Raw genomic sequence first — 72,089 nt, forward strand, 5'->3', positions numbered from 1 at the left:
AACCATTCAAACAACAATCGATTTTCACCGAATTTAGACTTAATTTCGAAACTAACTTCTTTGCCTCATAATGGCTCTGGAGGATGCCAATAATCCTGGTTGGTACTAATTCATTGCAAATAGTGGCCTACTTATCAAAAAACTCTTGGGTATGATTTGACTCTGACTTAATACTCATCATTCTAACACAGGCAAAGAATTTTGAGTGAATGCATCCCTCGAACAAAAGTTTCACGGCAGATTCTAACAGATGATAAAATCTCTTTGTCTTCTGGTTAGTTTCTTGTTCAGTATCTTCCATATTAGTAACACCAATTGCATCGAAGACCATCTTTTTGTATCTCTCTTGGTTATCTTCCTAATTCATTTCTTCCATGTTTAGTTCTCTAACCACTCGAAACCTCGTTGATCGACTTTTGAACCTATTAGAATTCGATGCAGACTGGTTGATGGTGCGGAATTTTGGAACTGAACCGACAAGTGCACTGGGTTGTCCAAGTAATACCTCAGGTGAGTGAGGGTCGATCCCACGAGGACTGATGGAATGAGCAACAACGGTCAACTGATTGGTTTAGTTAGGCTGACAGAAAAGTTGGTTTGGTGCTTTGAAATAGCATTAAACGGTAATTCAAGAGTAAAGAAACAAATAAGAGAATTGGTGAGAAATCAATAAGAGAAAACAGTTAAGGTATTGGAGATGTTTGCTTTTTCGGATTAAGTTTTTTTACCAACTATTTTAATCATGCAAGATTCATTTCATGGCAAACTGTAATTGACTAAACTCTAATGTCTTAGTGATTTAGTCTCCTCTAACCTTCATCAACCGCCAATGTCTTGGTACTTGATTCGGATTAGAGGGTTAAGTTCAAATCTAGTTTATGGCCACAAAAAACCTAATTACCCAAAGCTAAACGGATTATATATCATGTATCTAGATTAGTTCAAGTAATTAGCAATTTAGGAGGAATTTACTTTCAAGCTGTATTCAAGTGAGGGACCTCTTCCAAGAGTCACAAGAATGCATCTAGAATAAGGGTCATACTCTCGTTCTACAGATTCATAAAATGAAGAACAAAAGTAATTCTTGAAACTGAATCAATACATTAATTAAAATAGAAAAACAATACTTTTAATCCATAGAAATAAACAGAGCTCCTAACCTTAACCAAGGAGGTTTAGTGGCTCATGACTTACAGAGAAAACAAGGGTTCTAAAAAATGTAACGTGCGGAGGTCAGAAGATCCCTCTGGGAGAAGTCAGTCCCAAGGGGTAAATCTTTTCCCTTTTATATCTAACCTAATTTTGATTTGAAACTAAAATAAAATATTAAATTCTAAATCTAAAAAATTTTGTTTGTAAATAAAAATAACTAAAATAAGATAAAATATAATAATTAAAAGCTAAATCCCACTAAAGATTCTTCCTTGGGTGAAGTTGACCCGCACTTCTGGCGTTCAGTGCCAGAATTGGCAATGGCTTGGGCGCTAAACCCCAGGCTCGGCGTTTAGCGCCCTTCATGGCAATGATTCCAGAAGAAAAGTATAAACTATTATATATCGTTGGAAAACTCTAGAAATTGGCTTTCCAACGCCATTAGAACCGTATCAATTGGACCCTTGTAGCTCAAGTTATGCTCGTTGGAGTGTAAGGAGGTCAGGGTTGACAACATGCACTTTCTTCCTCTTTTTCTGCACAAAACTCTGCCCAATTCACCCAAATTTCACCTGAAATAATAAAAACACCAGAAAAATTCAAAGTAGCGTCCAAAGAGGATTTTAACACTAAAATATAGCTAAACTTACTAAATTCCAACTAAATTTAACTAGAAAATAAGCAAAAAATGGGTATAAGATATTCACGTATCAGTTGATTCCCTTCTCATCCACTTTTCAATGTTCCGTTCATATCCAATACCCATCCTTGAACCCATTACAGTAGAGGTGAAGTTTTATATCCAAAGTTCTTAACCACTTACAGTCGACGCTTATAGCATGGATACTTAGATACTCCTTAAGATATAAACGATTCCATATTGAAGACATGCAACAAACCCGTCAACCCCCTCAAAGAACTTAGGTTTTAATCCCCCCAATCCACTGTTATCTCTATCATACATTTACAAACGATGACTTTGAATTATTTTGCAACAAACAACCAAGAATTCAATCAACAATACAACTTATTAAAATTTTTAGAAAATTTGACAGTTTTTTTTATATAGAATCTACCACCAAATTCAATTATATTTTCTCACATATTAAACATATTTTAAATAATTTTAATAAAATTTTAGTAAATTTTTTTTTTTAATTTTGAGACATCCACCAAATAAATTTATCATTTTTCACAAAGAAAACAACTGCAAACATGAATTAGATTTTAATTTAGTTAATTATTTTATATTATATGGCTTATATATAGGGCGTCATATTTATTGTTTTAAATATTAAATAAAATACATTATTAATACTTTTGATTTAGGTCTAAGAACATAAAATCAAACATTCTATTTTGTTAGGTTTTAATATTTTACGAGGATCATCCAAATATAAATAGTAACTTAAGAGTTTTGGTTCTTAATGTTTCATTTGTTACAAGTATAAGATATTGAAATAAATATAAATATAAAGACAAAAAATTATGTTCGGTAGATTAAGAATTTTCAAAAATATTGTGTTTCTAAGATATTAAATTAGTATATTTTATGTCTTTTAATTTCTGTTAAAAAAGACACAAAGATACTAGATGAAAATACTATTTATTTTTATTTTTTCTTCTATTATTATTATTATAAATTTTTTATAATTATATTTTTTATTATTATATTTTTTTTCTAAATTTTATATTAAAAAAATAAAAATAAATTGAGTGTTTTATTATTTATTTTATTTTATATTTAATTTATCACCAAATAAAATACAAAAATACTCATTTTTATGTCATGTTCTTTATGTTTCTGTTTTTAGTATCTAATCTTATTTTATTTTTAAAATCAAATGCAATCTAATATACGTATCAAAGTGATGAGTTGTTATTCCATCCTATGAAAAATATAAAAAATTTTGATAGAGGAAGATTATTAATCAATATCCAATAATCAGAAGTCAATTTCAAGGTCACCAACTTTTTAACTCTTTTTATAAATTCAGATTGCTTTCATATTAATATATATTTTTTAATAATTTAACATGTATCATCTGAATTCAAATTAAAAAATAAATTTATTCTAATATTTTTTTTTATAAATTTACTTTTTTAACTTCAATCATATTAAGTATATATAAAAAATTATTCACCAAATCAACTATTTATATAACATATACATTAAATATTTGTTAAACTATATATATTTATCTTCAAATATATATTAATTAATTTGATAACTGTTTTTTTTCCGTACAAACAATTTAACTTGTATTGAATTCCTTGTATTATGCTTGAAACGGTTTTGGTGAAAATTTATATATTATATTTTAAAAAAAATTTTACTGTTCTCTCCTGATGAGAGATACTAAAATAACATTCTCCTTTCTTCTATTTATAAAATATATATTTTTCTTTTTTATAATTTTTAAAAAATTTTCTCTTTAATCCATTTAAATTTTTTATGTTAACTAATATTAATTTTATTTATTTTTCAAAAAAAATAAATTATTTTTTACAAAAATATTCTTTAACAAAATTTTTTTTGTCATTAAATTTTAGTTACCAAAATACTCTTTAATAAATTATTATTTATTGGTTAAATTATATTTTTACTAAAATATTTTTTTTTAAATTTAATAATTAAATTATTTTTTTAAGATACTGTTGAATAATTTTTTAATTATTAAATTGTGGTTTACCAAAATTTTTGTTAATAATTATTTTTATATTTTATTATTAAGTTTTTAATATCAATATATATTATTTTAACATTAAATAAAAAATTTTTATCACTATTAATATGTATAACAATTAATATATATTAATATCGAAAAGTAATCTTACCAATATTTTTTTATTTAATATTAAAATAATATATATTGATATCAAAAAATTAATAGTAAATATAACTATAATTGTTAACGAAAATTTTGGTAAAATTACAATTTAATAATTAAAAAAATTATTGAATGGTATCTTAGAAAAAGATAATTTAATTATTAAATTTTTTTAAAAATATTTTGGTAAAAATATAATTTAATCAATAAAAAATTAATTTATTAAAAAATATTTTGGTAAGTAAAAATTTAATGACAAAAAAATAAAATTTTTGTTAAATAGTATTTTTATAAAAAACAATTTATTTTTTTTTTAAATAGATAAAATTAATATTAGTTAACAAAAAAATTTTAAAATAGATTAAAGAGGAATTTTTTAAAAATTATAAAAAAAAGAGAATATATATTTTATAAATAGAAAAAAAAAAGAGTATTATTTTAACAGCTCTCAAAAAAAAGAAGTAGAATTTTTTCCATATTTTATAAACTGATGACTGTAATTAACGAACCACTCTCCAGTTCTCTTTTCTCATCAAATAAAATTTTGTGTTAGAAAATATACAATATAAAAAAAGCTTATCTTGATATATGAGACGTTATAGTAGTAACATTATTTTCTAAAGTCGCTATGGTGGAATTAATAAATAGCATGCATGCGCGTGGGGAATGAAAGGGAAACGATATTGGATTTCATAGACCATATCGTCATGCAGACGAAAACCTTACAAAATTGCTGCTATTGATAAAATTAAAAGATTAGGTCAATGCATTATTGTGGAACCCCCTTCTCATAAAATATTGTAATCATCATTTGTCGTAGCATGTAAAAGCCAATAATTATATTTTGACAGAATTATTAATTTATTCAACAAAAATTATATCAAATTATATATAAATAAATTTAATATTTTCAATTATTTCCTATAATAACATAATATAAATTAATTTTAAATACTAAATTATTAAATATACCATATATTTTAAAAAAATAAGTATTGTAAACACTGCAAATTTCTATTTAAAACACATTTCAAATATTTATTATTAATATTTTTATGATAAAAATTATAGCTCCATTTAAAATATTTAATAATTCAGCAAAAATAAAAAGAGTTATTAAATTAATTAATATACATATAAAATTATTTTTGAAACATTAATTCTCATGCATCATGGGATGAGGAATATATTATATATTCTGACTTTTTTTTATCAATGTGTCACTTTTTTTAAATTTATTATTAAAATGTAATATTTTTCAATCTAATTATTTAAATGTAACTAATTTGTTAAAGTGACGTTGATTTGTTATTTTATTTTTAATTATAATTAATTATAGTAATATAAAAAATATTTAAATAAATAATTTCAACAGAGTAACATTTTGTTATTAAGTTTCGAAAAAAAAAATTACATTGGTAAAAAAAATAAATCATATCCACCTCTAAAATTTCTTGCAAGAAATTTTTATTTTTATCTTTTTATTTCTATTCTTATAGAGACAAATCTGTCCATTCTCTGTTCTCGTTTTGGGATATTGCCAAACTGATTTCCTAATTGGAAGTCGGTGGATTGAAGATAATAATATCATTCATGTCAATTCATAGTACATACATTAATTAATTAATTAATTAATTAATTAACGAATTGATGAAGTCTTAATGAACATAGTAATTAATTAATAATTAATTAACGACACGAAAATTTAGACGTGTTGCTATGCTTACCCCACACATGTACGACACACACTCATGATTTCTCAATTTCCGTTAAGAAAAGTCAGATTAAGTAATTAATAAACCTTTTCAGTGGTAGTATGTTTTTTTATGAGATATGAATGATTAGTCAAAATTTTGGAATGCCTAGACAGAAAGGGACTACCTAGCTAGTACCCTGTGTTCTGTTGTTTAATTTAGGCCAATTTTCTGATATTTTTTTAAATTATGAAAAATTATCAAATTTAGACTTGATATATAATTTTAGAAAATATTATCAATCTATTAGTATATATGTATATTAGGCAATTAATTTCGATAATGTAAACAACATTATTTGGTTTTCGGTTTTTTTACTGTATTTTTGTTATAGATTAAAGATTAATTTATTATAAATTTGAGTTTTATTTAAAAATTTATTATTAATTAATAAATTGTTATATAGATTATACAAGATAAGATAAAATATTAATAATAAGATATAAATGACAAAAATAAAAAAATTAGTATTTTTATGTTTTATTTAATAATAAATTAAAATAAATTATAAAATTTAATTTATTTTGATTTTTTTATTTAAAAAATTTAAAAAATATATAATAATAATAAATATAATTATAAAAAATTAACAAAAATAATAAAAAAATTAAAAAAATAAATTATATTTTTATTAGTATCTTTACATTTTTTTAGTGAACATAAAATATATTAATTTAATATTATTAAACATAATATCTCAATATACATATCTCATCTGTCAAATATAATTTTATATTATTATATTTTTATTTTAATATCTTATACCTATAAATAAACGTAATCTATATATAAAATTTAAATTCTCAATAATTATTTAAATAAATTAATAAATTAACTACTAAACTAACCTAACTCCATTAGTTACTTTACATAAAGTACACGCTGCATTATTTTTGGTTATCATGGACTCATCGTCATCATATAAGAATAAGAAATTCTCGATAAGAATTATTGTTCAATCTTAAAACCATTCAAATACATTGAATCCTCTGTACATATCTTTAGTACTGCAAAATACTGCTACTACTTGTAGGGTTGCACACGGATCAGATCGGATATAATCTAAAATTCTATTCAATTCGCACTGCACTCATCAAATCGAATCGGATACGATATTTATATTTTTTTAGACCAAATTCGATCTGCATACTTACGAATCGGATCGGATCCAATATCAAGTATATCAGCATAATTTAAAAAAGAACTATTTTAATATTCTATTTGGCTATTTTTATGAAAAAATATCCATAAAATTCATTTTTTTGTCTGTTTAAGCCTATTTACTCCTAAAATATTATCAATAAAAGTTTTCTTGAATAACAAAAAAAATAATAACACAAGATTTAAGTTTAATTATTCTAAATTGAAGTATAACATAAAAAATAAAAAATAAGATATCATAAAATTCATAAAACAACACACTAAAATTCGTATCACATTAGGATTTACTTTTTTAAACTATGCTATTTATATGAGACGTGCGAATATGCGGATTTGCAAATTGAATCTGCGGATATCACTACTAAATCCGTAATCCGATTCTACTATAATGCGGATCGGATAATATTCACAAAATTTGGATCGCTCGGATGCGGATAATTATCGCGGATATGCGAATATTATTCGATCCATGTGCAGTCCTAACTAGTAGGATTATAATAAATAAATCACCAATATATTTATTTAAACTTCATTTTTGTTGTACTGACACCGATTATTAATGCTAATAATAATTATTCCAGTTTTAAAAACATTCGTTGACGTTAAATTTTTTCGTGTTATTATTATTATTTTTGGCGGCTATAGCGTTTTCTCCATTTCTTGTAATTTTTTATTCAGACTGGCTTGTCCAAAAGATATATTATTTTAAGAATAAGTCAGCAATAATTTTTTTTCACTAGAAGTGTTAGGTTCCTACCATTCTTCTTAAATTGTTATATCTTATATATTATACAAGATTAATGACTAAAATGATAGTATCGATATATGATTTTAATTTTTTTAAATTTAAATTAATAAGACAAAATATATAAATAATTATATTTTAATAAATCTTTCCTACAAAAAATTATTAAATTTGTGTATTTTTTACTTTTTTTAATTATGTTACACTAATATTTTTTTTGGAGGAGGTCGATTATATAAGATCTAACATTCTATTATAAAATTATTTTTTTAAAATTTAAGTTGATATCTAAAATAAAACATATAAATAATTATATTTCTAATAATCTTAAAATCATAACATTGCTTTCAAATTATAATTCAGTTTCTTGAAGTTAAATCAAGGTTATTTAAATTAAGACTAGTTTTATTGGGGTTGAATTCAATTTGTTATTATGTATTTATTTATATTTTTTAAAATAATATTCTATTATCTCAAATAACAAATTGAACTTAAACCTAAAACTAAAATTAGATCTTATTTTAAATAAAATAAATTTAACCTTAACAAATTAAATCATACTTTTTTTTAAATAAATTAAATTATAATTTGACGTTATCCATAATACAAAGATCATTATTTTATTTACTAATGTGAAACTCTCGCATGCTGGATTGCAATGCCAAAAGGTAGCCAGCCATGGCAACTTGCAAAGAAAGATGAACAAGCAATGGCAAAACCGGTAGTTATTATAATTTATAAGTAATAAAATTAAATATTGTTATATAGTCGCCATTGTAATAGAGAACATCATCATATGATAACAACATTTCGGATATAATTATTGTTTCGTTTAGTAATTTTGGTAGACATTGTTATCGCAAAAAAATTATGTGCCCATAAAAATCAGCTATCATATAATTTTATAAATATATATTTATTTAATTATTTAATTTATTTTTAATTATAATTTATATTTTAATATATATTTTATATTGATAATTAATTTAATAATTATTATGATTGTTATTATTAGAATTTGATTTTTTTTTGGTTAAAAATGCATTATTATGTCTACTAAACAACCCGAATAATTGGATAAGTCAAACAATATTAGTTAATATGTTTGTTAGGGCATCGATTAGGAAAATTATTTTAAAATAACAAATTGTTTTCTTGATAGGGAATATCTTCTAAAGTCTTCTCTGAGGCTGTGATCTATCTTTTAGTTTTTATAGAATTTTTTTTTTCACATAAAGACTTATATAAGGATAATTACGCAGCTTAGATCTAAACTCTTTTTTATTTTTTAAATTTTTCTTTGTGATAATTAGAGACTTATGTAAGGATAATTACAGCTTAGATCCTTAATTTTTAACTACTAATTAAATGTGCTAGTTAGAAAATTTCTATCATAAGATAAAATTAAGGTGGAAAAATAAAAGAAATCTGGAATATATATCCATTATGAACTTTTTTAAGAAAAATTCAGGTATGTTGAGAAAAATAATATACTGACATAGATATTGTTCAGAATAATTTTTAAATACATATAGAAAAATAACATTTATTTTGAAAACAAAATTACATCATAATTTTAACGAAATATTATAGATCTAATGCTTGTTTTCTAGCATTTTCTCTTAAAACATATAGTTTTTCAATTCAAAAAGGCAAATACAAGAGCAACTTCTAGCTAGCAGGGTTCTTTGATTTAATTTTGAGGATAATTACTTTTGAAATAATTTTTGTTAGTGAATTTTTAAGAAAAATTAATGTATTTAAATTTGTGTATAAAATATTAATGCTGACTAATTGATAGTCCAAAATAATAAAATTTGTTTGCCTTGTAGTGCTATTTTTTTTTTTTTTTTGTAGTGATGGTTTTTCCTAGATTTTGTAGTTTATTACTTTGGTGTAAAAATGTTCACGAATTGGATCGGATATAATCAAAGTTTTGATTCACTATGCAGTAAACTCATTGAATTAGATTTAATTATTAATAATATTCACATTTTTTATGCTCAGATCAAATTGGGTATCAGATATATCCGCTAAATAAAAAATATATTCAATAAACTTATTTCTATTAAAAAAGTTAATAAAATCCTTTTTTCACTCTAATAAAAAAATTTTTATTTTTTTAGACATATTTACTCTTAAAATATTATTAAACTAACTTTTTAAATAATAAAAATAAAATAATATAACATATATGCATAATAATTATTAATTAGAATAAAAAATATATAAATACAACATATACATTATTTATTTATTATTTTATGCAGACTCACATATATACGAATCGAATTCACAAGTATAGATGTCAAGATGTGATATCTGTAATCCAATCCGATTAGAGAACGAATTGGATTGAATTATATCTATAAATTAAGAAACAGATACAGATAAAATACTATAAGTTTGTAGAAATAATCTGATTTGTGAACTCTCCTAATTGGTGTCCTTGTTGAGAGTCGACCAACGGAAAAAGTTTACTTGCGCTGAGGGTTTTGACCAGCAAATTACGTTGAAATTGTAATTTTTGAAAGTGATATTAATATACTGTTAGTATTATAAATAAATTCTGACAGAAAAAAATAATGGCCACTAAAAAAACATTATTATATCATCAAATATTTAAATTCAAACATATTACATCATTTTATTTGAAAAAGTTCAAACACATGCACATTTAAAAAAATGATGATTCATGGTGGTGAAAAATAAAGTGGAGTTTTTTATGGTAGATAATAGTGACAAAGGTACATACAAAGACATACTATATTTTAACCAAAGTCTTGATTTTAAAAATATTTCATCTAAGCAATGATTTAAAATTTCATAAATAAATATATAAAAAATGTTATATACGTATAAAAAATTAATTACCAAATCAATCATTATAAATTTATGTATAAATATAAATAATAAAAAAATTAGTGTCAAAGACCATTAAAAAATTTTAATTAACAAAAAAATCTATCGTATCAAAATTCTTAAGAAGGACCAAATAAATATTATACTAAAAAAAGACTAATAAATAAGATTTAAAATGATAAAATTATTCTATTATTCTCTTTTCTTCTCTCTGTTACTTGCTCCGTCATTTTTATTGCCACTTGCTTCTTCTTCTTTATTTTGTTATTATAAATTAGTAATTATCAGTTTTTTAGATAAAAAATAAAAATAATTTTAGACATGAGAAATTCATTATGCTGCTGAAGCAAGATTCATCGAGCACCTTGCGTGCATAACAAACTTCTCCAATATTTAAACTCCCATTAATAATTTTGGTCATAAGAAATCTCGTTATGCTGCTGAAATGAGGATCAATGTTAACACAAGGTTCTTCATAGAAAAGTGCTAGTGAAGAAAAAAAATGTTTGAGAAAATTGAGGAAAAACAAGCATTTGGACAATAACATACTATAATTGCTGAAATTGAGACTCTATAGCCAACATGTTCTTTGTTATTGGTTACCAGCATGGCGACGATGGAGATGACAGAGGAGAAAAAAATATGGAGCAAAAAATACAGAGAGAATAAGAGAATAATAAGATAATTTTGTATTTTTAAGTTTTATTTGTTAGTCATTTTTGAGTATAATATCTATTTGGTTCTTTTTAATAATTTTGATATGATTGATTTTTTTTATTGATTAAAGTCTCTTAATGATACTTGACACTAATTTTTTCATATAAATATACATTGTTTAATTTATTTTCAATGTATATTTTATACAAATAATTAATTTTAATATATACATAGCACGCAATTATAAAAATATATACCTATCGTAGAGTTTTTTCTTTTCTTTTTTGGTGTTCACCTATCAATCTATCATAGAGATAGAGTTATATGCGTGAGTGCTTTAATTCTTTGAAGTGAAATGGACTGAAAATCCGAAAGAGTGCGTAGTGAACCTTCAAACGGAAATACCGTAAGTAAACAAACATATAGGTATGTAGCATATATAATTCATGAAGCCATCAACCCTAAGATTCACCATTTTAGTTATAGAATTCTTACTAAATTAACGAATAAAAGAATATTTAAGTCTTCATTGTTCACGGGAATGGTTGCTTAAAAAAACTATAGCTATATATAATAGTTATATATTTTATGATGAATTATGATCACATATAAATCAATGAAAAAGGTGATATTGGTCAAATATTTTAAAAAGCGGCCAACAGTTGGGACGATATATAGTATTCATAAGATTTATTTCCTTCATTAACAAATCTTTTAAAAGATCAATTTTGATACAATATTAGTATTTTATATTGGCATTCAACTATACATAAGACTTTTTTTTTTTAATAGATACATAAGACTTTGAGATAGTAGAATATTAAAATGAAAAATTTTTGTTAATTAGTGTGAGAAGATGTATTAGATATGAGTAATGCTAGGGAGCCAATGGCCTAATTGTACAATGTGTACAATGGGCTAAATCTTTGGTCTATGAATAAAATGAACATCACCTATACTATACAGAATAACCATCCGGATACCAGGATAATAAACATCTCATGATTTTTCGGATCTAGAACTCTAATACAATGTCATGAAACCACTCATCTCAAAAGCGTAACCTGACAGGATAATGTAACACTAATAATCATATCTCTAATATTTCCTAAACCTCCATTGTACATATTGTACATTTAGGCCTTTGGCTCCCTGTACTTTCTCATTAGATATATGTCTAGTGTCATTTGGGAATAATTTCTCAGTTTACTCTGTTTTTTTTTTTAAAAAAAAAACATTACAAGCCGGGTTATGTTAAACATAAAATTTTGAGATAATCCCAAGTGCAAATACATTATTTTTAAACCACGCCCACATTTCAGTTTTTTTTTTTTTTTCTAAATAATACACTTAAGACTCCCAGCATTTCTAAAGATTTTTTATTTTATCCCTCCATAAAAGTTTTTGACAATTAATTGTTCGTCAAAATTTATTTTTTTAATTTTATCCTTTTGTTTCTCATATTACAAACCCCTCTCTCTTCCTCCAACCCGCTATTGCCGCCTCCACAAATATTTTTGGACTGCAAACACTTGTTTTAAAAAAGAAATATTAAGTTCTCCTAAGTGAGTAGTTGGATAAGGTGAAAAAATAATTATCTAATTAAGTTTGAATCAAGGTGTTGAAACTTATTGCATTTAAAGTTATAAATTAATTAACTCTTCACTTTTTCTTTTCAAGGTATCTCCTATTCTAGTAAAGTAAAAACTAATTCATTATGGATCTGAATTTTATTTAAAGATCTGTTATTGGCCAATAAATTATTGCATATATACAATGCATGATTTGAAAATTTCTAACACTTTTTTAAATAAACGAGTGAACTGACCAAGTTAGTTAACTTCTCACTTTGTTTTTTTAGGTAATTTCTTGTTTTTTTAAGTAATAAATCCTAAACCCTAAACTTCTCTCTTTGTTATTTTACCAAATATGATTTTTGGACACAGCTTTAACAAGGCCGAAGCCCAGCCCAAGCCAGTTTCTAACTTTTATTTTGGTTTTTGGTCAGGACTTTTACTATGATTTCCAAATAGCAAATAATGACACTTCTTGGCCCAATAGAGGTCCAATAAACATTACCTATTTTATTTTTTTTGTCATGACCATTACCTCTTTCAATTGGTAAATTTATCCTATTTAAGCTCAAAAAATTCAGACTACGCTTTGTAATTGTCCAAAAATTTCATCCGGAATAAAAAGAAGAAAACAACCAAAAAAAAAAAAAAAAAAGAAGAAAAAAGAAGCATCTGTTGTCTACCCGCCACGTAAACAGAGAACAACCGCCTTAAAGGGAACCTATTTATTCCCTTCACCTCTCTTTCTGTCTTTTTGAATTTCTATTTCCAAACTGATTAACTGACGACAAACACAAAAAAGTCAAAAAAAAGATGCTGAGGCTCGCAGCAAAGAGACTTACCGGTGGAACGGCGTCGTTAGAGGCGGCGTCTCCGGCTGCTGCTACTTCAGTGGCACGGCGGTTTTACCACGAGAGGGTGGTGGACCATTATAACAACCCACGCAACGTCGGTTCCTTCGACAAGGACGACACCGGCATCGGCACCGGCCTTGTAGGTGCACCAGCTTGTGGTGATGTCATGAAGCTTCAGATCAAGGTTGATGAGGAAACCGGCAAGATCGTTGATGCTCGCTTCAAAACCTTCGGTTGTGGATCCGCCATCGCTTCTTCCTCTCTAGGTTAGTTTTCTTTTTCGTTCATATTCATGATCGATTGAACTTTTGTTGAACTAGTTTGTTGCGAATATGCGAGCTTAGATATAATTATTTTGGTTTTAAAATTTAAACTTGTGATTATTTTTGTTATTTAGAAGAGTACGAAAGGAATATTGGAGTTACAAAGGCAAAAAAGAGAGAGGAAGGGAAACCCTAGGGTTCGTGAATTTTGATATGTGGAGTGATGGTTGTGATCTTTTATGATGTAGATGAATATTACGTAGCTTCTGGAGTGAAAAATAATTGAATAAATAATAATAAAAAAGGGAAAAGATTGGGAGATTACTGGCGATGGTTCTGTTCTGCTCTGTTCTTAGTTTCTGTTTCTCTCTCTCTTTTTTTTGCAGCTACTGAATGGGTTAAGGGAAAGCAAATGGAAGAAGTCTTATCCATTAAAAACAGGTAAATATCTTATCTTAATTGCACTTGCCTTGGCTTGTGTATTTGGTGAAGTTTGTGCCAGTTAATTTAATCCTAATACGAGAAATGAATACCTACGTAATTGTGGCATGTTTATGAAATTATCATTCACAAATAGTAGTAGTAGTATTATATATATATATATATATATATATATATATATATATATATATATGAGAGTAAAATGAAGTATTATGTTCATCATCGAGACTTTTTTTAGTCTCTTCATTTTTGTTGAAGGGGTATGTTATTCCAAAGTATGAAGAAAGTTATTGGTCATGGCAAATTTATGTGGTTTTGGTCCCGTATGATAAACATTTTTTTCTGAAAATTGGTATAATAGCAAGATAAATTCCATAGAAAATGAGTTTTTGCTTGTTTAATGCTGAAGACAACATTGGTCAAATGCATCATAATATTTTTTGGTGGTTTGATGGTTGAATTGCTAGCTTCAGAAGAGGATCCTTGGTGAGTCTAATGGCTGCGTAAGAATATGTGCATCTTTTGCTGATTAGTGTTTTGAACCTTTTGGTCTGATGGATAATTTACCATCTTCAGGAGATTAGTTCTGATTTTTAACATGGTCATGCTTTCATGATTGTTAGTTTGGGATTGTGGTTTGGAGTCTTTTGACCCGACTTATGGTTATTGTCTACAGTGAAATTGCAAAGCATCTTTCACTTCCACCAGTCAAGCTTCACTGCAGCATGCTTGCGGAGGATGCCATAAAAGCAGCTGTTAAAGATTATGAATCAAGGCGTGCTTCCGCAAATGGTAGCGGAAAGGCCTCAACTTGAGATAAATCTGCTAGTTTCTCTGTTTCTTCATTGTCTAGACTCTAGAATTATGAATGATGATGGAATCCATCATTAGTGTGATTTCTTGATGGTATCAAATCAATGAGTTACTTGTACAAGAAGATAGGAGATAATCTTGGTTAGAGCTAGCCACAGCTAGATTGTATTATATTTATAAGAAATAACGCCAAGGTAAATACCTCTGTTGATGGGTATGTATGTTATCTGCATGGTTTGTACGCAATAGAATAAAGTGGATACTCTAATAAAGACTATAATTATCTTAATGTGAATATTTTTTTGACCTTCAGATGATGGATTGTAGGATTAAATTTTAATGTTATAAAAGTGTTATGTTTATTTAAAGTGTTGTTAAATAAATAAGTAATATTTTTAAACAAAATTGTTTTATGAAAATTGTTTTTGGCATCTTCGTTTAAGTAGGTATTATAAAATAAAGTAGAGCTACACAGTAATTACAGCATAGCACCACATTTTGACACTTTCCGGTTATACTGTTTTCCTCTCTTAAAGAAAAAAAGAAGGGAAAAAAAAATGCTGAGCGGTGTGTGTATGAAAAATGCAGTATGCTTACAAGAAAATAGAGCAAGATTACTATCAAATGAGACTGAACAAGACAACTAGTTTTGGTTAAAATAATTTCTAATATCTTATTAAATGGGATTATAATTCAACCAAAAAAAAATGTCGCGTTGGCAATTGCCCTGTTCAATCATCTCTTTAGTTCAATAACTTATTCGTTATATACAAATATAACTAGACAAGAAAGGCATGTGATGCTAATGAGTTATAATTCAAATGGTTTAGGTCTAGTTTGAAAAAATAATTAAATTACTTTTAAAAAATAACTTAAACAATAAATGATTATATTAAAAGTAACTTATAAATAAGTTATTTTGTATTTGAGTTTTTAATTTTAAAAGTACATATTTTATAGAAATGTGATAAAAAGTAGTGGCATTATGAGAGAAGTCATTTTTTTTAACTTCTCTATAAGCTTCTAAATAGTTTTTTAGAAAGCTGCAATTTGGTTTTAAAAATTGTACTAGACATTAATACTACTACTTTTCATAAGTCAAAAGCTCAAAAAAATTACTTTAGAAACTTCCCAAACGGTCCTTAATCTCCCTATACTCACTTAAGAGATTGCGAGTTCGAATCTTTCTTACTAAAAAAATAATTATATGCTTCCGGAAAAAGGTGCATCCCAAAGTGGGGAATTCATTTCAACGGTTGCTATTTTGCGAGCATAAATCTCTGCACTTACGATGATGTTTTTGTCTCTCATATGTCTAGAACATAGTCACCTAAACAAGGGTCAATTAACAATTATTCTTGAAAAAGACATCAATTATGACAAAGACAAACCAAAAAAATCTGAAACGCCAAAAGAAAGTTCCAAAACTAAGCAACGCTAGAAACACAAGACAACACAAAAGAAGCTACAGCGTTTAACCATCAAGGTATGGTCCACACGGTCTGTAAAAGCAAAAGTAGAAGACCACAACAACATTCATTCCTTCATTCACTTCCTAATTCTTCTCACACACACACAACCGCAGCCTTATTACGCACACAATCCAACAAGAAATCAGTGATAAAGGACTCATAACATGGCAGCTTTGCATAACCAGGAAAATAGTTGATATCAATTACAAGGTACCTCGTGCAATCCTTGGCATCTCTAATCACATCAATATTGAACAGGTTAAGCCCTGTTCTTTCCCTCAAAGCTCTTGCCAACTCCTTTATCAAACTCTCTTCTGGCATTTCAGCTCTCTCAATATTGCTCAAATGATTAGCACCATCCCCTACTTTAATACAAAAGAATACACATATCAGCATTGTATTGTTAGAAATATAATCATTCTTATCTTTTTATCTAATCGTTCGATTTCTTCGGATAAGTCGTTTTATAACCAAAAATCTTGTCAAATCTATAGTTGTGTTTATGAAAAATAAAAAATTGATATTTGTTAAATAACGTAACATATTTGATTAAATTATTATTTAACGATTTTCAACCGTAAACTTTAAGTCACTGCAAGAAACAAATACGTCAATTATTACCATTGTTATCTTGAATGGTGAAGTTTGATATCTGAGAGAATTTGAGGGTACCCGCCTTGGCCTTATCTTCTGGTATGTTAGGCAAGGACGTTCTCTTAACGCACCTTACATGTTCCCCAGCAACATAAACCTTGAACACAACGCCGCCATGGTTCACGAACTCTTGAAGCACCACCGGGGTGGCGGCGCCGCCGGCGGCGTTCTTGTTCAACGTTTCTCGGAGCCCTTGGGCGTCGAAAACCAAGCAAAGCTCGTGAGATTTCATGGTTCCATCAGCATACAATGGCTTTGCAATAACTGGGAACCTCAAATTCGAACCCATTACCATTTCCTCCACTGAGTTCTTAGTTTTCTTCTCATCATCAACGACCACTTGGTACGGAACACCAACGGTGGCGTTTTGGAGCGAAAGTGGCAACTGGGACGCGGAATCAAGCATTGAAACGCGGTTTTGGAGTTTTTGAACGAGGTGTGGGGGATCAATGATGATGGTGGTGGTGGTGGTGTTGGCGCCATGTTTAGACAGGTATTCGTGAAAGTTAAGGTTGTTCCAATGTTTGGGTTGGAGCTTTTGAATGATGCAATGGAAACGAAGATGAGGGTGTTGTTGGATCAAGGGCTTGTTGATGTCGATTGGAATGAGATGGATGCCTTGTTTTTTTGCGTGGTCAATTAGAGAGGGTCGTATCAAGTTCTGGATTTTCTTTGGTTCCAAAGCATAGCCTATGACATAGCTCTCATCATGAGTTTGAGTTTCATTTTGGGGTGCTTGTTCTTGTGGCATGTTTGGAAAAATGAAGATTGGAAATTTGGAATGAATGGAGAGTTAAAAGTGGAGGAAGAAATTAAGATTGGAATGTGGGATATAACAAGTGTTAAATAGCGGCACACACTTGTATATGAAGCTCATAGATGGCTTGAGTTGGATGCAGAAAAAATATTCTATTTATTTTTTAAATTTAATTTTGATGTAATGTCTATTAAATTTTATTTTATTTTTATTTATTATTTTATTTTTTTTAGAAACAAAATTTATTATTATTATTATTTTCTTAAATTAATTATGCTTATCTAGAATTCTGTTGTTTTAGCTTATTTTAAAATTTAAAATTAATTTAGTGATTAGTATAAATAAACAGTATTATTCTTTCAAATAATAACAATATAAATAAAAAATTCATCTTATTTTTTTATTCTTTTATAATTTTATTAATGTCAATATAAAATAATTTTATACATACATTTAATTACATAATATTATATCAATAAAAATAATTATTTTTTATATTAAACGTATAAATGATTATTAATAGATCAGTGTATCAAAATTAAACTTTTATTTTTTTTGTTACTAGATATTATTAATCAATTTTTGAAAAAAAATAAGCTAAATTCATTTAAAGTTATTTTATTATATATAATAAATATATCATTATAAATAATATATACAAAAAATTATATATTATTTTAAATAAAATTATTTTAATTATTATCTCCTTAATATTATTTTGAGTTCTTGAAATTTATGAGATCACATTACGATATCTTAATTAATGTGTAGTGATAAGTGAATAAAGTTGTGTGATTCAGTGAGGTGGTTTTGTTGAACACACTATGAGATTCGAAAGTGAAGGGTCGGCGGTGCTAGATCCAAGGAACTTAACCTTGGAATAAAAGTGTAATAAATTTTTAGTGGAGAGTCAACGATGGCGGTGATAATGTCTACGTTGTTCTTTCAATCCGGTAACGTATATAATTTTTTTATAACCGGTTATTTTAATATCAATATTTTTTATTTTATTAATTAAAAAATTAAATGTATAATTAGTTGATAATAATGTTTTTATATAAATATAAAAAAAATTAATATATAAATAATATTATTGTTGTTTTTTATTATTTTCTTTTTCCAATATTCATTCTTATTTGCGTTTAGAAATTAATATAAACGATGTTATTATAGCTAGATGTTTTGAACGCGTAGTTGTTAAGGATATAAAGGGAAAAAATTAGTAGTGATGTATTTATTATTATTATTATTATTATTGGATAACAGATATTAATAAAAATTTCTATCTTTTGGTGACTTAAAAAAGATAAAGCAAAGGAAAAACGAGATTGCTACACATACAAGCAATAAGGCTTTACAAGTCTTACAAGCCCCAAGCCCACAAACATTCCAGACGCGCACTAATTAGATTGAATAGAGCGTAACATTCACGTGCTCCCACTCAAACGGTTACGCTTCGCTTTGAGTAAACCACCCCTTAATGGCAGACTCTTCCACTTCTCAAAGCAATTCAAAGAAAATGCAACCCTTCCATTTTCGAGCAAAATTCGAAAATCAAGATATACAACTCGTCGCTAACCTTTGAAACCTCCATCAACACACCATCAAACTCTCGATCAAGAATCTCCAGAGAAAACAAAGCTATAATACTCAAGGTACGTTACATTACGATTCCTGTATATTTTCCAGATTACGAACTAGGTTTTACTGTTCTTCTACGTTGTTGTACGTTTCACTGTTCTTCTTGCTCTACATCTCATTTTACAGTTTATAATGTTCTAGGTTTTACTGTTATTCTTGCTTCTATGTTACACTGTTCTTCTTCGTTCTTGTAGGTGTTACTGTTCTTGTTGTTCTAGATCTTCTGGTAACTGATTTTTGGGGGTATATTCCGTAGATTGGTGGGTGTATATGGAGTAATTTCTTGGGTGTATATGGCATAAAATGTAGGGTGTATATTTCTGAACTGATATACTGTAATAGTCAGCACTTGCTTATATTTGCTTGTCCATGGGTGTATATTGCTTGACCTTGTAATGTTGCTTGATATTGATGCATGTTTGAGTGATACCTGACTGATATATATGGATGTATCTGAATCATATCTATGGGTGTATCTTACTGTTATCAATGGGTGTATCTGACTCATATATATGGGTGTATCTTACTGATATCTTTGCGTGTATCTAACTCATATATATGGGTGTATCTTACTGATATCTTTGGGTGTATCTGACTCATATATATGCGTGTATCTTACTGTTATCAATGGGTGTATCTGACTCATATATATGGGTGTATCTTACTGATATCTTTGGGTGTATTTTTCATTTCAGAGAAAATGGCAGCAAGAAACCAACCTGAAAAAAATGTAAGAACAAATATATGTCTTACATGAAATCAGTTTTATATAATAGATATATATCTGACTATAATTTTATTTTTGTCTTACAGCAAACAAAAGACCTTAAGTGTGCCACACATCTCCTAAGTGATAAATTCAGAAACATGAGTGAGGAGAAGAAGGCGATTGTGAGGGATCTGGGATTCGGTGGCTTGATGCACATCCCACCACTAAGGGTGCATCACCAACTGTTAAGGGAGCTGGCTAGCAACTTCAAATTGGGGGAGAACAGACTGGAAACCGGATACGGTTCTTTTAAAATTACCCAAGAAAAATAGGTCATGCGCTTGGCATCAACGCAACAGGTAACTCGATAAAAATTATAGGTGTATATTAACTGATGGTTGGGGTGTCTTTAAATTGATGCTTGGGTGTATTTGAACCGATTTTGATACTTTGTTGTTTTCCTTTTTGTAGGAGATCTGTTTCCTCAGAAAGTGGATTATAAGAAACTTTCTGAGGATGACAAAGTAATTTTTAGAAGATTCCAAGGTAAGACCCTCAAAAGTCTTACAGATGAGATGATGGATATTGGCATTGGTAACGAAGAGGATCGCCTAATGTTCAAGAGGATTTTCATCCTCTATATACAGATGGCGTTCCTTTTGCCAACGACAATAAACAAAATCTCGCCTGTACACCTGGCCCCAATTTTTGAGATGGACAGCATAACGGAGCGAAACTGGGGAGGGCATGTTTTGACCTTTATCGTCAAGGGCATAACCGACTACAAGGAGAAAAAGAAGAAGGCAATTGATGGCTGCCTCTTTGCCCTGATGATAATATTCTTTCATCTTTTTAAAAATAAAGGCAAGAAGAGGGCTGAAAGACCGCCAAAACCCTGGATTGCCAACTGGAGTAAGGAGCAGTTGGTCGAAAGAATGAATGCAGAAACAGAGGAAATTTTGGTAAGTTGAACATAATATGTTGGGTGTATATTTATTTATCTGAATGCTGCTAAATAAATTATCTGATGTTTCAGGGGATTGTAAAGATGGTGCAAACAAAAGAGAAAATGAAAAAATAGAGAAAACAGAAAAAAAACAACAAATCAAAAAAACAAAAAAAAGGAAGGCATGTTCAACATCGTCTTCGGAGGAAGAAACAACTGATAGTGACAGTTCTACCTCTGAGTCTGAGACTCAAGAAGACTCGGAGGATTCAGCAAGAAAACAACCCAGCAAAAAGGAAAAAAAGTAAGTACCATACTTGGGTGTATTTTCTTTCTCTGGTTGGGTGTATTTTGTGGAACCATTTGGGTGTATTTTGTTTATCAAGTTGGTTGTATGTTGTTTACTAACTTGGGTGTATTTCGTTTGTTGTGTTGGGTGTATATTGTCCATTCAGTTGGTTGTATCTTGTGCATTCATCTGGGTGTATTTTATATCTTTAGTATGTTCTAAATAGTAATTGTTTGCCTTTCAAAATGGACTCCAACAAAAGGAAGAAGAGTCAAGAGGATTCAGATTCTTATTCAGAATCCGAATCAACTGATGAGTAATGTTCTGAAATTATTACTCCTTTCTTTTGGCTTCATTATCAAGATTTCGTGTATTAACTGAAGTGTCTCTTATTAACTTATAGAAGCGAAGAATCATCACCAGTGGAGAAGAAAAGAAAAAAGAAAAAGACATAAAGAACACCAAAAAAGTAAGCACTTCTTTGGACAATATTCTGTGATAAAATTAATTTTTTATTTCTGATTCATACTTGTTTTTTCCACCCAGAACACAATCCAAAAAGAAAAAGGTTGTTGCTGAGCATTCATCTCCTGAAGAAGATCAATCCTATGATGGGTATAGTAATACGTAAGCTATATTACCGTCATCATCATAATTATTTTAGTTAACATCTTCTTTTATGAATGTAGGGAGAGATATGAAATATCAAGTGAAGATCTAGATGAATTCTTAAGGGAAAACGTTGAAAATTCTGATGGACAGAGGTATGTCTTGATGGGGTGTATATTTCAGATTTTAGTGTGTTTTCTTTGCTAATAATTGTTTCTTGTTTCGCAGAGAGAAGGAACCTGACATGCGATCGACAGAAGGTCGCTATGTCTCTTCTGAAACGTAAGATGCTTTATTTAATAAAATCTTTTTATCATGATTTACGTGTATCATATTTTGTCTGAAATAACATGAAATCTGTTTAGAATACCGGACGTGAACTTGGGAAGTGATGATCCTTCCTCTCAAAGACACACAGAACAAAGTAGTGTAAACAAGCCTGCAGAGAGCACATAATTTCTCTTTCAAAGAACCGTTAATTTTCTTCTTTTATTACCTTCTGCTTCTAATTTTGTATATATTTTTTTAGAAAAAAAAAAGCCCTTTATTATTTTATTTAAGAAAAAAAAGGCAGAAAAAAAAAGCAAAAACTGCAAGTATGTAAGTTCTCAAAAAACAAAGCCTGTCTTCCTTTTGAATTGTTCGGGTGTATTTTTTGACTTTCTTTGGGTGTATTTTAGGTTGAGTCTGGTTCAAGAGTCAGCGAGTGAGCCGGCTGATTCGAATATAATGGTTGTGAGGGAAGAAACACCGTCGGACGTGCTTGCAATGTGAGTTTTTCAAGAATATCTTGCACCTTATAACCTTATTATTTTGAAAGACATTGTTAACTTTTCATTTTTCTACTTGTTTAGAGTTCCGATTCAAGTTTTCGTGCCAGTGTCCCAAACAACCACTGTGCCGAAATTTGAAGAAACACCTGAGACAGATTTTGAACCAACCCCTGTGCTACAAATTGAAGGAACTACAAAAATGTAAGAAATAGTATTGGGTGTATATTTGTTTTGAGTGTGGGTGTATATTGGGTTACAGTTCGTGTGTATATTGGGTTACAGTTTGGGTGTATATTATTCCTGAATAGTTTTTTTTCGTCATGATTAATTTGATGTGCCGTGCAGCACTCTTGAACCCCCCACAACAACTTGAAGAAAGCACAGCCACACTTCCTCCAGCTCCATCCAAAAGGTAAGTTCATTAGAATAAAATCAATGTATGGGTGTATATTGGGTTACAGTTTGGGTGTATATTGTTCCTGTATAGTTTTTTTTATGTCATGATTAATTTTCTGTGCCGTGCAGCACTCCTGAACCCTCCCCCCCCCCCCCCCCCAAAACTTGAAGAAAGCACACCCACGCTTCCCCCAGCTCCATCTAAAAGGTAAGTTCATCAGACTAAAATCAATCTTTACTTATAATCCGTATATTCTTACTCTTATAATACGTTATACATGATCACGCAGTTATCCAGCTCCAGAAGACGCTGCTGCGCTGTTGATGATGGCACGGACAACATCGTACATTCCTAAAACAGATCCGATGCCATCATTCAGCCTTGGCTTCACTGATTCCAGCCAAGAAGAAACAACAACGCAGGAGGGAGCGTCAACGCAGGAGGCAGACAGGGGAAAAACTCCAGAAACTACAATTTTGCTAGAACAATTAGAGGATTTGGTACAAAAAATAGCAAGCAGTGCGGCGAAAGAAGAAAGTAAAAGTCCACAAATTCAAAAGGAGACTGGCGGAGAAAGTTCTGGGAAGTTTGAAACTCCTGCGGGAATATATCAGATTACGGATGATATGAAAGAAAAGTGCTACATCTGGGCGACGCGAGTGAAAACATACGTAGATGACAGTACTAACGAGTTTGACAACCTGTGCACTCTGATTGCCCAAGACAATTACATTTTGAATAGAATGCACCTTGCATCGCTCCAGGAAGAAAGTTATATAGAATCTGAGGTAATATTAGAATAACATTAATGTTTAACAACAAAGTTAACTGCAATGTTTATTAATGTAAATTGATTTCGACATATATTTCTAGATTGTATCTGCCATGTGCCTCATCCTCAACCAGAAAGATGATAAAAGGTTTCAAGAACAAATATACTGTCTCCCCCCTGATATTGTGGTAAGTGTTATTTCTACAAATTTTGGCTGTATTTTCTGTATTCCTTAGGGTGTATATTCTCTGATCAACGGGTCTGTTTTTGTATTCATTTGGGTGTATTTTTTACGTTCAATTGGGTGTGTTTAAGGTATTCACTTGGGTGTATTTTCAGTATTTCATTTGTTGTTTCACAATTGTTGCAGAGCATGGCCGTTTCGAAGCACCCAAACGGGAAATTCATATCACCTAAAACTAATAAAGAATTCAGCGTGAAAGACTACCCAAGTTTTATTCCCTTCATAGATGCAAAAAAATTAACTTCGCATCGATATGTAAGTTTTCATTTGCTAAATTTGTTAGTATCGTTCTTTACTTATATGCCAAATAAAATAACACACTGTTGAAATGTGGCAATCCTTCAGATTTTTGCACCTGTTTACTACTCGGGCCATTGGTGGTTATGGGTGATTGATACAACAAAGCGGATATATTATATACTTGACCCGCTACACAAGAAAGCTCCAACCGAGGAGAGAAAGCAGCTTAATAAATTCACTGTAAGTTAGCTCTGTGTTCTTTACTTTAATAGATAGGTGTATTTCAATTCAATATAAGGTGTATGTATGTTTTGCTTTGGGTGTAAGTATGTTCTCCTTTGGATGTATTTCATTCGGGTGTATTACTGATTTGTTTTGTTGTTTAAGGGATATGTAATTTCAAGAATGAGAGCATATGCCGGCGGGGAACCTCTGAAAAAAAGGAGAAGGAGTTGGAAATTAATCCAACATACGTTAAAATCTCAGGCCAAAAATCAACGTATAAATTTCTGACTCTGAACATTAAACTTTCCTAAATGAGATTTGTAATTTATTTTCTTCGTTTTCAGCTATGACTGCGCTATCTACGTTATGAAGTGGCTTGAGTTAATTGAGCCGGAAAATATTAAAAGGGGGAAGTATGAATGGGATAATTGACCACAGGTAACTGTCTTTAAAACTATATAACTCTGCATTACCTTACTGAATTAATATTGTTGTTTAAACAGAATATACTTTTTAATTGTAGGAGGAGGTGGACCACTACAGAGTAGAATATGCCTCGCGGATACTATTCAGTGAATTGAATAAAGAGAGAGATCAAGCAATTAGAGCGAGTAATGCAATAAGACTGTCGAAGCCATCGTCAGTATTATTGAGTCCATTTTGTCAGATTAAGTCTACTGATGTAGAAACTGAGTAATCTAACTACTAGCTAGGTTGTAAATTGAACAAATGCTGTAAAAATTTGCCATTTATAAACAACTTCTATTCAATGAAAATTTTTTCCATAGTTAAACTGTCTGTACTGTATTCAAAAGCTCTGTATTACAGGTGATAAACTATGAAGGAAAACATCAAGGCGGATCTAAAACACAAATTATAAACTTTTACACCCAACCGAAGTTTAATATACATCCAAGATTGCTTAATATAAACTGTCTGTGCTGTTAAACTGTCTGTGCTGTATTCAAAATGTATGAATTACAGGTACTATAATATGAAGAAAAACATCAAATCAAATATACACCCATACCCTGGGATTTTTTACACCCAAAAGAACAGTGCTTTTACACCCATATTCTGTAACTATACAGCAAAAGAGTTATCCCCTTCTGCTGGTACCCTGAACTGATAATTCATAACATGTCCTTGATATTGGCTGGAATTTGAATGCACCACTGATGCGGCATCAAACAAGTGTATCTGAATATAAGAAACTCACATATTAGCTAAACTATTAACGAGAAAAATAAACTCAATCACCATAAATTTAAAGAACATTACTTTTACCTCGCTTAAAACTTTCGTTTTCTTCTTCTTTGTGGTATTTGCGATCTGTTTGTCCAACTTTGAACCTAGCCTATTTTTTGGACGTCCTCTTGTTCGAATCCTTGGCGGGCTTTGAAGCTCGTTAATGGATTCCAAGTTGGCGTCTTCGTGGGATAAAGAAGATCCCCTTCCTTTTGGCTTTTAATGATTCCATCTCAGCCATGACGTTATCATACGCACGGTGCAGAATTGCAGTCAGCTCCTCCGATTTGGATGCAAATTCGCAAATATTTTGCGAACGAAAAACTAATTGGTCAAACCTCTTGCTTCTTGGCTCCAAAAGTGGCTCGTCGTGGCTGCTCTTGATGTGTGTGTGTCGCCTCTTTACCTTCTTGCTCCATCGTTCCAGTATATATCTCGGTGACACTTGGCTTACTCGTTCAAAGCTTAACACGCTTAGTGCGTGACGGCACAGTATCCCTCTCGACTCGAATAATAAGCATTGGCATTTTACCTCGGCTGCGACTGAGTCGTAAGTAACCACAAACTTGTTGAATATTGAGCTGGAAACTTGTTCTCCGACTTCGTATACTGAATAGCCTAGAGCGGAATTCGTTAATCTGGTGATGCAATTCGCCTTTCCTCTGAATTGCGCTTGGACTTCCCTAAACTTTTGATGAGTGTACACATCTTGAAACTGAGCTTCAATGGAGGATTTGGTTGCACACGGTATGACCGTGTGAAAATCTGCAGCATCTGATTCTCTCTCTGCTTGCTCTCGGCTTCCGAGGCAATTATCGTATTGTTTGACGAACTGAATAAGCGAGCTGTTCCGGGTGATAAACTTGTTAAAAAATAAATGCATGCTCTCACTCCTTTGTGTGCTTCTCATCCCTGCCCAGAAGTGGTGATCCAGATAGATAGGAACCCATATATGACGGTCTTCATACAGATCTGCAGAATACACCCAAACACAGACTATAAATACACCCGAAAAAACATGCAATTTACACCTCTGCTGCAGATTTTAAACAAACATTACCTGAAAGTCACTTGTTGTCCGCAAGACCAAAATTCAGCAGAAAATCATTCCAATTCCTATCGAATGAGTCTTTGTTATGAGAGTTCCAAACAACTTGGCTCATTTCTTGTTCAATATCTGCATGTCCCTTGTACCCGTTTAATTTGCTTGGAATCTTCTTCATGATGTGCCAAATACACCAACGGTAAATTGTTGTTGGCATACAGGCCTCTAAAGCCCTTTTCATTGATGCGCATTGATCGGTGAGAAACCCTTTCGGAGCGTTTCCTCCCATGCAACGAAGCCAACATTGAAATAACCATTTGAATGATTCAATTTCTTCGTTTTTCATCAAAGAGCATCCGAGAAGTGTTGACTGACCGTGGTGATTCACCCCGACAAAAGAACCACAGACCAAATTATACCTGAAACAAATTACCATAGTACAGAATGCAAAATCATTAGGTACACCCCAACAAATGCTTCGTATACACCCAAAAAAACAGCCAATATACACCTCTGCTGCGGATTCATAAAAATACATTAATTTAGCATCATAAACAAGGGCAGTTTGTTACCTGTTTGTATTATAGGTGGTGTCGAATGAAATGACGTCTCCGAAATACTCAAAGGCAGCTCTGCTTCTTGCATCGGCCCAAAAAGCCAGCTTAATTGATTGATCCTCCTCGAGTTCGAGCTCAAAAAAGAAATTCTGATTCTTCTCTTTCATTCTTAACAAATATTTCCCGAATTCCTTTGCATCTTCTTGTTCGGAAACATTCCGCACTTCCCTAGTAATGTAATTCCTCACGTCCTTTTCGATAAAATTTAACTCGCGGTGACCCTGGCAGGCGCAACAAATGATTGGTAGGTTTTGCTTGGTCTGATACCGGCCTCCTCGTTATTCTCTATTGTACGACGAATGGACATGCTTAGTTCCCTGTGCTGTTTGAGCATCTCTGCTTTACTTGGACAGCAGGGGTGTGAATGATCCAGCACAACCTTTGAAATGATCCAAGCACCGACATCCTTCAATGTGTGTATATAAATTCTTGCAAGACAGTTTAAACCGGCTGTCGGATTGGTCTTCTCGGTCGGAGATATTTTAGATTTTCATTTTCCCTCTCTGCTACATGTAATCAATTGATTCTTAATCTCGTTTCCCTTCCTATTTGTGCTCCGAACTCTTGTAGAGAAACCTGCAGCCTTGGCGTAGTTCCTGTAAAATTTTCCAGCATCTTCAAGGGTGGTAAAGGTCATTCCAACCTTCGGAACAAGCTGGTCATCAACAACCGAGAGAGGCTGCAGAATACACCATGTCAAAAACTGTAAATACACCCATAGATATGATTCAAATACACCCAATCATGTGATACACCCGAACTGCAACAACTCAACTAAAATGACAATAAAAGCCATAAACTGTAAATACACAGGCTGCAGAATACACCATGTCAAAAACTAAAAACACACCCAATCATGTCTGATATAATACACCTGAACAACAACAACTCAATTAAAATAACAGAAAAAGCAGTAAAGTGTAAATACACCCACACTTCTAGCAAAAATACACCCAAAAAAGATCTGATCTACACCCGGGCGTCTGCTATAAATTCCAGATAATTAATCTAAAGTAATAGATTACATTCAATCCACAGATTTATCTTCATGCATTATTTTGATAGTCAATGTTCACCCACACATTGCTATACAAATTACTGCAACAAAATTCATAGTAATCCTATGTAAATCAAACCTCAGGAATTTCGTTAGATTCAAATTCATAGTCCACTTCGCCTGGATTCAGCTGACAATCTGAGGTTGAATCATCCATTATCTTCAAAACGAGTTCAAAATTTGATTTCAGAAAACGAAAAATCAAATAGAAAACGAAGCTAGAGTTGCACAGAGAGAGGAAGTAACGTAAATGACGAAGAACATACCAGTGAGAAAGGAGAGGAAAAGAACGATCGAGAAGAAGGAGGGAAGACGCGCGAGAAGAAGAACGAGCAAATCTGAAAATAAGGAGAACGAAGAAGGAAACAAATCTTTTAAATTTGGTAGTTATATATACGCGGGATCTTATATAGCGCGTGTATTAGACGTATGTGTAGCAGCACGTTTTTGGGTTTATTCCTTAATGAACTTGTAAAGCATACAAGCCCTAATGGCTTGTATGCGGAGCTTTTCTGTTATCTTCCCTTCCATCTTTTTTATTATTTGAAACGTTCCATTTTTAAGAGTTTGGTCCAATTTAAATTATTAATATTTTTTATTATTTTTAAAAAATATATTTAATTATATATGAATACATATATCTCGTTTACACGTAAATGAGATATATAAAAATTAAAAAACTACACATATTTAAATTACACTGTAAACGAGATACGTCCAAAATTATCTCATTTATAGTCTAAACTTCATAAAAGAGGAATATTTATTTGGGTAAATATTTTTAAATTATTTATTTTCGTAATTATTATAATTAATTTATTTATTAAAATAAAAAATCCTTTGCAAGTCCCATGAAAGCTTTCACTAGCAGCAACAAAGAAAATCGTTTTTGGTTCAAAATTTTGTTTCTTGTTGATTTATTATAACTCGTACATGATAGTTCATCAAGGGCTCTTTTTTTATTATTATTATTAAAGGAGTCTACTTTGTATTAAGATTTTTGTTCATTGTTTATATTTAATTTTTGTTTTGGTATTTGGTTATAATTTTTGTATTTTTTTCATAGAATTCGGTTTTTTTTAAAGGTGAGATTTTTTTCATGTTATTAAAATTCTTGTTAGGATTGTGCTATTATTGATAAAATCGGTTTTTTCTTGATGATTTTTGCTGAAACTGAAAATTATTTTCGGGACTATACATTTTAATTTTCGGGATTAGAGTTTCGTTTTCGTCAACTATACATTTTTGGTACTTCAAGAGTTGATCATTGGTTTTGCGACAATGATAAAGGTTTCTTTTTCTTCCCCTCTACAATGTCAAAGCGGAAGTGAGGAGGAGGGTGTTATGAGAGCAGCAGAGACTACAACGGTGTCGTTTTATTCAATGCCACTCATAATCATACCCTAAAAAAACAACGTTGTTTTAATGCTGACTTGGAACTTAACGTGACAGGTCAGCTTTTGTTAACGTCATCCGTAATAAAATTAATAGAAGAACTAACGTGACTAAACTAGAATTTTTGAAGGACAAATTTAATTAAAAAAATTTTTAAAAATTAAATTAGAGATCACGTTATCTTTCAAAAATTAATTTAACTATTCTACATTACTATTTAAAAGTGTAGAATCTCTTGATGCTAGAAAAGCATCCAAATTATTTGTTATGCATATAACCTCACAAAAACCACAATTTAAATTAGAACAAGAACGCACCAAATAGCAAAAAATTCACAACGAAACATAGAAGTATAAATTTTTTATTTAGAAAATGTATATTTTTTCAAAGTTTAATAGTAAAAACATTTGTATGTGTGTGGTGAAAAATATCATAAATTATTCTGAATCAGTAGGTCGAATTGTTATAAGTGAAATTTATTTGAGATATACTCTCTTTTGTATTTTTAAATTTTTTTTATCGAAAATAAGAAAATTCGAATTCGTAATCTTTTAGGTGAGTACGGAAAGATTATACTATTTGAGTTATAATTCATTGGCCTTTTGTATTTTTAGTTGATGCATTGTTATTTAAGAAACAAATCGTATATTTAATTTTATAATCAAACTTTTTAAGTAATTAATTAAATTTTATAAAACTATAATAAACTTACATTTACAACTAAAAACAAAATGCATATAAAAATATAAAAAGTAAAGTATCGTTTTTATCCCAACGTTTGGGGTAAGTCCTATTTGTGTCCTTAACGTTTAAATCGTCCTATTTATATCTTTAACGTTTATAAAAGTGATTCAATGTTATCCTACTATCAATTATACTAACAAATCAGATTATATTTTTCAATTATTCTCACTTGGATGTATTCATTCTCAATTAGGTTTCACTTGGATGTGTTCGATTTTAATATTATACCCACTATTTGTATTTAGATTCAATTATGTTCCTAGAAAAATGAATTATGTAAATGTTGTAGGAATTAGTTTCAACATTTGATGAGTTATTTTTCGGAGTAGATCATCGATTCTATCATAGACATTTGTATTCTAACTTCAAGAAGAGATTTTTAAAACTCAAACTAAAGCGCTCATGATGTGTAATTGACGGCAGGATAACATTGAATCACTTTTACAAACGTTAGGGATACAAATAGGACGATTTAAACGTTAGGGACACAAATAAGATTTACCCCAAACGTTGGGGACAAAAACGATACTTTACTCAAATATAAAAATAAAGTGATTACACATTTAATGAATTTTTTATTTTGATTATTATGTTTAAAATTTGTAATTATTTTAGTAGTTGATTAATTTGTTAAAAAAAATCTGTAAAACACGTTTCTCACACACAAATAATAATAATAATAATAATAATAATAATTTTTTAAAGGTTAAGTATTTTTTTTTCTTAAGTTCTAAGGTGAAAATCAAATTCGTCCTGACTTTTTTTGTTATTAAAATTATCCTCAACATTACTAAACGTTTTAAAATCATCATTCTCATAAAAAATAATAATGCTTTGATGATTTTGCCCTTAAAACAAAAACAAAAACCCCTTTCTCTCACCCTCACCACTAACCCCCTGTTCCCGTGCATCAACGCACATCTCTTTCTTTCTCTCTTTCTCATCTCTAACACCACCACTACCATACCACTCGTTACCCTTAACTCTAACACCAATCATAACTCTTCATCTATCACAATGTTAGCTACCCTCTCATCTAAACAACAACAACAAATGACAACAGTAATTCAATTTTGAAGTGAGAATCACAAACGGTTAAGCAGCGGTGGAATTAGTTCGATGGAGTGTGGAAGAGCTTGATGGCTTTGAATACCGGCGTCGTCTCAAGCAGAACTTGGTATCACCAGAATAACACCTACACTTGGTAGGCTCCAACGGCAGAAGCGACGAACCAGCGGCAACCGCAATGAATCAGCAGCAACAAACGGCAAACGCGGCAATAACCCCTCCTTCTATCGCATACCTTCTCTCTCTCTCTCTTCGATGAGCCAGTGGCAACAGCAGCAGCTTTCCTCCTCATTGTACTTTCTGTTGCATCCCTAAATCCTCACTTTTTTTTATTGGGACTTGTTGAGGTCTGAGTGTGGTTTTGTGTAGTATTGGAAAGGGATTCAAGTGGAAAGAGTTAAGGATAATTGGTGGTGGTGGTGGAGAGAGAAAGACAGAAAGAGATGATGAAGATGCAGGGGGATAGAGGGGGTTAGTGAGAAAGAGGTTTTTTATTTTTGTTTTAAGGGCAAAATCATCAAAGTATTATTTTTTATGAAAAGGATGATTTTAAAATGTTTAGTAACGTTGAGGATGATTTTAATAACAAAAAAAGGTCGAAGACGAATTTGATTTTTACCCTAAACCTTGGAGACGAAAAAAGTACTAAACCCATTTTTTAACAACCAATTTAATTTATCAAAATTTTTTTAATCACAAATGTTGGAAGGTGTTAATACCCTAAACCAAATTATAAAGTCAAGTCCAATAAAGAGAAAAGGCCCACTCCAAAGGATGGCCTCTACCGGATACCCAACACGATGAAAAGGACCGGCTTGTACTTATCTAAATAAGTAACTGTCTCTCCAAATTTCTCATACTATTTTTATCTCATCTAGAAGATAATATCTCAACAAACTCCCAAGATATAAGATAAGATAGAACTACCGCCACCAGAGAGGTCATCAAACTCTACTATAAATACACTGGCACCCATGTATAACTCACATTCTAATATACTGAAAACTTGCTTAAAACCCTTGCTAACTTAAACATTGGAGTCTCTTACAGGTACCACCCCCATCTCCTAACGAGAAACTCGGACAAGCGGCACCTCGACATCAACAAGTCACAAATGGACCTGGATCTCACGTTTAGGCCCAAATCAACGTTTTAGGAGGTAAAGACTTATTTTCATGTGAAGTTCGATAATTTAAAATTGTTAAATGATGATTTAATCAAATTTGTTAAATTATCTAACTATTCTCAAATATCAACTTCACATGAAGATGGTGAGTTTTTACCATGTTAGAATTTAAGAAACACTCTTAAAATATAGGTTTAATTATTTTGTTGGTCTTTATAGTTTTACTAAATTTTTAATTAGGTCTCTGTATTTTTTTCCCTTTCAATTGAGTCCCTACACTGCTGTAATTTTGTAAGTAAGCCTTTTTTAGTGTAAAAAAATATTAGAGTTAACTGAATATTTCTTCGCAAATTGAAGGTATTTATTAAAAACTTAATTAAATTTTTGACCGCATGTATTTTAATAAAAATATTATGTTAATTTTAACATTTTTAACCTGAAAAGGATATAATTACAAAATTAAAAACAGTGTATAGACCCAATTAAAAGAAAAAAAAAGTATAAGAACTTAATTAAAAATTTGGTGAAATTATAGAGACCAACAGAATAATTAAATCTAAAATATATTAATTTTCTTTTTCATAATTCAATAGTTATGTGTTTTAATTTTATTATTAAATATTTTCTAAATTTTATAAACTATCATTTTAAATTTTTTCTAAAATAAAAAGTTATAAAAATTAAAAAAATAAAAGTCCAATAATCTTAAATCAAAATGTAAAATTCACACATAATAAAAATAAAAAAATTTAATTAGTAATTAATTTTTTATTGATTACTTTTAAAAAAATTCACTTTAGCAGATTTTTTCATTTTATGCCAGCTGTAGATTTTATTAATTTTACTAAATTATATATTTGGTATTTAATTCTCATAGCAAAACCTAAAAGATAAAAACAAGAAAACCAAAGATAAATTAATTAATTAATTAATAAATAAGATAAGATAAGATACATAAAAGAAAGAAGAAGAGGCAAAGTGAATGGCCAATTGCGGTAAATGCCTATCATCAGAAACAAAGCGCAGCAAGACACGGAGGAGAACGGTGAGGCGACGGGTAGAACGCCGGCGGCGCGACGCAAGCAGAGGAAGGCCGCTACCGCGGCGGCGCTGGCATGACCCCAAGCGGCAACGACAGCGACGCGAATCCAAGCCAGCGGCGGCACCAGCGAACCGCGGTGGTACTGGGGCGACGACGGAGAGGAGCAGCAGCGGTAGTGGACGGTGGTTCCAGTGGTGATTTGTGGCAGGTACACCTCCTCCTCCTCCCTTTCTTTCCATTTTGCTCCATGTGTTCATCTTTGTGTAACTGTTGCGAAAAAGTGAATTATATGATATGAATTTATCACCAATGTTTTTACTGCAGGATTTTTTTTGAAAATTATTGATGAGGATCACATCTTTCAATTATTTAGGACATTTTTAATTTAATTGATTTTTATCCTTGTTCTACCATTTTTTACTTTTGAAGTCTTCCTTTTCGTTAAATTTCTTTCGGGTAAAGTATACTTTTTTTTTTTATCCCGAAATTTGTCAAAAATTTTAAAAATATCTCTAAGTTTTATTTGGTCTCAAAAGTTTTGGATTTGTATTAAATATATTTATTAATTTTTCAAAAAATTTAAGATCAATTTAACAATAATTTCTAGAGAATAACTCTCAACATAAGCAAATCAAACATAATTTTTATGCATTATTGGTAGATTGATCTTAAATTTTTTGAAAATTTAGTTTTCCGGGTATATTTGATGCAAATAAAAAATTTTTTAGACAAAATTAAAACAAAATAAAACATAGGATTATTTTTGAAACTTTTGATAAAGGACAAAAAAAAATATACTTTACCTATTTCTCTAAGAGATAACAATGAAATTAATAAAGTTAAATGCTTTGGGCGTTACAATATGATGGTAAACTGTGATATAAAAGCTTGATGACTTTTCTCATGATAATTGTTTTTCCATATTTGTCATTGCTCTATTTGTCATTTTTTTCTCTTTCCATTTTGTCTTTGAGCAAGCATTTGGGTTGGTGAAGAGTGATGGATAGTTTGGGTGACTTCGCCTATAAAATTTCAGATCATTCCCTTTTAGGATAGAAGTGTTTGGACTCTTGAGACCAAATCTTAGAAGAATTGTTCTTATTTGGGGATAATTCTAAGATAATTTATCTACTTAAAAGACAGAGAGACACAGGAGACATGTCTTGGGGATGATTTTCACACCAATTTTTGTACCTCCGAAAGAAAGAATGCCGGTGATGCGTCTCTACAGTCTCACTGGTCTTTCGATCGCAGGATAGGAACCAAATGCTACATATCTGTCATCTTAGCATTGGTCAAAACGAACGTATATTGGCTAATTTATTTCTGTTTTCGTAACTTTTCTTATGAAAAGATCTTCAATTTTAGGTACTGTTTTGCTGTTTTATGTGTAGTGATTGTATTCAATGCTGATATTTTGTGTTTTTCTGGTTTTGTCTAGGTTTCATTAGAAAGATATCTGAGTTCTGGTATATGCAGCTATGATGGAAGATATACAAGAAAATTTGTTTCCTTCATCCTTGCCTAATGAACAACCACTATCAATTGATGAGGAACTGTGGCTGATGGCTGAAGAAAGGGCCCAAGAGATACTGTGTATAATCCAACCAAATGTAATTTCTGAGGTGAATAGAAAGGAGATTATTGGATATGTCCAGAGGCTGATTACTGGTTACTACGGAGCAGAGGTTAGAATATTTTGAATTTTTTTTACTGAATTTACATATTTGTGATTTTTATTGTAGTACCTTTGGCCATTTCTTTTAATTTATTGCCTTTATATCCTCATAGTTAGTTGGGTCTCTTTTTTAGTGCTTGCTGCTCTAAGTGATTCGTATGCGTCGGATCTATTTTGTTTGTCCTATGAACGTTCTTTGATCTCTGTTCTGTTTAGGGATGTTCGGTTATCCTATCTTTTCCTTTTAAGAACAGTTAGTTTCTATTATGATTTTTTTCTAAATCTAGAAGTCATTGTACATTTTTTTAATTGATTATTATTATTAGGCTACGGCAACCTTCTTTTTCTTTTATGCCCTGGTATGCTGCTATCTTACTTTAGATCACTAGATTGACTTCTCTCCCGATATTTTTCAATATCTAAAATAGCCTTTAAAACCATGGAAGATAAAGTTGTAGTTTGCAAGTCTGATGATCAATATGAACCCACTTCTCTTCAACTTTCCATGCTATTTTTGTTCAGTTCCCTTTAAACAGTACACTTCCTCATTAAAAGAAATTTATCATTTCACAGCACGCCTGAACATATTTTTCCCTATCAGCATAAACTTTGCTTGTGGATCCTAAGACCATTTGTTGACTTGGGGATTAGAGTCATTGGACCCAATTTATTAAAAGATTTCCCTTCAATTCCAAATATAGATGATTTTTTTAACCTACTTTTTGGTTCTGGTTGACTTGTCATTACTTTTAATTTAAAAGCTTCAAAGCTTTTAGGTATTAAGTTGATTTCATCATGATTATAAATTATACAGTTATTATAGCAGTGACCATATGAATTTTTTACCCCTTTTATGGGCCACCTACAGGTCTTCACATTTGGTTCAGTCCCACTAAAAACCTATCTTCCTGATGGGGATATTGACTTGACAGCTCTCGGTCATGAAAATGCTGAGGAGGATTTGGCCCAAACAGTATTCAGTATACTTGAAAGCAGTGACAACACTGAATTCCAAGTGAAAGACGTACAGCATATACGTGCACAGGTTTAGAGCAAGTTTTCTGATTCTTTTCTGGTTCATTTTGTATGTATTGATATTGGTTTAACCATACGAGGTCTCTATTTTCTGTGGCTTGCTTGTGAGGTTCAATTATCGAGGCCTTCATTATCTTCCCCACGTCAGTCTCTAATGTCTACTAATTAACTGTGTTCATGGAATAAGCTTAATAAGATTTTAAGCATTCGTTTTATAGATGGATGCTATATGTGAGGCTTGATTCTATTTGTCTGTAAGAGGGAATGGTAAACTACCATTTGTTTCTTGCTTTTGCTAATTATAAATGCATTGACACATGAGGAAACTGATAATAACTTTGTACCTTTGCCTCAGAGAGAGCAAGAGATGCAGGGTTTAACTTAGAGGTGCCTTTGCCTGTTAGATAGATGCTAGAATACCTGTACTGTTTCTTACAGTTTCATAGGTAATCCATTATTTCTGGAGTGTTACATCATGTTGGTATAGAGTATCTGCACTGTGAGTTTTCTGTTTCTCTTAAGATATTAAAAACTAAAATTCTCCATGTTAGATGTGAACTCGTTTCATGAGTCTTTTACCTAATGCCTTATGCTTTTAGGATAGTTGGTCCTCAATATGGTATCAAAACCTCTTTTGACCTAGTTGGTTCTGTTCTTCATTTTTCTAAAGTTGAAATTTGCACAAGAAAGTGAGGGTGGGCTTGTACAATGCCCCTACTTCATTTTGATGTTTGGATGATGGACTGCAGGTCCAGGTTGTAAAATGCACAGTAAAAGATATTGCGGTTGATATCTCGTTCAATCAGATGGCTGGACTCTATGCTCTGCGCTTTTTGGAGCAGGTAAAGTCTAATTTAAGCCAAGTCACGACTATTCATATTGTTTGATGTCTTCATAATATGGTCTATATGATAGTTTCATGGTTGCGCGTGACTGTAAATTTTTACAGTTATGTAAAAGCTGATCATTAAGGGAGAACTCTCAATGGCTTATCTTTCTAGTGAATATGAAATTTTATGCCATACTGTAACTCTCACTTATATCAAACTTATATATGCACTCTGCCCGTTTTAATGTTTTTATTATTATGACATTTTGAGCTCATCTTTATGATATGCATTTATATATTTATTTTGCTTCTGATTCCCTCTCTGCACTGTTGTACTGGTTGCTTTAAACTGTGTTTCTCGGGCAGCACTGCAGCAGAATTAGAACTTAGAACCAACATGAATGATCCCATAGAAAATTCTCTCCCAAAAAACTGATTGTCTTCAATCATTTAGGTGCTTGGTTTGTTTTCCATTCCTTGTCCAAGCATTTTCTTGGCGAATGGTTGTTGCTTAACTGTTTCTCTCACAAATTTCAACCAAATTTGATTAAATTCAGCTATTTCCCTGTTTTGAATTTTGATATTTATGATTTGCTAGTTTTAATTGATTTGTTTGTGGGAAAAAATCTCAGGTTGACCAACTTGTTGGGAAAAACCATCTTTTCAAACGAAGTATTATCTTAATCAAAGCTTGGTGCTATTATGAGAGCCGAATTCTTGGTGCGCACCATGGCCTGTTATCAACATATGCATTGGAAACACTAGTTTTGTACATTATCAATCGTTATCATTCATCAGTGCGTGGTCCTCTAGAGGTATGAATCAATCTTGCATCAGTTTTGATTTGGTCCTTTCACCACTTCAATTTGGATAAACGGGAAGAAGAAACCGAGTGACTGCTACTGCAAGCAGGTGCTGTACAGATTTTTGGACTACTACAGTGCATTTGATTGGGAAAGTGATTATGTCAGTGTAGATGGTCCTAAGGCCTTATCTTCACTTCCAGAAATTAATGGTAAGTCATAAGTGTTATTGAAGCACATTAGCAATTGGATTTATGTATGACTTGATGGGATTATTTATTCTTAATCTTCAGTACTTGATAATCCCAATTATGGGATTTTAATTGGGATTTTTGCAGAGACACCAGACTGTGAGCGGGATGGTTTTTTGCTCAATAAAGAGTTTCTGAGAAAGTACAGAGATATGTGCTCTATATCAGCAAGAACATACGAGACTACAACCCATGAATTTCCCACCAAGCATATGAACATTTTGGATCCTCTAAGAAATGACAACAACCTAGGCCGTAGTGTCAGCCGAGGTAATATGAGCCACTAAAGCATCAAGTTATTACTACAAGGCATATTTTTGCTTGCATTTATTACTTGTGGGCTGATTTCATCCTGCATGATATTTTAAGGTCTTGGCATCACTTGCTCAAACAACTTTATAGATGTTTATATTTATTGGTGACATAAATTTTTATATATGATGCCTAAATAATTATACTAAATTTCATGAAAGTCCACATATTTAATTATTACTCTTTCAAATTGCTTACTTCTTTTCGCTTAGTCGTCAACCTTATTACCTGCAGGAAACTTGCATCGAATTAGATTTGCTCTATCCTTCGGTGCCCGAAAACTTAAGGAGATCCTTACACTACCAGGAGAAAAGATGGGTGCAGCACTAGAGGGGTTTTTCATGAACACTTTGGACAGAAATGGGAAAGGACAAAGGCCAGATATAGAAGTTCCTGTTCCTGCATTTGGTACTGGAAGATCTGAAGAATCTGTCCTCCTTGGAGATTGTGAAAGTTACTATGGTGCTCTACGCTATGTTCAGTTGCATCGTAAGCATGCCATGCCATTCGCTGCATATCCAAGCACACCATTATCAGCTGCTCAGGCTGACATCCATGCGGTATTGACGCAGCAAAACTGGAACGTGTCTTATAAAAGGAGTAGTAACCTATATGTACCAATACACACCGATGTATATGTCCCAAGAAGCACAGATGTCTATGCCCCAATTCAAAATGATGTATATGTCCCTACAAAGATTGATGTATATGCCCCAGCACAGACTGATGTATATGGCTCAACACAAACATTCTATTGTCCGAAAGCTTCACAAGCTAGTTACAGCTTTGAAGAAACAGGAAAATCACGAGGAACTGGCACATACATACCTGACGTGGTATATACTGTCGTGTCAAACTTTTCTGTATCTGTTTACATTATGATAACTGACTATGTCGTCTCCAACATGGTTGAATCATGCAGGCTCATAACTCCCAATGGGATATGCGCATAAAGGGGAACAAATCAAGGAGATATCGTCCTGCGAAGCATAGCGTATCACCCAAATCACCTCAGAAAAAGCAACCATCTGAGGAGGTTCATTCCGACGAGACACCTGATGCAAGTGGCAATTCAAGGTCATTTGAGCTTGCAAATGAAGAATTCCCAGTTCTTCCAAACATTTGCCAGGAAAGCATGTCAGAAGCCCAGGAGCCTGTCTCTTTCAATATCTCTGAGCAGTCCAGGAGTTCTTCCTCATCCGAAGTCATTTTTGAGTTTGGAACTTACAGGAATTCAGAGGCACCTAAAGAATCAAGCATGCCAACAAAGGGTGAGAAAGAAGATTCTGATCTTCCATCATCTGAGGGAAGGTCGGCTGGTTGTTCCAGGGTGGCAGTACAGAGTAGAAAAGAATATATTGGGAATGATAAGAAGAGAGATTGACAGCATCTAACTTAGAGACAAGATATATTTTGTAGAATACACAGGATAACATCAGTTGAGTTTATATTACACAGCTTTGTTACTGCAACTCTGATAATACCAAATTTAAGGTGATAGTCAATTTCTCCATTTCTTTTTAGAATTGTTTCTTGGGTAAAGTATTAAATTGGTCCCTACGTTTGGGCATAATTCTGTTTTGATCCTTAAAGTTTAAAGTGTCCTATTTGAATCCAAAAAAGTTTCATTTAGCTTTAATGTAGTCCCACTGTGAGGTTAAAATTAAATAATTAACAAAATGTCCTACATAACAAGATTGATAATCTGAAAAATAAGTACAAGCTCCAGAGGCACAAAATTAATCGTGGATGCATCAATATATTTATTTGTCATTCTCCTTAGTTCTATAGAAAATATTTCATTTAAATTGTAAGAAAAATGATAAATAAATGTATTGATGCATCTACGATTGATTTTGTGCCTCTGGAGCTTGTACTTATTCTCCAGATTATCGACCTTATTCTTGTATTGCTGTCATGTAGGGCATTCGTTAATTATTTAACTTTGATCTCACAGTGGGACTACATTGAAACTAAATGAAACTTTTTGGGATTCAAATAGGATATTTTAAACTTTAAGAACCAAAACAGGATTACGCCCAAATGTAGGGACCAATTTAATATTTTACCCATTGTTTCTTTCTCCTATTGATAGTTCAGGCTTCAACGCCCAAGCCATTGGTATGTTGGTAATCCTAGAAATCATTATGTTGACCCAGCAAATAACTCAAACAATTACCATTTTATATATTTATATTAGAGAAATATTTGACGCTTTTAGTGAAACCATATTGAGACGTGAGACAGTTACACTTGTGAACTGTGAATGTTCTAATTCCATTGAAATTTGAAGTAAATAATATCAAAACACTATGCAAGTCTATAACAAAATAAAAGTACATTAAAGTCAAGTCTCAGAAAAAAAGGGAAGAGAAAAATAAGGTTGATCATCACCTAACCTCATTGGCTTTCCTTTTGGTTGAGGAATGTGGACAAGTTTTGCATCCTCCCCTTTTAGCCTTTTACCAACCACCATCCATCAAGGCATAGTATCAACACTTACAAGTTTCAACACGCTATATGATATTCCAATTTCAATAAATTTGAAGAAATTACAAATAACAAGATTTTTCGACTGAGAATTTGATGTCATGAAAGATTGAGCCTATATATAAGTGATTCATGTTTGGCAATGAGATGAGTTTTATTTAAAATAAAATAATTAAATGTTCTTATTCAGGAGGAAACATGGAATCCGAAGTTAAATACAATAATGATAAACTATTATTTTATGATTTATCTTGTGTTCAATTGAGTGTTTTTATCAATTCTTCACCCACTTATTCATAAGATTTGTATGATTTTACAATTCCTTCTTTATTTTATGATATGTGTGAAAACATGTTTCCTATGCTTTGAAAAATATTTATTTTAATTATCCTTTATTACCATTCGATGCCGTGATCTGTGTGTTAAGTAATTTCAGGCTTCATAGGGCAGGAATAGCTTAGAGGACAGAAAGGAAACACACAAAAATGGAAGGAACGCACAAAATTGAGTTTTGAAGAAAATGGCAGCGACGCGCACGCATGGACGACGTGGACGCGCGCCTAGCGTAAAACGCAAGCGACGCGTACGCGTGACTGACGCGTACGCGTGATAAGGAAAAACTCCAAATGACGCGCACGCGTGACCCACGCGCACGCGTGACGGGCACCACGTGCAGAAAATTGCAGAAGTCGCCCCCAGCGATTTCTGGATCCTTTTTTTTGCCCAAATCCAAGCCCAGAAACACATAATAGAAGCTAGAGAATGAGAGAATCAATAGACATAATGGATACAACATTCAGAATACACAATTTTAGGTTTTAGATGTAGTTTTCTAGAGAGAGAGGCTCTCTCCTCTCTCTTAGGTTTTAGGATTATGATTTCTCTTATTTTATGGTTATTTCTTCATTCCAGGTTCAATGTTCTTTTAATTTATGTTATGTTTCTTTTCTACTTTTATTTATTCTAATGCTTTTACTTGTTAATTACTTATATTGCCAAATTGGCTTAAGAACTCTTCATGTTAGATTTGAATATTCTATTTAATGCAATTTGTGGTATTTCAGATTTATGATTGTTTTATTCTATTTATGATATAAATAATTTAGATTTTTCCCTTTTGGATTTGGTTGAGTAATTGGTGACACTTGAGTTGTCAAACTCAGCGGTTGATTGAGAATTGGAAATTGCTGATTAATTTGGATCCCTCTAAAGCTAGTCTTTCCATAGGAGTTGACTAGGACTTGAGGAATCAAGTTAATTAGTCCACTTGACTTTTCTTTATTTAGTAAGAGTTAACTAAGTGGGAGCAACAACAATTCTCATCACATCTGATAAGGATAACTAGGATGGAATTTCCAGTTCTTATACCTTGCCAAGAGTTTTTATAATTATTAATTTATTTTTCTTACCATTTAAATTACTTGTTCCCTATTTCAAAAACAAAAAAACATACCTTTTTCCATAACCAATAATAAATCATACTTCCCTGTAATTCCTTGAGATACGATTCGAGGTTTAAATACTTCGGTTATAAATTTTATTGGGTTTTGTTACTTGTGACAACCAAACTTTTGTACGAAAGGATTCTCTGTTGGTTTAGAAACTATACCTACAACGCGAGAATTTATTGTGAATTCTTTACCGATAGAAAGTCCGATTCGTCAAGAATGGCGCCGTTGCCGGGGAATTGCAATTGTGTGCCTTATTATTGGTTATTGTAAATATTTTATTTTGCTTGTTTATTTGTTTTTATTTTTATTTTTAATTTCTATTAGCTACTATGAGCTCTCACCCCCGTCGCTTTGAGTTTAATTCTAATATTGTTGAAAGGAATGGAAGCTATAACAGGAACATGCATCAAGGTCAAAACAATCAAAGATGGAAGGAGCCACAAGGATCTGATCAACCCTTTTGGCAACAACACCTTCCAAGATACCATGGACAACAACCATTCTACAATGCATGCCAAGACAATAGTTATGGTAGACCCCTTCGTGACAAACAACCTCCACCAAATTACTATGGTCAAGAGTCATTCCAAGGTGCGTACCAAGATGATAGATATGGTGGACCCCCTTGTGGTTACCAACAAGCCCCATCATACGCCTATAAACTACCTCCTCAACATAGCTTTGAACCACCATACTCACAAGCCAACCACAACCATTCACCTCCATATGCCCCTAACCCTTATCCACCCTAATTCCAATCCAATTACTCCCAAGAATCACCACTTTCATATGCACCATATCCATGTCCGTCGAACCAAGAATCACAGGATCGTCTCAAGGATACAGTGAACCAATTTTATGCAACCCTTCATCAATTGGAGCAAGCGATAAATCGATTAGCCCCCAGTACGAAGGAGACACTAGAAGCTCCGGTGGACAGTAAGAAGCTTGACTTTGTACTGGAACAAGTAGAGGAAGCTGCAATTATCGAAGAAGAAGAATTGGTTGAAGACTTAGGAGACGCTAAACCTCCATGGGAATAAAAAATTGTAGAGAATTCTGTCAAGGAATTTGCAACCGATGCTAAGGAGGATAGTGCACAACCCCCAAGGCATGAATCTTATGAAGACATGGACGGAGCAGATCAAGAAGCAAGTTTCCTTGGTAGTGATGATCATAAGCCAAGCTTTCCTAATGATGACTTTGCAGTCACAATTGAACTCTTTGGGCTAGAAGATTCTTCCCTGAGCAAATATGAAGATGATGTGGAGGTAGATTTTTCTCAGCCTCCAACTTATGACTTGAGTGATGAGGAATAAATTGAAGACTTTGACCAAGACGTGGTTATAATTGAAGAGATTTTTCAGGAATTGAAAGAATTCATAGTGGATTATAAGGAAGTGGAGCTTGAAGAACCACTGGAAACACCTCTTCCGCGACCATTACCACCTAATACAAACTTCAAGCGGGTAAAATCCTTAGCCTTCATCTTTACTTTCCCACTTGAATATGGCTTGCTTGAAACAGATGGCCAGCTTAGCGCTCTTTGCGGCTTTAAGAGTAAGAGGGAGATGGTTAGTAATAGAAGTTGGTATCCAAGGTTCAATACAGTTCCACGCTCCGATTGGAAGTGCAAGGATTGGTATAGAGCTCGATTTAATGAGTTTCGGAAGATGTTTGGGTATCTCAGTGGAAATTCAGGTTACGTACCGCCCGGCTGGAAAAATGAAAATCAAGACAAAGACGGATACAAAAGCAAGGTTTGGGATCCTGGGATTCATTCTGATATTCAACACCCGTGGAGCCTGAAAACCTGCTTTGACTTGCTCGAAGGCTTTACGTGCCTAGTTTGGGACCCCGGAGAATATTGAAACTGCAAATGCTGGTGGAGATTTCTGGATGAGTTCAAACACAAGTCACTATAACAATGAGCTCATCAAACGTCCAACTTAAGGACTTTAACTAAAAGTGCTAGGTGGGAGACAACCCACCACGGTATGATCGTTCCTTTTTTTAACTTTAATTTTATTTCGTTTTGTTTGTTTTTAGTTTCATTTTATTTTATTTTATTTTCCCTAGAATCATTCATGACATCAGCATCGGCATCCTGCATACTGCATAAAAAAAATCACCCCATGCGTGCGCATGGGCCACGCGTGGGCGTCGACTCAAAATCGACGTCACAATCCAACGCCCAGAAAGTTGGGCTGAAATCGTGCGGCTGGTATGCGTTAGGCACAATTTGGGCAACGCGTTCGCGTCAATGACGCGAACGCGTCACTTTCACTTCACACATACCACGCGTAAGCGTGGGCGACGCATACGCGTCGCGTGGAAATTATTGCCTCCTCAATTGAAACAGAGAGTTGTGCCAAAATGACGCTGAATTTGTGCGTTTAGCGCAATTCTAGTCGACGCGTACGCGTGCGTCACGCATACGCGTCACTTTCATTATCCCTCACTCACGCGTTTGTGTCAATAGAGTTGTGCCAAAATGACGCTGAATTTGTGCGTTTAGCGCAATTCTAGTCGACGCGTACGCGTGCGTCATGCATACGCGTCACTTTCATTATCCCTCACTCACGCGTTTGTGTCAATAATGCGTCCGCATCGTTGCGTTTCAGCCTCATCCACGCGTTCGCGTGACCCACGCGTCCGCGTGGATTTGAATTTACTTACCCCCTCGACGCGGAAGCCCTAACCCCAGCGTCACCCTTTTTCCCCCTCCCTCCCTCACAGCCTTCCCTCTCCACTCTCTTTGCCCCTATGCAACCACTACCGCCGTCTAGCCACCCTGCCCCGCCACGCTGCGCCCCCGCCACCGCGCCACCCTCGCCGAACCACCCCCTCCCTTCTCTTCTTATCTTCCTCTTCTTCCCCTTCCACCCTCCTCCCTCCACTGCCCCCCGCCCCATCACCGAGCCACCACCGCGCTGCCCCACCCAGCCCTCTGCCACCAACCCCCAATGCCACCACCCAGACCGCCCCCTCCCCCTCCCCCTCTGTCAACCCCTACATCCGCCAAGGACCGTCGCTGCGCCGCCCTGCCACCGCCGCGAAACTTCCAGCACCGCCGTGTCACCAACCTGAACCACCACCCTCTCTTTGCGTTCAAATTGTTACTGCGCCCACCAGGTTCCGCTGAACACCGATTCCTTTCCCAGTTAGTTAGTTAGTTGCATATCTTTCAAATCCTGTTCAAATTAGGATAGTTAGAGACACATGATCGTAGTGGATTTTAGGTGGTTAGGTAGCTAGGATGTGGTTAGTGGATTTAAGTCTGATAATTGTGCCGTTCTTGCTGCTTGTTTTATCTGTCTCGCAATTTTAAAACTGATGTGATGATGATGTTGTTCATATGCTGTTCTTTACTGTTTAATGCTGTTGTTACACTATTCCACCTGAATTGCATTTCTTGCTGCAGATTGAGTTTGTTTATTCTGAATTCATGTGACTTGCTATTTGTTACTCTTTTCTGCACTACTTTATTATCATATGAACTGTTTCTGCTGCTGTTCTTTACCCGGGAACGTCCAATATATAGCCGGAATGCTGCCCAATTTTTTCCGCAAAATTGTTTCACTCCACTCCCATTCATGAACTGGCCTTGGTACTTTTGACTTCTGTACTGATTGGTTTCAACCAAGCCAATTCATGGATGAATGGGCTAGCATTCGTATTCTTTCTGGTTCCCTTATTAATTAAATAGCATGATTGATGATTTCAATTTCATTTTGCACTTTTTTTATTTTCATATTTATCATCAATTATCTGAAATATCTGCTTGAATGTGAGTTGCTTGTTATTCAAGTTTATGCAATTTTTGTTAATTAAGAACCGCAATACCATGCCACTTACTTTAACTTCACTTTTTAACTCTTAACTGCATTAACTTTCTAACTTCTCTATTAGTTTTCAACTAACTGCTTTCAACCCATTTCAAGGCATGATTATTGATGTTCCTGATAAACAAGAATTTCGCATATCATAGATCTTGGATTGTGATTTTAATTCTTTGACTTTCAAGCTTACATACAGTCCAAATTTCTGCATCTATCTAACTCCCTTCATGCTTATATTGCTATTTTATTCCTCTTTTGCCCATTTATGCTTATATTGTTCAAATCCTATTTGCTTACCTGTTTTCCTGCTTTAGTTTAATAAACTGTATTCTAGAACCTCTACTTTTCAGGATGTCAGACCCAAAAGGCAAAGGGAAAACCAAAGCAACCACAGGCAAAAGAAAGAGAGGAGAATCCTCTACCACTATCTTAGATATCCTCCATGATGATTCTTGACGGGAGAAGAATTTTACCCCACAGGAAAAAGCTGATCAGTTGGTGCCCGCCACAGACCCCGTCAAGTTTACCAACAGATACTGTGAACTCAAGTATCCGGTCTTCGCAACTTCAAGGAACCTATACCTGGAAAAGGCCCTCAAAATTTCAGCTGAACTACAACAATACACTACAGAACAGATAAAACAGAGAGGCTGGTTCTTTCTGGAGAGGAACTTGACTGAGGTCAATGCATCTTGGGTCAGGGAATTCTACTTCAACTACTTCAAAACGACCCTGGATGCAGTGCAGCTCAGAGGAAAGCAGATTCTGGTTACTGAGGAAGCAATTGAAGAAATCCTCCAACTCCAGCCTAAGTCAGATCAGCCAGATGGTTACCAGAAAGCTAAGGAGGATATGAGATTCATGATGTTTGACTGGGACGCAGTGAAGCAGACTATAGCACTTGATCCTACTGTCCCATGGGTCATGGGCAAGTCATCAGTGGCCCCAAAGGGAATAAAAATTATCTATCTAAATGATGAGGCTCGGCTATGGCAGCAAATTCTGAGTAACTACGTGATGTCGAGCACTCATGAGACTGAGGTGCCAGTTGCCATGATTACCTTTATTTGGTGCGTGATGCAAGGCAAGGACCTGTACCTTCCCAGATTTATCCGGCTATATGACCAGGGTCCATGTCCGAGGCACTATGCCCTTTCCCTACTTGATTACTCAGCTGGGCCGCCGAGCTGAGGTGCCCTGGGAGCTCGCGGATGAGAAGCCAACCGCCGCCGACTGCAAGAAGATTATCCCACACAGCAGGAAGTTCCAGGATTTGGGCTACAGACCACCCTTTCTCACTGCCTCCACTGAGGCAGCCACATCTTCTTCTGCCCCTTCAGCCCCTGCTGCACCAGCTACCACCACAGCACCTCCACCTGATTCAGAGCCCATCTACCACCTCGTGCACCGCCTATTTGACCGGTTGGATCAGATGGAGCGCCGCAACCAGCGGCAATATGAGAGGTCTGAGCGTCGCAGCAAACGATGCTATGAGCATTTAAAGTTGATGATCCGATCAGGCCACCATGACATCTCCTCCGAGCCTGACACACCATCAGAGCCATCTGAGGAGGAGGCGAATGATCATGAGGAGGAGGCAGCATCCCAGCAGGCAGAGCCCCAGCATGAGGAGCCTCCGCAAACACAGCCATCCGACTCACAGGCACCGATACAGGCAGAGCCTCAGGCACTATCACTATTAGAGCCCACAGAGACACCAGCAGCACATCCTTCCGGAGATGCCACTTCTTCACACCCAGTTTGATTGAGCATCGGGGACGATGCTATTATTTAAGTGTGGGGAGGTCGCCATCTCTGGCGAACTTTATTTTTGGTGAACTACTTTCAGACTCTTTTTATCCTATTTTGTTTATTTTTTGTATTTTTTATTTTATCTTATTTGTCTTTCAATACTTGCACATTTTCTTTTACTGTATTTCTGTTTACTTTATTATATTTTGTACTTTGGTTTATACATATCTTAGATATTTAGTTTAATTTGCACTTTTAGCTTATTAGTTGTGATATAGAAAATATAGATTAATTAGTTTAGTTTACCCTTTTAGCATATGATAAATTGGTTTAATTGAAAATAAAAAGAGTAAACTAGAAACTTTAGCTTTTTAGAATCACAACAATCCACACACACTATATATATATAGCAATAAATGTTAGTTAATTGACAACATTTTTCAAAGAAAATACTTATTTTTATAAGAGCCATTCAAGGATTCACATTGAGTTGAATGGAAACTCTTGATTTCTACTTGCATGATATACATAACTGATATATGGTTTTTGAGCCAAAGAACACACAACCCGTGAGTTTTTTAGCTTAATTGCATGGTTACATTTAACCGTGATTTTCATTCCTGTGTGTTTCGCCCTTCTTTTCTATGCTTGCAATCTTTACTTTGTTTCAGTCTATATGTCCAATATAGAATATATTTACATACTTGCATATGATTGAGGCCATTACTTGTTTTTGCTTACTTATCCCAAATAAGCCTACCCTTTTATGTCACCCTTGTTAGCCCCCTTGAGCCTTTTAATCCCCTTCTGTTCTATAACTATATTACTAGCCTTAAGCAGAAAAACAAATTAATAACCCAAATTGAATCTTTGGTTAGCTTAAGATAGAGATTGTGTATCAACTAAGTGTGGGAAAACTGTGGAAACTTGGGTTGATAGGAAGGTTTTATCTCTATAAATCATTTGAAATTTGGGAGCATGCTCATGTGAAACCAAAATAATTAAAATACGATGTGTATTGATATGTTTTGTTTATGTTTCAAAAAAAAAAATCCCTTTTAATTAAATAAATGAATGAGGGGACAAAATTACCCCAATAATGAGTTTAGTAAAGAAATCAATGCACATGGGGTAAAATCAAAATAAAATTGGTACATGAGTATGTGATAAGAAAGTGGAAAAATTATGGGAAGACTAGGCATAATTTTAAATTGTATAGAGTATGTATATGTTAGGTGAGATCTTAGACAAATCAAGGATTCAATTTATAGCTCACTTAGCCTTATATATATACCCTCACCTTTGCCTTGACCCCATTACAACTTTGAAAAGACCTCATGATGTTTGTATGTATACATTAAATATTTGTTGATTGGTTAGATGAAGAACAAAGTTTTAGAAAGCATGACTAGGGAAGAATAGAGTGATTAACCCCAAACACTGAGTGACTAGAGAGTAAATACAAATCCAGTGAGGGTTCAATAGCTCATTTCCATATATCCATGTTTAATTATTAATTGTCTTGCAAGTTTGTGAAATCTTTTAACTCAACTCAATTGTGAATGTGCTTTAACATGATTTAGCATTGGCTGTGCATATATGATTCCTTGAAAAATTTGACTCAATTTAATCACATATAAGCTTTATATATATAAGTGGATAGTAGTTAGAATTGCATGATTCATTTAGGTAGCTTGCATTTAGAATAAATTGCATTGCATAAGATTCTACCATTCTACCTTCACTCTTTTTCCATTTCTCTTGAATTAAGCATGAGGACATGCTAATGTTTAAGTATGGGGAGGTTGATAAACCATTATTTTATGATTTATCTTGTTCTCAATTGAGTGTTTTTATCAATTCTTCACCCACTTATTCATAAAATTTGCATGGTTTTACAATTCCTTCCTTATTTTATGATATGTGTGAAAATATGTTTCCTATGCTTTGAAAAATATTTATTTTAATTATCCTTTATTACCATTCGATGCCATGATCTGTGTGTTAAGTGATTTCAGGCTTCATAGGGCAAGAATAGCTTAGAGGATGAAAGGAAACATGCAAAAATAGAAGGAACGCACAAAATGGAGTTTTGAAGAAAATGGCAGCGATCACGCGTACGCGTGACAAGGAAAAACTCCAAATGACGCACACGCGTGACCCATGTGCATGCGTGACCCACGCGCACGCGTGACAGACGCCACGTGCAGAAAATTACAGAAGTCGCCCCCAGCGATTTCTGGACCCTTTTTTGGCCCAAATCCAAGCCCAGAAACATAGAATAGAAGCTAGAGAATGGGGGAATCAATAGACACAATGGATACAACATTCAGATTACACAATTTTAGGTTTTAGATGTAGTTTTCTAGAGAGAGAGGCTCTCTCCTCTCTCTTAGATTTTAGGATTAGGATTTCTCTTATTTTATGGTTATTTCTTCATTCCAGGTTCAATGTTCCTTTAATTTATGTTATGTTTCTCTTCTACTTTTATTTATTCTAATGCTTTTACTTGTTAATTACTTATATTGCCAAATTGGCTTATGAACTCTTCATGTTAGATTTGAATATTCTATTTAATGCAATTTGAGGTATTTCAGATTTATGATTGTTTTATTCTATTTATGATATAAATAATTTAGATTTTTCCCTTTTGGCTTTGGTTGAGTAATTGGTGACACTTGCGTTGTCAAACTCAGCGGTTGATTGAGAATTGGAAATTACTGATTGATTTGGATCCCTCTAAAGCTGGTCTTTCCATAGGAGTTGACTAGGACTTGAGGAATCAAGTTAATTAGTCCACTTGACTTTTCTTTATTTAGTAAGAGTTAACTAAATGGGAGCAACAACAATTCTCATCACACATGATAAGGATAACTAGGATGGGATTTCCAGTTCTTATACCTTGCCAAGAGTTTTTATAATTATTAATTTATTTTTCTTGCCATTTAAATTACTTGTTTCCTATTTCAAAAACCAAAAAATATACCTTTTTCCATAACCAATAATAAATCATACTTCCCTGCAATTCCTTGAGATACGACCCGAGGTTTAAATACTTCGGTTATAAATTTTATTGGGTTTTGTTACTTGTGACAACCAAACTTTTGTACGAAAGGATTCTCTGTTGGTTTATAAACTATACTTACAATGTGAGAAATTATTGTGAATTCTTTACCGATAGAAAGTCCGGTTCATCAAATCACTCCAAATATTTTGAATGCTATCAATTGTTCTGGTCTACCGCCTCACCAGTTGACTCTTATAAAAGGTGTACCGGTTATGTTACTATAAAGTATTGATTAATCAAATGGGTTATGCAAGGGAACCGGTACACAAGTTGGGTAATCATGTTTCTGAATACATTATATTAACCGATAAAAACAGGTAAAGTGGTTCTAATACTACGCATGAACATGATATCCAATAACCAAACTATTCCATTTAGGTTTTAAAAGAGACAATTTTCATTAATTGCCTCATTTTTTATGACTATTAACAAATGTTGAGTTTAGAGAACTAAACTATACATGCATGGGTCATACGGGGGTTGGGTTTCATCTCAAGCTTCTTGGTCCATTTTTGTTTAACTTATTTTCCTGCATACTAAACTAAACAAATCACACAAACAATTTGACAATAACCCAATAATGTTTAGTCATCATCTTAATCATAGTTTAGTTCTCTAAACTCAACAATCTCCTCCTTTATGATAAACATTATTAAACTGAATTGAAAACATTAGGATAGAGCACTTTCCTTTGAAGATTTTCAAAAATTTCCCCTTTTCTTTTGTTCAATATGCTCTCCCTTAATGTGTGCTTTAATCAACCTGATTAACACACAGAAAAAATATCTATATGCACAGAAATGATGTGTTCCTTTTATCAAGTAGTAAGTGATCCTTTTGAAAATTTTCAAGAAACATTAGGATCCTTTAAACAGAGCAAAATAAACTTTTATAAAGCCACAAAAAGAAAAACTGATCCAAGAATAACATAAATTTCAAAACGGATCATTCAAACAAATTTCAGCAAATTAGCTCCATATTTAGATCTAAAACAGAAGGCATTTGGAGCAGAGAATATTATCAAAACAATCAGGACTAAGATAGTGCTTAAAACCAAGTAAGTGCCTAAAACAGAGCATTAAAATAAGGCAGTGCTTAAAGCAGAGAACTACTCAAACAGAGTACTAAACTAATCACCTGAAATTTAAATTATTTCAATTCATTTTCAGCTTTCTCCCCCTTTTGTCATCAAGGAGGGACACATCATATGTCAAAGTTTGCAAGACTCTTATCAATTCACAAAAATCATCAGTCAACCTTGAAACATGCATGAATCAGAGCTAAACCAAATATTAATTAAATGCTACTCATTCACAAGCTCATATGCTAAGCTATAAACAATCATCACATCCGGATCAAACTGCAGATTTTTAAACACAAATTCAAGTAATAAACAGCAGCTTCAAACATCATCATCATAGATCAAAATAAACAACAGCTTCTCAAGTCATTTTTCTTTCTCCCCCTTTTGTCATTAAGGAGGGATACTGATAAACCATTATTTTATGATTTATATTGTGTTTAATTGAGTGGTTTTATCAAGTCTTTACCCACTTATTCATATGATTAGCATGATATTACAATTCCTTCCCAAAATTGTTCCATGGTTGAAAACTTGCTTCCTAGAGATCTTTTAATTATGTATTTTAATTCTCCTTTATACCATTCGATGCCCTGATCTGTGTGTTAAGTGTTTCAGGCTTCATAGGACAGGAATGACTTAGAGAATGGAGAGGAGGCTTGCAAAAATAGAAGGAACACAAGAAACTAAGGAGATGACCAGCGAACACTGACGCGAGCGCATGGCTCATGCGAGCACGTGAAATGAAGAAATCATAGCGACGCGAACGCGTGCCTGACACAAACGCATGGATTGAAGTCTGCACGAATGACGCGAATGCGTGGACGACGCGAACGCGTGACAAGAAAAATCGCTAAATGACGCGAACGCGTGGATGACGCGTACGCATGACTTGCGCGATCTGCAAAAATAACAGAATACGCTGGGGGTGATTTCGGGCCGCATTTTAACCCAGTTTTCGGCCCAGAAACACAGACTAAACCTAGGGAACATGCAGAGACTCATCACGCATCCACACACATATTCAGATACATCGATATCAGGATTACTTTTAGTTTTAGATCTGAATCGAGATTAGCTTTACATTAGTAGTTTATGCTTTTGCTTTGGATTTTGGATGCTGAAGAGTCATTACCTCCGTCGAAGTTATTACTTTAGTTTGTTTCCTTATTCCTTTACTCTTTTCAGTTGATCATTGACCCTATTCAAATAAGTATGTTACATTTTGGAATTATTAATATATAGAGTTACTTTTACTTTTAATTGATTTTAAATCTCTATTTTATTTTATTTTATTCAAATATGTCTTCTTATATTTTTATGAATATTAATTCCATGTCAATGGAGTAGATTTTCTACTTGACATGGGGGTTGATTAAGAGGAGACACTTGAGTTGGAATGCTCAAGTGCTTAGTTAAATTGAACATTGTTAGCTAATTCTATATCTACTAATGCTAGACCTTCCCAAGGGAAAGGACTAGGATCTGTGGATAAGAATCAGTCCAATCACTTGACTTTCCTTTGCTCAGCAAGGGTTAACTAAGTGAAAACAACAACGGCTTTACATTACACTTGAGAAGATTCCAACAAGGATAGAACTTCCAATTAATCAATTCCCCAGTCAAAGCTTTTTATATTAATAATAATTCTTAGTTTTATTGCTTTAATTTACAATTGTTTTAATTACTCATTATCCAACTCAAACCTTCTGAAAAATTTCTAATTAATAAATTAGCACTCTTTTCTGTAACTCGTTGGGAGACGACCTGGGACTCATACTCCCAGTATTTTTAATTCTAATTTTTGTGACAACCCTTTTTAAATTGAGAAGGCGGATCTTAGCTGGTTGAGAACTGTACTTGCAACGCATTTCGTTTATTAATTTCTTAACTGGTCAATTTCTGCCACCATCAGTTTTTGGCGCCGTTGCCGGGGAGTTGCAATAGTGTGCTAGATTATTAATTAGTGTACATATTTTTATTTTTATTTTGTTACCATGAGCTATATGTCTTTCTCATTGAATGATGCGTTCATTGCCTGATCCGAGCTTAGCCGCTTTTGATCCTGAAATTGAAAGAACTCTTTCACGTATTAGGCGAGCTCGACGTCGGTTAGCCTCTGAGGGTGGTGAAGTGATTGTTATCGATTCACCAGTCTCATCTGAGGGCGAATCTGAACCGCCATCTGAGAGCGAGACAAACTCTTTTACTACTAATTCAGTTGATTCACGTGCAGATAACATGACAGCACCTAGGAGGATTACTCTCCAAGAAGCTGGAGCCCCAGACTTCACTTTGCAACCGTATCAAGTACGTCATCCAAATCTGGCTGCAGACTTTGAACTGAAGACTGCACTAATCAACTTGATGCCCAAGTTTCATGGCCTACCTGCTCAAGAGCCTATTAAGCACCTTAGGGATTTTCAGACAGCCTGTTCTACTGTTAGGCGTCATGGTGCAGATGAAACCTCTATTCTGTTAACTGCTTTCCCATTTTCTCTTGAAGGAAAAGCGAGGGAATGGTACTACACCTAACCTGAAGCGACTGTTACTAACTGGGATACACTTAGAAGAGAATTTTTGGAAAAATACTTCCCAGCTGAAGTTACTGATAGATTGAGGAAAGAGATTTCAATGATTATTCAGGGCGAATCTGAAACTCTCTATGAATATTGGGAGCGCTTCAACAATCTACTGGACGTATGCCCCCATCACATGATTGATAGACTGGTATTGATCAGCTACTTCACTCAAGGCATGAACCCCCAGGATAAGACAACACTGGATGGTGCTAGTAATGGTTCCCTGAAAAAGTACAGGACCGCAGATGAAGCATGACAACTGATTAGCAACTTAGCTGAGTCCACTAGGAATCACAGGCAGAGGCGTAGCCACTCTAAAGCTGTTGCAGAGATTTCCTCTAGCATTGAAACTACTGCTCTTACCCAGAGCATATGTGAAATGACCAACCTACTGAAACAGATGCAGATAAACCAACAACAAACACATAAAGCTCAACCTCCCCCACCACAGCAAAGCCAACAGTTGGTTCCACAAAGAGTATGCGGTATCTGTGCTGATTATAGTCATTATACTGATGAATGTATGTAGCTCCAACAGGAAGACAACACTGTGGCAGCCACTCATAACTTCTATGACCGCCCAAATCAAGGATACAATCAACAAGGTGGCAACTACAACCAAGGTGGAAACTATAACCAAGGATGACAAGACAACTCCAACCAAGGTTAGAGGGACAACTATAATAGAGGAGGCAGAGACAACAATAGAAACCAGAGGTAGAATAACAATAATAACAATAGACAGCAGAATCAGAACCAACCTTACAGAGCACTTCACCTAAGACAGTCCCCAGGGCCCCAACACAACCAGCAACAGGTTCCTCAGATCACTTACTCCAATTCCTCATCAAATGATGAGATGCTCCATTCTCTTGCACAAGGGCAACAAGACATGCAGACGCAGCTGAACTCTACTTTAAATGGTCTGACTGCCACTTTACAAGCTCTCGTCTCCCGGTTAGATTCATCACCTAATTCCACCAATCAACCTTCAAGCTCCAGTGGAATTCCTTCTCAACCTCTACCTAATCCCAAAGGTGGCATCAATGCCATCACTTTAAGGTCCGAAACCACACTGCAAGAGAGGAACCATGAAGAGCCAAGCTCACCAGAACACGTCCCAGCTAAGGATGTAGTAGAAGTGGAAGATGCTGAAGAGGAAGAGGACGTGCAAAACATAGTTGAAGAAGAAGCAGCTCAACCACAGAATGAAACATCAAAGGATGCAGAAGCTGCAAGTAATGCCATCCCTATCCCATTTCCACACCTTGCAAGGAAATCCAGGAAGCAGATGGAACTTGACCCCAAAATGGTAGAAATATTCAAAAAGGTTGAGGTAACTGTTCCCCTTTTTGATGTTATTTAGTAGATACCTAAATACGCGAAGTTTCTAAAAGATTTGTGCATACATAAAGATAAAATTAATGAATTAGAAACTATTCCTTTAGGTAGTTCTATATCTGCTTTAATGGGAGGTATACCTGAAAAATGTAATGATCCAAGTCCATGTATGGTTAACTGTACCATTGGAGGTGTAATTTTTTCTGACTGCATGTGTGATCTAGGAGTGTGTGTTAGTATAATGCCTTTGTCTATATATGATACTTTGAGGCTCCCTTCCTTAAAAAGGTCGGCAGCTCGTTTTGTGTTAGCAGATAAAAGCATTATTACAGTAGTTGGAATTGCTGAAGATGTATTAGTGAGCATTAAGGGGCTCACATTTCCCATTGACTTCTATATCCTAGAAATTCCCCCTAATGACTCAGGAAGACCATCATCAATCCTGCTTGGAAGACCATTCCTGAAGACTTCAAAGTTCAAGCTTGACGCATTCTCAGGAATTTACTCCTTTGAGATAGATGGCAGAACAGTAAGTTTCAGTTTAAATAAAGCTATGAAGCACCCTCCGGAAGATCATTCTATCTTCCAGTGCGACATTATTGATGAAACTGTAGCTGAAATTCACCAAGAAGAAATGGAAGAGAAGCACATGGAGCAAGGTCCAAGTGTGGGGACACTTTCTGAAAACAATGAAGATCCTTTACCATTATCACCAACCCCGGATGATCCAGAGCCAAGCTATGAACAGAAATTAGAATTAAAGCCCCTTCCTCCACACCTCAAGTATGTTTACCTCGAGGACAAGCAGAAGTTCCCAGTTATCATTACAAAGAAACTTACCGCTCAACAAGAGGAGCAACTGCTCAGTGTGCTGAGAAAATATAAGAAATCAATCGGATGGAGCTTGGCAGATATAGTAGGCATCAGCCCCCAAGTTTGTGAGCACAGAATATTCTTGGAAGAGGGAGCAAAGCCTATCCGTCAGCCTCAAAGAAGATTGAATTCCACCATCTTAGAAGTTGTCAAGAAGGAAGTGACCAGGCTACTTGAAGTGGATATCATTTACCCCATCTCAGACAGTGAATGGGTCAGCCCAGTACAAGTAGTGCCCAAGAAGTTTGGAGTCACAACAATAAAGAATGAGCACGGAGAGCTTGATGAGCGGATAATTTATACGCTTTTTGGCATTGTTTTTAGTATGTTTTTAGTAGGATCTAGTTACTTTTAGGGATGTTTTTATTAGTTTTTATGTTAGATTCATGTTTCTGGACTTTACTATGAGTTTGTGTATTTTTCTGTGATTTCAGGTATTTTCTGGCTGAAATTGAGGGACTTGAGCAAAAATTAGATTCAGAGGTTGAAGAAGGACTGCTGATGCTGTTGGATTCTGACCTCCCTGCACTCAAAGTGGATTTTCTGGAGTTACAGAACTCAAAATGGCGCGCTTCCAATTGCGTTGGAAAGTAAACATCCAGGGCTTTCCAGCAATATATAATAGTTCATACTTTGCCCGAGTTTAGATGACGCAAAAGGGCGTTGAACGCAAGTTCTACGCTGCAGTCTGGAGTTAAACGCCAGAAACACGTCACGAACCAGAGTTGAACGCCAAAAACACGTTACAACTTGGCGTTCAACTCCAAAAGAAGCCTCTACACATGTAAACTTCAAGCTCAGCCCAAGCACACACCAAGTGGGCCCCGAAAGTGGATTTATGCATCAATTACTTACTTCTGTAAACCCTAGTAACTAGTTTAGTATAAATAGGACTTTTTACTATTGTATTAGACATCTGGGGACGTCTAGTTCTTAGATCATGGGGGCTGGCTATTCGGCCATGCCTGAACCTTTTACTTATGTATTTTTCAACGGTAGAGTTTTTGCACTCCATAGATTAAGGTGTGGAGCTCTGCTATTCCTCGTGATTTAATGCAAAGTACTACTGTTTTATATTCAATTCAACTTATTCCGCTTCTAAGATATCCATTCGCACCCAAGAACATGATGAATGTGATGATTATGTGACGCTCATCATCATTCTCACTTATGAACGCGTGCCTGACAAACACTTCTGTTCTACATGCAAACAAGCTAGAATGAATATCTCTTGGATATCTAATACAGGGGACCGAGTCCGAGATATTAGAATCTTTGTGGTATAAGTTAGAACCCATGGATGGCCATTCCTGAGATCTGAAAAGTCTAAACCTTGTCTGTGGTATTCCGAGTAGGATCTGGAAAGCAGAGGTTCAGAGGAACGAAAGCATCTCTATACACTTATCTGAAATTCTCACCAATGAATTACATAAGTATTTCTATCTTTATTTTCTGTTTATTTATTATTATTATTCGAAAACTCCATAACCATTTGATATCTGCTTGACTGAGATTTACAAGGTGACCATAGCTTGCTTCAAGCCGACAATCTCCGTGGGATCAACCCTTACTCACGTAAGGTTTTATTACTTGGACGACCCAGTGCACTTGCTGGTTAGTTGTATCGAAGTTGTGACAAATCATGAATTAAGATTAGAGCACCAAGTTTTTGGAGCCATTACCAGGGATCACAATTTCGTGCACCAAGTTTTTGGCGCCGTTGCCGGGGATTGTTCGAGTTTGGATAACTGACGGTTCATCTTGTTGCTCAGATTAGGTAACTTTCTTTTCGTTTTCTTTTCAAAAATATGTTTTTCTTCAGAATTTTTAAGAATGAATTCTAGCGTTTCATGAAGCATGTTGAAGCCTGGCTGGCTGCAAAGCCATGTCTAAATTCTTTTGGACTGAGGCTTCCATCTGTTAAGAAAAGCTTATATGCCTGATTTGTACCATCTATAGCTTGGCTGGCCATTGGCCATGTCTAGTGTTTTGGACCGGAGCTTTCACTGAAAGCTTGGCTGGCTAGTGAGCCATGTCTAATTCCTGGACTGAAGCTTTAGACTAAGAGTGCAAGATTCCTGGAATTCATATTAAAAATTTTGGAATCCTTATTTTTATTTTCCAATTAATTTTCGAAAAATACCAAAAAAATTAGAAAATCATAAAAATCAAAATTATTTTTGTGTTTCTTGTTTGAGTCTTGAGTCAGATTTTAAGTTTGGTGTCAATTGCATGTTTTAAGTTTGCATAAAATTTTCGAAAAATTCATGCATTCATAGTGTTCTTCATGATCTTCAAGTTGTTCTTGATAAGTCTTCTTGTTTGATCTTTAAATTTTCTTGTTTTGTGTCTTTTCTTATTTTTCATATGCATTTTTCGTTTGTTAGAGTCCAAGCATTAAGGATTTCTAAGTTTGGTGTCTTGCATGTTTTCTTTGCATCAAAAATTTCTCAAAAATATGATCTTGATGTTCATCATGATCTTTAAAGTATTCTTGGTGTTCATCTTGACATTCATAGCATTCTTGCATGCATTTATTGTTTTGATCTAAAATTTCGTACATTGCATCATTTTCATGTTTTTCTCTTTCATCATTAAAAATTCAAAATTCAAAAAATATCTTTCCCTTTTTCACTCTTAAATTTCGAAAATTTGGATTGACTTTTTCAAAAATTTTTTAAAATCTAGTTGTTTTTATGAGTCAAATCAAATTTTCAATTTAAAAATCTTATCTTTTTCAAAATCTTTTTCAAAAATCAAATCTTTTTCATTTCTCTTATTTATTTTCGAAAATTTTAAAAATATTTTTCAAAAATCTTTTTCTTAATTTTATTTCATAATTTTCGAAAATATCATCAAAAATTAATGTTTTGATTCAAAAATTTCAAGTTTGTTACTTGCTTGTTAAGAAAGATTCAAACTTTAAGTTCTAGAATCATATCTTGTGATTACTTGTGAGTCAAGTCATTAATTTTGATTTTTAAAATAAAATCTTTTTCAAAACTAATTTCAATCATATCTTTTCAAAAATATCTTTTTATCCTATCTTTTTCAAATATCTTTTCTAACTTCTTATCTTCTTATCTTTTCAAAAATTGAATTTCAAATCTTTTTCAACTAACTAATTAACTTTTTGTTTGTTTCTTATCTCTTTCAAAACTACCTAACTAACTATGCCTCTCTAATTTTCAAAAATACCTCCCTCTTTTTCAAAAATTCTTTTTAATTAATTAATTGTTTCAATTTTTAATTTTAATTTTAATTTTATCTTAATTTTCGAAAATCATGAACTCTTTTTCAAAATTTATTTTTCGAATTCCCTATCTCCCATCTCCTTCTATTTATTTATTACTTACTAACACTTCTCTTCATCTCATGTCTCTGCTATCCTCACCCTTGTGTTTGGATTCTCCTTCCTTCTCTTTTCTTACATTACATTCTTTTCTTCTTCTACTCACACAAAGGAATCTCTATACTGTGACATAGAGGATTCCATATTTTCTTTGTTATTCCCTTCTTTGTCATATGAGTAGGAGCAAGGACAAGAACATTCTTGTTGAAGCAGATCCTGAACCTGAAAGGACTCTGAAAAGGAAACTAAGAGAAGCTAAAATATAACAATCCAGAGACAACCTTACAGGAATTTTTGAACAAGAAGAGGATATGACAGTCGAAAATAATAATAATGCAAGGAGGATGCTTGGTGACTTTACTGCACCTAATTCCAATTTACACGGAAGAAGCATCTCCATCCCTACCATTGGAGCAAACAATTTTGAGCTTAAACCTCAATTAGTTTCTCTGATGCAACAAAACTGCAAGTTTCATGGACTTCCATCTGAAGATCCCTTTCAGTTCTTAACTAAATTCTTGCAGATATGTGACACTGTTAAGACTAATGGAGTAGATCCTGAAGTCTACAGGCTCATGTTTTTCCCGTTTGCTGTAAGAGACAGAGCTAGAATATGGTCGGACTCTCAACCTAAGGATAGCCTGAACTCTTGGGATAAGCTGGTCAAGGCTTTCTTAGCCAAGTTCTTTCCTCCTCAAAAGCTGAGTAAGCTTCGAGTGGATGTTCAAACCTTCAGACAAAAAGAAGGTGAATCCCTCTATGAAGCTTGGGAGAGATACAAGGAACTGACCAAAAAGTGTCCTTCTGACATGCTTTCAGAATGGATCATCCTGGAAATATTCTATGATGGTCTGTCTGAATTAGCTAAGATGTCATTGGATACTTCTGCAGGTGGATCCATTCACCTAAAGAAAACGCCTGCAGAAGCACAAGAACTCATTGACATGGTTGCTAATAACCAATTCATGTACACTTCTGAGAGGAATCCTGTGAGTAATGGGACGCCTATGAAGAAGGGAGTTCTTGAAATTGATACTCTGAATGCTATATTGACTCAGCAAGTCAATATGATTTCTCAGAGCCTGAATGGAATGCAAGCTACATCCAACAGTACTCAAGAGGCATCTTCTGAAGAAGAAGCTTATGATCCTGAGAACCCTGCAATAGCAGAGGTGAATTACATGAGTGAACCTTATGGAAACACCTATAACCCCTCATGGAGAAATCATCCAAATTTCTCATGGAAGGATCAACAAAAGCCTCAACAAGGCTTTAATAATGGTGGAAGAAACAGGTTTAACAATAGTAAACCTTTTCCATCATCCACTCAGCAACAGACAGAGAATTATGAGCAGAATCCATCTAGCTTAGCAAATTTAGTCTCTGATCTGTCTAAGGCCACTGTGAGTTTCATGAATAAAACAATGTCCTCCATTAGAAATCTGGAAGCATAAGTGGGCCAGCTGAGTAAGAAGATCACTGAAACCCCTCCTAGTACTCTTTCAAGCAATACAGAAGAGAATCCAAAGAGAGAATGCAAGGCCATTGATATAACCATCATGGCCGAATCTAAGGAAGAAGGGGAGGACGTGAATCCCAAGGAGGAAGACCTCCTGGGACGTTCAGTGATCAACAAGGAGTTTTCCTTTGAGGAACCAAAGGAATCTAAGGCGCATCTAGAGACCATAGAGATTCCATTGAACCTCCTTATGCCCTTCATGAGCTCTGATGAGTATTCTTCTTTTGAAGAGAATAAAGATGTTATTGAAGAGCAAGTTGCCAAGTTCCTTGGTGCAATCATGAAGCTGAATGCCAATTTATTTGGTAAAGAGACTTGGGGAGATGAACCTCCCCTGTTCACCAATGAACTAAATGCATTGGATCAACTGAGATTGCCTCAGAAGAAACAGGATCCTGGAAAGTTCCTAATACCTTGTACCATAGGCACCATAACCTTTGAGAAGGCTCTATGTTACCTTGGGTCAGGAATAAACCTCATGCCACTCTCTGTAATGGAGAAACTGGGAATCTTTGAGGTGCAAGCTGCCAGAATCTCATTAGAGATGGCAGACGACTCAAGAAAAGAGGCTTATGGACAAGTAGAGGACGTGTTAGTAAAGGTTGAAGGCCTTTACATCCCTGCTGATTTCATAATCCTGGATACTGGGAAGGATGAGGATGAATCCATCATTCTTGGAAGACCCTTCCTAGCCACAGCAAGAGCTGTGATTGATGTAGACAGAGGTGAACTAGTCCTTCAATTGAATGAGGACTCCCTTGTGTTTAAAACTCAAGGTCATCCTTCTGTAAACATGGAAAAGAGGCACAGTAAGCTTCTCTCAGTACAGAGTCAACTAAAGCCTCCACAGTCAAACTCTAAGTTTGGTGTTGGGAGGCCTCAGCCAAACTCTAAGTTTGGTGTTGAACTCCCATTTCCAAACTCTAAGTTTGGTGTTGGGAGTCTATAAAATTGACCTGATCACCTGTGTGGCTCCATGAGAGCCCACTGTCAAGCTATTGACATTGAAAAAGCGCTTGTTGGGAGGCAACCTAATTTTTATTTATCTAATTTTATTTTTATTTTATTGTTCTTTCATGTTTTATTAGGTTCATGATCATGTGGAGTCACAAAATAAATAGAAAAATCAAAAACAGAATCAAAAACAGCAGAAGAAAAATCACACCCTGGAGGAAGGGCTTACTGGCGTTTAAACGCCAGTAAGGAGCATTTGGCGTTGAACGCCAGTAAGGAGCATCTGGCGTTGAACGCCAGAAACAAGCAGCATCCTGGCGTTCAGACGCCAGAAATGCACACTGAGGAAAGCTGGCACTGAACGCCAGAAACAAGCATGGAGCTGGCGTTCAACGCCAGAAATATGCTGCATATGGGCGTTGAACGCCCAGAACAAGCATCAATTCGGCGTTTAAACGCCAGAATTGCATGCAAAGGCATTTTACATGCCTAATTGGTGCAGGGATGTAAATCCTTGACACCTCAGGACCTGAGGACCCCACAGGATCAACTCAGCATCTGTGGACCCCACAGGATCCCCACATACCTCCACTCACCTTCTCTCCTCATAATCCTATATCACCCTCTCTCTCTCCCCATCCCTTCTGTTTTCCATTCACCACTCACATCCATACACCCCACCTACCTTCAAAATTCAAAATCTCTTTCCCACCCAAGCCCACCCATATAGCCGAATACACACATCCCTCCATCTCCTCCATATCTTCTTCTTCTTCTACTATTCTTTCTTCTTTTGCTCGAGGGCGAGCAACATTCTAAGTTTGGTGTGGTAAAAGCATAGCTTTTTTTGTTTTTCCATAACCATTGATGGCACCTAAGGCTAGAGAAACCTCTAGAAAGAGGAAAGGAAAGACAAAAGCTTCCACTTCCGAGTCATAGGAGATGGAGAGATTCATCTCAAAGGTCTATAGCTTAGTGGTAGAACATTTGACTGCAAATCAAGAGATCCCTGAGATACCTCAGGGGATACATTTTCCTCCACACAATTATTGGGAGCAACTAAGGGTGGAACACCAAGAGCACTCCATCATCCTCCATAAAATTAGAGAAGATCAAAAGAGCTATGAGGGAGGAGCAACAAAGACAAGGAAGAGACATAGAAGAGCTCAAGGACATCATTGGTTCCTCAAGAAGAAAACGCCACCATCACTAAGGTGGACTCATTCCTTGTTCTCAAATTTTCTGTTTTTCGTTTTCTTTATGTTAAGTGCTTATCTATGTTAGTGTCTTATTACATGATCATTAGTTTTTAGTAACTTTGTCTTAAAGTTATGAATGTCCTATGAATCCATCACCTCTCTTAAATGAAAAATGTTTTTAATTCAAAAGAACAAGAAGTACATGAGTTTCGAATTTATCCTTGAACTTAGTTTAATTATATTGATGTGGTGACAATATTTTTTGTTTTCTGAATGAATGCTTGAACAGTGCATATGTCTTTTGAAGTTGTTGTTTAAGAATGTTAAATATGTTGGCTCTTGAAAGAATGATGATAAGGAGACATGTTATTTGATAATATGAAAAATCATAAAAATGATTCTTGAAGCAAGAAAAAGCAGTGAATACAAAGCTTGCAGAAAAAAAAATGGCGAAAAAAAAATAGAAAAGAAAAAGCAAGCAGAAAAAGCCAAAAGCTCTTAAAACCAAAAGGCAAGAGCAAAAAGCCAATAACCCTTAAAACCAAAAGGCAAGGGTAAATAAAGAGGATCCCAAGGCTTTGAGCATCAGTGGATAGGAGGGCCTAAAGGAATAAAATCCTGGCCTAAGCAGCTAAACCAAGCTATCCCTAACCATGTGCTTGTGGCGTGAAGGTGTCAAGTGAAAACTTGAGACTGAGCGGTTAAAGTCAAGGTCCAAAGCAAAAAAAGAGTGTGCTTAAGAACCTTGGATACCTCTAATTGGGAACTTTAGCAAAGCTGAGTCACAATCTGAAAAGGTTCACCCAGTTATGTGTTTGTGGCATTTATGTATCCGGTGGTAATACTGGAAAACAAAGTGCTTAGGACCACGGCCAAGACTCATAAAGTAGCTGTGTTCAAGAATCAACATACTGAACTAGGAGAATCAATAACACTATCTGAACTCTAAGTTCCTATAGATGCCAATCATTCTGAACTTCAATGGATAAAGTGAGATGCCAAAACTATTCAAGAGGCAAAAAGCTACAAGTCCCGCTCATCTGATTGGAGCTATGTTTCATTGATATTTTGGAATTTATAGTATATTCTCTTCTTTTTATCCTATTTGATTTTCAGTTGCTTGGGGACAAGCAACAATTTAAGTTTTGTGTTGTGATGAGCGGATAATTTATACGCTTTTTGGCATTGTTTTTAGTATGTTTTTAGTAGGATCTAGTTACTTTTAGGGATGTTTTTATTAGTTTTTATGTTAGATTCACGTTTCTGGACGTTACTATGAGTTTGTGTATTTTTCTATGATTTCAGGTATTTTCTGGCTGAAATTGAGGGACTTGAGCAAAAATCAGATTCAGAGGTTGAAGAAGGACTGCTGATGCTGTTGGATTCTGACCTTCCTGCACTCAAAGAGGATTTTCTGGAGCTACAGAACTCAAAATGGCGCGCTTCCAATTGCGTTGGAAAGTAGATATCCAGGGCTTTCCATCAATATATAGTAGTCCATACTTTGCCCGATTTTAGATGATGCAAAAGGGCGTTGAACGCCAGTTCTATGCTGCAGTCTGGAGTTAAAGGCAAGAAACACATCACGAACTAGAGTTGAATGCCAAAAACACGTTACAACTTGGCGTTCAACTCCAAAAGAAGCCTCTGCACGTGTAAACTTCAAGCTCAGCCCAAGCACACACCAAGTGGGCCCCGGAAGTGGATTTATGCATCAATTACTTACTTCTGTAAACCCTAGTAACTAGTTTAGTATAAATAGGACTTTTTACTATTGTATTAGACATATGGGGACGTCTAGTTCTTAGATCATGGGGGCTGGCCATTCGGCCATGCCTGAACCTTTCACTTATGTATTTTTCAACGGTAGAGTTTCTGCACTCCAAAGATTAAGGTGTGGAGCTCTGCTGTTCCTCGTGATTTAATGCAAAGTACTACTGTTTTATATTCAATTCAACTTATTCCGCTTCTAAGATATCCATTCGCACCCAAGAACATGATGAATGTGATGATTATGTGACGCTCATCATCATTCTCACTTATGAATGCGTGCCTGACAAACACTTCTGTTCTACATGCAAACAAGCTAGAATGAATATCTCTTAGATATCTAATACAGGGGACCGAGTCCGAGATATTAGAATCTTTGTGGTATAAGTTAGAACCCATGGATGGCCATTCCTGAGATCCGAAAAGTCTAAACCTTGTCTGTGGTATTCCGAGTAGGATCTGGGAAGGGATGGCTGTGACGAACTTCAAACTCGCGAGTGCTGGGCGTAGTGACAGACGCAAAAGGAGGGTGAACCCTATTCCAGTATGATCGAGAACCTCCAGATGATTAGCCGTGCCGTGACAGAGCATTTGGACCTTTTTCACAGAGAGGATGGGATGTAGCCATTGACAATGGTCATGCCTTACATAAAGCTTGCCATGGAAAGGAGTAGGAAGGATTGGATGAAGACAGCAGGAAAGCAGAGGTTCAGAGGAACGAAAGCATCTCTATACATTTATCTGAAATTCTCACCAATGAATTACATAAGTATTTTTATCTTTATTTTCTGTTTATTTATTATTATTATTCGAAAACTCCATAACCATTTGATATCCGCCTGACTGAGATTTACAAGGTGACCATAGCTTGGTTCAAGCTGACAATCTCCGTGGGATCGAGCCTTACTCACGTAAGGTTTTATTACTTGGACGACCCAGTGCACTTGCTGGTTAGTTGTATCGAAGTTGTGACAAATCATGAATTAAGATTTGAGCACCAAGTTTTTGGAGCCATTACCAGGGATCACAATTTCGTGCACCAGAGCTCCTGACAACTAGAGTGCAGAATTCATGGAGAGTTTGCATTGACTATAGGCGTCTCAACCAAGCTATTCGTAAGGATCATTACCCCTTGCCATTTATTGATCAGTTGCTTGATCGCCTGTCAAGTAAATCCCATTATTGTTTTTTAGATGGTTATACAGGATATTTTCAAATTCATATAGCTCCTGAAGGTCAGGAGAAGACCACTTTTACATGTCCCTTTGGAACGTATGCTTATAAAAGAATGCCTTTTGGCTTGTGTAATACACCTGCTACTTTCCAAAGATGTATGATGAGTATCTTTTCAGATCTTATTGAGAACTGTATGGAAGTTTTTATGGATGATTTTAGCATATATGGTGATTCATTTAGCCTTTGCTTGGATAGTTTATCTAGAGTATTAAACAGGTGTGTTAGTACAAACCTTGTCTTAAATTTTGAAAAATGTCACTTTATGGTAAGACAAGGAATTGTACTAGGACATGTTGTGTCTAATACTGGCATTTCTGTAGATCCAGCAAAGGTGGATGTTATTTCTAGTTTACCTTACCCCCCCTCCGTGAGGGAAGTCCGTTCGTTCCTTAGCCATGCAGGTTTTTACAGGAGATTCATTAAGGACTTCAGTAAGGTAGCATTGCCTTTATCCAAATTGCTGCAGAAAGATATTGAGTTCGAGTTTAGTGAGGATTGTATGAAAGCGTTTGATAAGCTAAAGATCGCCTTGACTCAAGCTCCAATTGTGAGAGGACCAGACTGGAGCCAACCATTTGAAATTATGTGTGATGCTTCCAACCATGCAGTAGGAGTGGCGCTGGCTCAGCGCGAAGGTAAGGATCCTTTTGTAATTGCTTATGCATCTAAGACTTTAGATGTTGCTCAATCTAATTACACTACTACTGAAAAAGAGCTTCTAGCTATTGTTTTTGCTCTGGATAAATTCCGAGCCTATTTACTTGGTACTAAGGTAGTAGTGTACTCAGACCATGCAGCTCTAAAATATTTATTAGCTAAAAAGGAGTCCAAACCAAGACTAATACGTTGGATACTGCTGCTGCAAGAATTTAATTTAGAAATCAAGGATAGGAGTGGTAACCAGAATTTAGTGGCAGACCACTTGAGTCATCTTGAGCACATTAAGGATGGTTCCACTCCTATAAATGATAATTTCCCATTTGATAGCTTACATGCAGTATCTGAAGTAGTTCCTTGGTATATACCTGTAGCTAATTATCTAGTTAGCCACACTTTTCCTCCAAATTTTACTAAGCATTAAAGAGACAAGCTGAAAAGCGAGTCCAAATATTATATATGGGATGATCAATATTTATGGAGGTGTGGTGCTAACCAGGTAATTAGGCGGTGTGTGCCTCAATCAGAATTCCAGTCCATTTTAGAGGCCTGCCACTCATCTGAGAGTGGAGGACATTTTGGCCCTCAAAGAACAGCTAGAAAAATTCTAGACTGTGGATTCTGGTGGCCTACTCTTTTTAAAGACGCTGCTAAATTTTGTAAATCTTGTTCTCCATGCCAAAGGTTTAGTAATATATCCAAGAGGGATGAGATGCCTCAACAGATTATGCTTTTCTGTGAAATTTTTTACGTTTGGGGCATTGACTTCATGGGTCCATTTCCAAATTCTAATGGTTACTTTTATATACTATTAGCTGTAGATTATGTTTCTAAATGGGTGGAAGCAATTCCTACCCGTACTGATGATGCTAACACTGTTGTTTCCTTTGTTAGAAACCATATTATTTGTCGCCTTGGATCACCACGAGCAATCGTGAGCGATCAAGACACTCACTTTTGTAACAGGAGATTAACGGGATTATTGAAGAGGCATGGGATAATTCATAAAGTAGCAACATCTTACCATCCCCAGACCAATGGACAAGCAGAAGTCTCTAACAGAGAGATAAAGCGTATTCTGGAAAAGATAGTAAAACCTCATAGGAAGGACTGGAGTGCCAGGCTACAAGATGCACTCTGGATATATAGAACAGCATACAAGACACCCATTGGGATGAGCCCCTTCCGCTTAGTATACGGAAAGGCTTGCCACCTTCCAGTGGAGGTGGAACACAAGGCTTTCTGGGCTGTGAGGGAGTGCAACATGAATCTTGAGAAAGCTGGTGCTGAAAGAAAGCTGCAACTAGCAGAACTGAAGAATCTTCGCCTAGAAGCATATGACAACTCCAGGAGATACAAAGAAAAGATGAAGGCTGTCCATGGCAAGCACATAAAAAAGAGAGAATTCAGACCAGGGAAGTTAGTTTTTCTTTATAACTCCAGACTGAGGCTTATGCCAGGCAAACTGAGATCAAGATGGGAAGGTTCATATAGAGTAGAAAAGGCAGAGTGATGAGCGGATAATTTATACGCTTTTTGGCATTGTTTTTAGTATGTTTTTAGTAGAATCTAGTTACTTTTAGGGATGTTTTCATTAGTTTTATGTTAAATTCACATTTCTAGACTTTACTATGAGTTTGTGTATTTTTCTGTGATTTCAGGTATTTTCTGGCTGAAATTGAGGGACTTGAGCAAAAATCAGATTCAGAGGTTGAAGAAGGACTACTGATGCTGTTGGATTCTGACCTCCCTGCACTCAAAGTGGATTTTCTAGAGTTACAGAACTCAAAATGGTGCGCTTCCAATTGCGTTGGAAAGTAGACATCCAGAGCTTTCCATCAATATATAATAGTTCATACTTTGGCCGAGTTTAGATGACACAAAAGGGCGTTGAACGCTAGTTCTATGCTGCAGTCTGGAGTTAAACGCCAGAAACACGTCACGAGCCAGAGTTGAACGCCAGAAATACGTTACAACCTGGCGTTCAACTCCAAAAGAAGCCTCTGCACGTGGAAAGCTAAAGCTCAGCCCAAGCACACACCAAGTGGGCCCCGGAAGTGGATTTATGCATCAATTACTTACTTCTGTAAACCCTAGTAGCTAGTTTAGTATAAATAGGACTTTTTACTATTGTATTAGACATCCTGGATTGTATTTTTGATCCTGTGATCACGTTTTGGGGGCTGGCCATTCGGCCATGCCTGAACCTTCATCACTTATGTATTTTCAAACGGTAGAGTTTCTGCACTCCATAGATTAAGGTGTGGAGCTCTGCTGTTCCTCATGAATTAATGCAAAGTACTACTGTTTTTCTATTCAATTCAACTTATTCCGCTTCTAAGATATTCATTTGCACTTCAACATGAATGTGATGAACGTGACAATCATCATCATTCCCTATGAACGCGTGCCTGACAACCACTTCTGTTCTACCTTAGATTGAATGAGTATCTCTTGGATCTCTTAATCAGAATCTTCGTGGTATAAGCTAGATTGATGGCGGCATTCATGAGAATCCGAAAAGTCTAAACCTTGTTTGTGGTATTCCGAGTAGGATTCAGGGATTGAATGACTGTGACGAGCTTCAAACTCGCGAGTGCTGGGCGTAGTGACAGACGCAAAAGGAGGGTGAATCCTATTCCAGTATGATCGAGAACCTCCAGATGATTAGCCATGCAGTGACAGCGCATCGGACCATTTTCACAGAGAGGATAGGATGCAGCCATTGACACTGGTGATGCCTCCAGATGATTAGCCATGCAGTGACAGCGCATCGGACTATTTTCACAGAGAGGATGAAAAGTAGCCATTGACAACGGTGATGTCCTTACATAAAGCCAGCCATGGAAAGAAGTAGGACTGATTGGATGAAGACAGCAGGAAAGCAGAAGTTCAGAGGAACGATGCATCTCTATACGCTTATCTGAAATTCTCACCAATGAATTACATAAGTATTTCTATCTTTATTTTCTATTTATTTATCATTTATTTTCGAAAACTCCATAACCATTTGATATCCGCCTGACTGAGATTTACAAGGTGACCATAGCTTGCTTCATACCGACAATCTCCGTGGGATCGACCCTTACTCACGTAAGGTTTTATTACTTGGACGACCCAGTGCACTTGCTGGTTAGTTGTGCGAAGTTGTGAAGTTATGTTTGGACTATGGTTCTGTGCACCAGTTTTTGGCGCCATTGCCAGGGAGAGAACGAACAACAAATTTTACAATCTCAGGGATCACAATTTCTGCGCACCAAGTTTTTGGCGCCGTTGCCGGGGATTGTTCGAGTTTGGACAACTGACGGTTCATCTTGTTGCTCAGATTAGGTAATTTTCTTTTTGTTTTATTTTCAAAAATTTTTCAAAAAAATCTTTCAAAATTTCTCATCTGTTTTCGAAAATTATTCTAAATTTTTTTAAGAATGAATTCTAGTGTTTCATGAAGCATGTTAAAGCCTGACTGGCTGTAAAGCCATGTCTAAATTCATTTCGACTGGGGCTTCCAACCCAACATTATCAAGAGCAAGCTAGTTGTTGCTAATCCACCTGCTGCTGTTCCTGATCCACCTGATTTACATGCTAAAGCTTGACTGGCTATTAAGCGATGTCTAACCCTCAGATTGGAGCTTTAGACTAAGAGTGCAAGATTCCTGGAATTCATATTAAAAATTTTGGAATCCTTATTTTTCATTTTCACAAATAATTTTCGAAAAATACAAAAAAAAATCATAAAATCATAAAAATCAAAAATATTTTGTGTTTCTTGTTTGAGTCTTGAGTCAATTTTTAAGTTTGGTGTCAATTGCATTTTTTCTAAAAATTTTATGCATTTTTC

At 34.3% G+C, this 72,089-nt stretch overlaps 3 protein-coding genes and 2 non-coding genes across 7 annotated transcripts; 2 read left to right on the forward strand and 3 right to left on the reverse strand.

The window, feature by feature from the left end:
• Nucleotides 1-13,327: 13,327 nt before the first annotated feature.
• On the forward strand, nt 13,328-15,402 carry LOC148581847 (uncharacterized). The gene is made up of 3 exons (XM_088483767.1): nt 13,328-13,856; nt 14,240-14,294; nt 14,971-15,402. Exons 1-3 carry the CDS (start codon nt 13,550-13,552, stop codon nt 15,107-15,109), a joined length of 501 nt encoding a protein of 166 aa, XP_088339893.1. The 5' UTR covers nt 13,328-13,549; the 3' UTR covers nt 15,110-15,402.
• A 1,036-nt stretch (nt 15,403-16,438) lies between these two features.
• On the reverse strand, nt 16,439-18,070 carry LOC107624436 (inositol-tetrakisphosphate 1-kinase 2-like). Of its 2 annotated transcripts, none has more exons than XM_016326930.3 (2): nt 17,201-18,070; nt 16,439-16,941 (listed from the first exon to the last, which is right to left on the reverse strand). In XM_016326930.3, the coding sequence occupies exons 1-2, from the start codon at nt 17,982-17,984 to the stop codon at nt 16,673-16,675; spliced, it is 1,053 nt and encodes a 350-aa protein (XP_016182416.1). In that variant the 5' UTR covers nt 17,985-18,070; the 3' UTR covers nt 16,439-16,672. The 2 variants fall into 2 exon arrangements, with proteins under 2 accessions (XP_016182416.1, XP_016182415.1); XM_016326929.3 differs by having other exon boundaries at nt 16,439-16,944; nt 17,201-18,041.
• A 15,983-nt stretch (nt 18,071-34,053) lies between these two features.
• On the forward strand, nt 34,054-40,606 carry LOC107623230 (uncharacterized). 2 transcript variants are annotated; one of them, XM_016325415.3, is made up of 9 exons: nt 34,054-34,385; nt 35,619-35,865; nt 36,724-36,900; nt 37,640-37,732; nt 38,352-38,534; nt 38,632-38,734; nt 38,861-39,043; nt 39,320-39,921; nt 40,008-40,606. In XM_016325415.3, exons 2-9 carry the CDS (start codon nt 35,659-35,661, stop codon nt 40,467-40,469), a joined length of 2,010 nt encoding a protein of 669 aa, XP_016180901.1. In that variant the 5' UTR covers nt 34,054-34,385; nt 35,619-35,658; the 3' UTR covers nt 40,470-40,606. The 2 variants fall into 2 exon arrangements, with proteins under 2 accessions (XP_016180901.1, XP_088339906.1); XM_088483780.1 differs by lacking the exon at nt 34,054-34,385 and adding an exon at nt 35,066-35,483.
• A 14,775-nt stretch (nt 40,607-55,381) lies between these two features.
• On the reverse strand, nt 55,382-55,485 carry LOC148581848 (small nucleolar RNA R71). The gene has a single exon (XR_015895692.1). It is a non-coding gene; the product is annotated as a small nucleolar RNA R71 (small nucleolar RNA).
• A 6,138-nt stretch (nt 55,486-61,623) lies between these two features.
• LOC148581849 (small nucleolar RNA R71) lies at nt 61,624-61,731 on the reverse strand. The gene has a single exon (XR_015895933.1). It is a non-coding gene; the product is annotated as a small nucleolar RNA R71 (small nucleolar RNA).
• Nucleotides 61,732-72,089: the final 10,358 nt, after the last annotated feature.

Source organism: Arachis ipaensis, chromosome B10, assembly GCF_059453495.1.
Source record: "Arachis ipaensis isolate K30076 ecotype BB chromosome B10, ASM5945349v1, whole genome shotgun sequence".
Taxonomy (NCBI): Eukaryota; Viridiplantae; Streptophyta; class Magnoliopsida; order Fabales; family Fabaceae; genus Arachis; species Arachis ipaensis.

Excerpts from the sequence above, each read along its gene's own strand:
- LOC107623230 (XM_016325415.3), top strand. The coding sequence starts at position 35,659 with ATGATGGAAGATATACAAGAAAATTTGTTTCCTTCATCCTTGCCTAAT. Across the intron at positions 37,733-38,351 it reads CTCTGCGCTTTTTGGAGCAG|GTTGACCAACTTGTTGGGAA; the intron begins GTAAAGTCTAAT and ends AAAAAATCTCAG. Across the intron at positions 39,044-39,319 it reads AGGCCGTAGTGTCAGCCGAG|GAAACTTGCATCGAATTAGA; the intron begins GTAATATGAGCC and ends TATTACCTGCAG.
- LOC107624436 (XM_016326929.3), bottom strand. The coding sequence starts at position 17,984 with ATGCCACAAGAACAAGCACCCCAAAATGAAACTCAAACTCATGATGAG. Across the intron at positions 16,945-17,200 it reads CACCATTCAAGATAACAATG|TAGGGGATGGTGCTAATCAT; the intron begins GTAATAATTGAC and ends TTTGTATTAAAG.
- LOC148581847 (XM_088483767.1), top strand. The coding sequence starts at position 13,550 with ATGCTGAGGCTCGCAGCAAAGAGACTTACCGGTGGAACGGCGTCGTTA. Across the intron at positions 13,857-14,239 it reads CATCGCTTCTTCCTCTCTAG|CTACTGAATGGGTTAAGGGA; the intron begins GTTAGTTTTCTT and ends TTTTTTTTGCAG. Across the intron at positions 14,295-14,970 it reads GTCTTATCCATTAAAAACAG|TGAAATTGCAAAGCATCTTT; the intron begins GTAAATATCTTA and ends TATTGTCTACAG.